This window comes from Empidonax traillii, unplaced genomic scaffold (genome assembly GCF_003031625.1).
Source record: "Empidonax traillii isolate 1590-97213 ecotype Southwest subspecies unplaced genomic scaffold, ASM303162v1 scaffold94:size1391941, whole genome shotgun sequence".
Lineage (NCBI taxonomy): Eukaryota > Metazoa > Chordata > Aves > Passeriformes > Tyrannidae > Empidonax > Empidonax traillii.
Window position 1 is genome coordinate 366502 of NW_020955287.1, and position 72089 is coordinate 438590.

Sequence of the window (72089 nt, forward strand, 5' to 3'; positions counted from 1 at the left end):
CAAGGATAATTAGCCAGCTCCGTTTTCATTTTGCTCTGTGGGCTTGGGGCTTCAGCGAGCGTTTTGCTCAGCACAGTAGTGCATGTGTAGACATGACCTTGCAGTGGCTATGTGAAGGACTGCGTTTTAGAGTGGAGAGGTTCCAGGCTCCTCTTCTTGTATCAAATCCATTTGTGCTGTCCTAACTCAACTGTAGATATCAAAAATCCAGAGAACAATGTTATTAGCAAACTGCAAGTCATCCTCTCAGTGGCACCTGGGGCACTGTCAGGGGTGCAGGGAGGGCTGGGGAGCCACGAGCCGACAGCACAGCTGAGAAGGTTACCCGAACAGGCCATTGTGAGGAGACCGCTCTGAGAACAGGGACCAAGGCCAGGCACAGTCCAGTGACTGCCAGCCTGTCCATGGGGATGAAGTCAGACCCAGGTCAAGCTGGACAGTCAGTCTGTGTTTCAGGGTCCAGATCAGTGAGGTCCATGGCTTGGTGCAGGGGCGATATGATAGAAGGTGCTCACCCCTGGGGTAGCTCAGGCAGAGACTGGGGGCCATGTCCTGGGCTGAGACAGGTCTGAGGGGAGGTGTAATGAGGGAAGGCTGCCAGTGAGGCTGGACAGGGCCAGCAGGGCCAATCCTGCCCTCATTGCCCTGACAGGAATTACCCATAGGGATGTGTCCTTCCACCAACAGACAACTGGGCTCTGATGAGACTTGCTGAAGAGTGATTTAATTGCTGTGGGGTTCAGGGGACACAGAGCTGGGAAAGGGAGACAGAAATGGGAAAGGGGCATGTTAGGGATTGTTGGAGCCAGGTGGGGGGCTCAGGCAGACCCTGAGTACCCCCAGAGGCCTGACAAGCTTATGCGTGGGGGTCAAAAGGGAGATTCTCAGATGGCACCTGAAGAGTCCCACAGTCCCCATCTAAGGGCTTTAGGTAGGGGACAGTGCTGTCGGAGGGTGCGCTCATTTTGGCTGGGTAGAGTTAATTTTCTTCCCAGTGGTTAGTATGGAGCTGTGTTTTGGATCTGTGCTGAACACAGTGTTGATAATATAGAGATGCTTTTGTTATTGCCGAGCAGGGCTTACACAGAGCCAAGGCCTTTTCTCCTTCTTGTACTGCCACTATGGTGAGGAGATTGGGGTTGCATGGGAGGTTGAGAGGAGACACAGCTGGCAGAGGTGACTAAAACTGACCAAAGGGATATTCCACACCATATATCTTCCCAAGTTACAATTGCCTTCCCAAGTAACTGTTATGAGTGATGGGGCCCCACTCTCCCGGAGATGGCTGAACACCTGCTTGCCCCTGGGAAGCAGCGAATTAATTCCTTGGGGTTTTTTCCTTGAATATGTGGCTTTTGCATTCCCTATTAAACTGTCTTTACCTCAAACCATGAGTTTTCTGGCTTTTACTCTTCCGATTCTCTCCCCCATCCTGCTGGTGGGGGAGTGAGCAATTGTCTGGTGGTGCTTCGTGTCTGGCTGGGGTTAAATCACAGTGGAGGGTCAGAGCCCAGAGCCAGTCCAGGTTTGTAGAGCAAGGTCTTGTGTGGCCATGGGCCTAGCTCTGCAGGGCTGGCTTAGGGCATGAGACAGCCTGAGATACCTGGCAGGCAGGATGCCACAGAGGCCAGCAGCTCCCAGGGACCAGGAACTGCCAGGGAACCCCCATGGGGACAGCAGGGCAGAGGACTCCCAGCTATGCTCATCCCACCTCCTTTCATGAGTGGGGGTGACAGGGGGCAGTGGGGTAGCCCCAGCCCCAAGCACTGGGCACTTCCCTGGGGATAAGGGTGGATATGGGTGGAGGCCAGGAGGGGAACCATGGTCAGACATGGCCCAGGGTGTGTCCAGCCAGGCTGGAGTGTTGGCCCATGGCCAGACACATCCACAGCTATAGCACAGCTGGAATCAGGAACACCTGTGTGGTGAGTTGACTTTGGCTGGATGCCAGGTACCCACACAGCTGCTCTATCACTTCCCAGCTGGACAGGGGAGACAGTAAGGTGGAAAACAACTCATGGGTACGGATAAGGGAGTTTATTGAAGCAGAAGCCGAGTGAAAGCTTGCGCGCACAAAAGCAAAGCGAAAGATAGCAGGATTTATTCTCTACTTCCCACGGGTAGCAATGGTCAGCCACTCCCAAGCAGCAGGGCTTCAGCGCACATGATGGTTCCTCAGCAGGCAGCCACTGGAGACAATGAATGCCCACCATCCTGCTCCTTGCCTCAGCTTTTATATCTGAGCTGACATCATATGGCCTGGAACATCCCTTTGGTCAGTTTGGGTCAGCTGGCCTACTTGGGTCCCCTCCCAGGACCTTGTCCTCGACTGAGGAAGGAATGTTACAGTGCTGATGCTGTGCCTGCCCTGCTCAGAAGCAGCCAAAACACCGGTGTGTTATCAACTCCCTTCAACCTACCAGAGCAAAGCACAGCACTGTGAGGGCTACTGTGGGGAAATGAACTCCAGCTCAGCCAGACCCAATACTACCTGCTATGCAACCCTGGCAGAAACTAAGGCCTGCGGACAGAGGGAGTGAGCCCTGTGTGAGACTGGTCATGGCGAGGTCTGTCAGTGCGCTCAGTGCCCTGCCTGTCCTAAGGAGGAATTTGTCTGGTACATAGCTATTTTAAAAGGTTGAAACCTGTTCTTTTCCCCAAGGAAACTCATTGCTAGTATTAATACTTAAGTCAGGGCCATCAGCCATAATTAAGTACATTATGCATGAAATATTTTTAATGAGTCCAAAGACCAGAACCAACTCCCGGATATATTGTAAGTAGTGAGATGTCAATAGACAGGCTGGTCTATTAGAATTAGAACCTTTTAGAACACCAGTGTCCAGCCTAGAGTAAACTGGTTTTTATTTTCATCCATCCTTTTTCTGAGTATTGACACCAAATCTACAGAGCCAAACAATGTGAATTAACAAACTCTTGGTTCTCTGCAGCAATTGGAAACAGTGATGACATTAGCATAATTTCTTTGCTGCCAGTTTCTCATGCCAAGCCCTGCTATCAACATATTTAATTGTACTTCTTGCTCTCAGCTGTTGTCTACCAGCAGACAGGATACCTAATTTGCAGAGGGGGGTGTTTTATAATGAACATCTATTAGGATGGGTTTTAATTACCCATTAGTATAGCCTTGCTTTACAAATTAAAGGTTGGTCCTGAATACTGGCTTTGCTTGATGATTTGTATAACCTTTCTCTTCTTTTCACCATAACATCTAAGACCGCATAAGCATTTAATGTATTTATGTACAGAATTCCCCCATGAATAAGGGGAATACAATTATCTGTACTAGAAACATGGGAAATTAATATGAGGCCTTAACTGACTGAACAGCTTAGCCAAGTTCCAGACAGGAAATCTCTAGCACAGCTAGAAATTGAATCCTGACTCTCATCCAACTGTATCTCCTCTATGAGTTCATCTCTCATCTGGCTGGAGTAGACTCCAGGAGGAATGATTTCCTAACAGCACAATCATTGCTATATTCACTTCAGCTGTCTCAAAATGGGAATAGCTGCTCATTCACCAAGGCAAGCACATCCCAAAGCTGTGCAGTCCTGAGCATGCTGAATCCCATCCCCAGAGTACCCCAAGTTCCTGCCTGTGGACACAGTTAGATGACCAAAAGGGTGAGTTGGCTCCTAAAGGAGCCTAAATGTTAAAAAGATTTTGAGACAATCTGTGAGGCAATTATCTGGCAGAGCTGCCAGATCACTTTGTGTGAGCATTACATAATCGTTTCACTACAAATTCAGCGTGCCTTTGTGCACATTAAACCCATGTCCTTGGCCTGGAATGGAACAGCCATTTTGACTCGGTATTTTCACTTCACTTTCACTTACGCGATTCAACATCCAGTTAAAGGGCAGTAATTTCCAAACTCACTCCAGGAGGACTATGCCTTTTGGTACACATATTGATTTTTTTTTCAGTGTACCTCACTTCGTTGTATCAGGTGTAGTGCTCTTAACATTACAAGTATAAGCTGATTTTTAATATTGCCAACATCCCTGAAGTTCACTTCAACCAAATTCTTATGTGATCTGTCATTTAAATGGAGTAATTAAAACAATTTGCATCTATAGAGACACACACAGGAGGGACACTGTACAAATGTTTTTATATGAGTTGCCAGCAGCTCTTGGAATATGTTAATTTGGGAGATTTCAGGTCTCAACTTTTCATTTTTTCCCTTACACTGCCACAACTGAATGATATTTACACAGCTTCTACAAGCCAAGGCCTTGAGTTATCTCCAAACTGACAGCTGCAGCTGGGAAGCGTGAATGAAAACTTGTCTGTGCTGCTGATGGCCAAAAAGTCTCAGAGTAATGCTCTTCAAAATGCAGCAGCAATGAGAAAATCTTTCTCTCTCCACCCTTCAAGCCAGTCTGATTAGTTTCTTCAGTTATCATGCCTGTGAATTCTGAGCATAAGCTTGCATGCACTGCTGTAATATTCTTTTGTTTCATGTCATGATGTGAGGCTGACCAAAGGGCTTTGGATGTCTTGGTGTGGGACTATCATCCCTAGTAAGAACATATCTGAGTAACCGAAAGGCTTGTAAACAGTTCAGTTATACAAAAAAAAAAAATGCAGTAGTGAATTATTATGGTGATTGCTCTTTGTTTTCTTAAATAATATGTTGCTACATGGTGGTCACAGCATAAGGGTCACAGCACAAATTTGTGTTGCTACTCCACAAGCCCAGCTTTCTGTGGTCTACCAAGGGAAGGCAGAAGTGTGGGTTAGACTTCCAGCAGGTGAAAGTGAACCGTTTGTGGTTTTGAAAAAGGGACTTGAAACCTGGGCTGCATTCCAAATTCAGGCACTTCACAGACACCAGTCACTAGGGTGGCAAACTCACCAAGTCAGGCTCGTTAACAGACTATTGATTTTGATGGCTGATCAGGCAGATGTTTGTCTCAAAATTCAGAAACCATTCTTTCTTTTCTGACCCTTCATCTGCCATAATCAGATAAGTAATATTCTTTGTGGTATCGCAGTAAGCCACTTTTGCAATATATCAAAATATGTCAGAAATAATATGGGTAAAGAAAGTTTCTCTAAGGAAGTAGAAAGTAGAAGTTGGTATTTGACCAAAGGGGTAAGAAATTTAATTGCTATCTCCAAGTTACTGAATTGCCTTTGGAAAGTGGAGAAATGATACAAAGATGCATCTGGAGGAGGAATTAGAGAAGACAGGAATCTCTTCAAGTCCCAATGGTGGGGCAGAATGAGTGTAGCAGTCAACAGCAAATGCCAAAGATTCAGAAATACTAGATATGCAGAGCTGGTAAGGAACTGACTTCTAATCCCACCTGTAGAGCTCTAAGTCATCAGCAGGGGAGTGTGAGAAACTGTGAGCTTCTGGGATAGCTTATTCATCAGGAAATAAGTACAAGAACAACCCTTTCTCTCAGTAGGCCTACGGGTCCCTTTCACAGCTTCCCAAAATGATCTAGCAATGTCCCATGTTTTGTCTAAAACACTGTTCTGAATAGGGTCTGCAGTCATACTAGTCATCTTTGCAGCAGTGCTTTGAATATTTTTTTTTTTTATAAAAGCTCATAGAAGTCTATGAATTTTAAAATGCATTTTCACTTTTATTCACATTAAACTGTGCTGTATGAAGTCTGCTTTTTACGTCTTTCTCATCTTTTGAGCACCGTAAACCTTCTTGGTCTTCAAGGTACAAGTTTCGCTTCAACAACTGCTATCGGTAGCAAATTGTGCTGACAAAAGAAAACAGTGAAGTTCTAGCTAATTCTTATACTAAAAAGTAATAGCTCTTCCAGAGAGATATATATTGATCTGTTAAGGTATGCTATGTATGTCCATACACCTAACTCCTCTTTAATTTATGAAAGGAAATAAATGATTCCCATTCTGAATTCTTCTCTTGGCTACGTATTCCTGTCCTGGAGAAGATCACTGAGACTGCTAATTCCCACTAGTCACGCCTGAGGCCAGCATTTTATTTCACATCCTCTCTGGCTACAACTGCTAAAATGTCCTGCAGATTCCACCTTATCTGCAGTGTTACATAAAGTGGTTTCCAGCAAAAGGAACTTAACTTGCTAAGTGTAGGCAGAACTGTTAACTTAATTTGCAACTTAAACTGGATTTTTTTGTACTTTAGAAGACTGTAAAAACACTTTAGAGCCTTTAGCTTACAAAAGTATGCACATGGTAAGAAGCGACTGACAATCTACAGCTGGAATATATCATTAATGTAGATGACACCTGGACTAGCTGAAGGTGACTTCATAAGACTAGTAGAGCTGAGATGGAATTTATTAGGAGGAGCACGTGCCATAACTGAGTGAATGTAATTAAAGTACACTGATTATCAAATTTTTAGAATTATCTGAAACTGTACACTTTTCCAATATTTACAAATTTACTACCTTTAAAATTTAATCAAAAAATTACTATGCATTTCTCCATGTGTTCAAATATGTATTGAATATGCTGTGTCTGAATTATAACCATAGATCTATTCACATTTCTGAAGAGGAATTTTATAAGAACTGAAGTTAAAGCAAAACTTGCAAGGGTAAGGAGAGATAAAAGCTGAACTCTGCTAAGATTAAATTAATAAAGTCTATTCCTACAAATACTACGACCTCTAGCTTTTACTGCTCCAGGCTGCAAACTTAGTCCACATCTTTGTGGGATCTGGTTTTAAATGATGACAGATAGCTGATTACTAATGCTATCTGGTAACTTCTGTTTAACTAGAACTCTATTTGATTTATATCAAATTAATCATTCATGTAGGGTTGAGGAATAAAAAATATTGCTGCTACAGAGATGTTATGCAGAGACTGCATTTCAGGCAAGGTTCCATTAAGATCTTTTGTCCTCCTGATGGTTCATCTCTAAAGACCATGGGAAGTTTGTTTTTTCTTGATAGATCTTACCCTCCAAGACCCTTTGCTTTTCAACTCTTTTTTACTACTAAACATAAACAAACACAGCAAAATTAAATATGCATCATCCCTTCCAGAATTTTTTTAAAAACAGCTTTATTAAACATATACTCTTTACAACATATTTAAAAAACTCTCCAACCCTGAAGAAATCCTCTTTTATATCAAGCACATAAGCAAGTGCTCATAGTAACTGAATGGTAATGGAAGTGGCCACTGATAACTGAAACGTGGAAAACTAGCTCACTAACAACTTAGGGCTGGGTTAATGTCTGCACAGTACATCAGGCAGAATCATCTGTTCTGTACAACTACAGGTTAGTACTGAAGGCAGTTCTGGCCTCCTAGTATCTATTTCTTTTTAATAATAAAGTAGATATCTTTTGAAGTACATAAAAGCCCCATCACTTTAGAAAAACTAAGTAGCTTAGGTACATTTCCACATAAATATTTAATGCTGGTTTATAGCATTAAACAGCCATTTCCAATTTAATAGGTGGATGAGGATTATAATCTTCAATCTGAAAGTCTTCTGCCTTAAAGTCACTGATGTCTTCAACCTTACGAAGAATTCTGAGTTTGGGGAAAGGTCTTGGCTCCCTCTGAAGCTGAAATAAAAGCAAGCTTACTGTATAAAGCTTAATACTTGAAAGGAAAGATTTTGTGTTCTCAATGTCAATTCAGATTATACTATATAGACTTTCCCTCCCCACCAAGAAGACTTATACTAAGAAAAAAAGAAGGGAAGAAAATTTTAATATTGTTAGGTGGAATCTACTTTAGTATTTTCATAGGGACAGTAGCATAATTTTCTAGTGAATTCCCTGATCATCCAAGTGCACTGCAAGCACTTCCAGCTGGCAAAGCAATTCTGGTGGCTACAGATTATATTCCTTCCAGAGGAAACTAAATTGGAAACTCTGACCCAGATGTGCATCAAATGTGCTGCAGTTTCTCACAGGACCATTTGGGTCCAAACCAATAACTAGTTCTCTGAATTGTTTTGAACCATACAAATAGTGAGGACAGTCAATCCTAATTAAGTCAAATCAAATCGAATTCTGATTTTTTCCTACTGCAACAAATTACTTACTGAAGAAAACATAGACTTTTTCAGCCAAATAGTAATATTAATCAACTCTGTGAATTGGTAAGTTATCCTTTTCTGCTGTACTACAAAGACATTTTATTTTGTGTTTACCTGGATTAGGCAGAAAGATTTTCTAAGGTTTTGACATGATGAAGCCAAAAGTAGGAGTAGATTCTGGATCTCCACCTTGGTTCTAAAGTAGTACACTAATGTACATTTCAGTCATGTTTGTATTGTATTTTTGTTTGCAACCTGAGTTGAATACTACATTTATTAGGATATTACAATTATGAGGGTAGAAATTAGAAGAAAGGCCACACAAGTTAATATTTGCAAAGGGATATTTATAATACCAAGATAATTCTGCATTGTACAAGCATTGTGGAAGATGAAACAATACAAAAATACAGAGTAAGTACTTACTTGAACTTTAAGAGGTTCCACATGATTCAGATATATGTGAGCATCTCCTAAAGTGTGTATGAACTCTCCAGGCTGAAAAGAATGAAGAATACATGCGGGTTTCAAACAGTCAGGTTTCAAGAAAGCAAAACATTACAATGCTTACAGTATTGATCCCTAGCACCTTACATCTAGAGTGGAATTGCAGCTTTTGTACTGGATTGTATTGCCAAGACATCCTTGAAAACTTTGAAGGACAGTAGCTTCCCTGACTACTGCATAATTAATGAAAAACGTAATGAAATTTCCACTAGCTTACCAAAAAATTTACCTTTGAAATCCTGCTAGGATACCTGCTTTGGTATTGAATGGAACACTACTGATCTGCTCACCAAGACGGAAACAGACATGACAGCAACATCCAGCTTTTACACTTTACTTCTAATAAGTATGACTTGCCAAAGCTGGTTTCAGAGCAGCTGCCTTAGCCTCTACTAAACATTGTACTTTGCAGCATCAGAGGTGTCAGTCACAGTCTAAACCCCAAAGCACTTATCAAGCATCCAGATGTGTTTGAAAGTTCTGTGATTTCACAGCCCCTGAGCAATCTAAGTCACGTAAGTTTTACAAGCTATTTTACTGCCCTCTGACCAGTGTAGATAAGCCCCTGGATATATTACACTGACAACCACCAAAACTGTGAGACAAAATGGCTGAGAGACAACAGCTGCCTTGTGGACTTTACCTTGGACTAACATGGACTAGTACCTTGGACTAATTCCTTTGTTTGCAATTGCTGTGAAGACTGATTCTTCCCTATTTCCTTATTTTAAATTCCCCTCCATGTTGCTGGCCACAGGAGGATCAAGCACAAATGGCCTTACTAGTATAATTTTTACATGCCCTAAAGAAAAGGAGTTTTCCTACGTACAAGATTGTTGAGCATTTTTAATTTCTCTGTCAAAATATATCTCTGAAGTCAGGGCAGGAGCTATTTGAGCACACACTACTACTCTACATAATCACCTACAGTAGGAAATCAAAGAAATGCCTAGCTGAAATTATAGCTGGATGTTAGGTGGGCAGAATACCCAAATCAAAACCCTGACAGCAACAGAGAAAGCTCAGGGGAGACCTCATCACATTCTACAAGTCCCTGAAAGGAGGTTGTAGCCAGGTGGGGGTTGGTCTCTTCTCCCAGGAAGTTATCAGTAAGAAAAGAGGGCATGGTCTTAAGCTCTGCCAGGGAAGGTTTAGGTTGGATATTAGGAAATTTTTTACAGAGAAGGTAATCAGGCATTGGAATGGGCTGCCCAGGGAAGTGGTGGATTATCGCGGGTTTCAGGGGTCCTGCGACAAGACCCAGTGACACATTTTGTATGGGAGATGAGTCATGCAGAAGATGACCCACAAAATGGCCGTTTATTAAAACAAGAAGACAGCTTTTATACAGGGGAATACAGAAGGTTCAGGAATAGAGGTAGGACCCCGGCTAGGAACATCAAATCCTGAGAGCTACTGATATGGGAGCTTGGAGGGATAGGCTATAGGAATATGTCAGGTCACTCAGGGGGAAGGGAGAGCTAGGGGAATAATGGAAGGATTGTTCTGGGTGCACGGACAGGGGAAACTGCAAGGCTGTGGCCTTGTAGCTGGTTCCCAGGCAGTTCTGCACAGCTGAAACTGCTAGAAGTCTTCTAGAGAGATCTCTTCCTCTAAGCCTTCCTTCCAGTTTTTCTGCATCTCTCTCCACTCTCTGTAGGCCTCTTCTGGTCCACCCCTGACAGTGGATTCTCCATCCCTGGAGGTTTTTAAGATGAGACTGGATGTGGTACTGAGTGCCATAGTCTAGTGACTGTGGTGGTAGTGGATCAAGGGTTGGACTTGATGATCTCAGAGGTCCTTTCCAACCTGGCTGATTCTGTGATTCTAAGCTACTGTTTGCTTCCAGTAAACATATCCTACAACATTTAACCACCTGTATGTTACTATCCCATAAGGACAAGTGGTCTGTTCAGATTTCTAAGAAGCAGACTACTGAACAGGCTAGTTTTGACATGGTCATGAGCTGAAGGATCTTCTGTCTGTTTAACCTTAATTTAAGAATTCTTACATTTCTGATCCTAACTGCCCGTACAAACCAGAGGCAATTCACATCAAATTCACAGGGCCCTTTTAGAGACATATTTCAGCAATATTTCCAACAGTATTTTCATTCCAGTTTTTCTTGGACATGACATGAAGAGTCCTGTCTTTTAGTCCTTCATTTCTCAGACAAGATTAAGTAAAATGATTAAATAACCTACCTTTAGCCCTGTGACATGGGCAATCATGTATGTGAGCAGTGAGTAGCTGGCAATATTGAAAGGCACTCCTAGTCCCATATCTCCAGACCTCTGATAGAGTTGGCAAGACAATTCACCATTTAGAACATAGAACTGGCAAAGGGCGTGGCACGGAGGCAAAGCCATCTGAGAAATATCTAGGAATTGCAGTACAGAAAAAAAAACAGTAGCAGCATGTTATGAATGTAGAAGATGGAAAACCTAAACAAGCATGTAATGGGATACAGTAGGGAGCGAACAGCATTGTCATTCTGTTGCTTGTTTCTCTTGTTTATAAGCACCTGCTGCCCAAGCAGTTAAGGCCGGGTCACGACAAGCTGTCTCCTGGACTGCATGACCAGAAAGTCACAAACTGATATCCCACATAACAGATTTATGCCATAATGCTGCGCTGCAGATTACTGCTACTCACCTCGGTGGGACAGCTGATTTCCCTAAAGGAAGACAAGAGTAAAACCAAGCATGTTCCCTAAAGCAACTTTCAACTGCTTCATCTTACTCCCTTCCCATTGAAATGTGACTTTGCTGCTTGTTGAGATACAAAACTAATGATCAATTAAAAAAAAAAAATCAGAAAACAAATCTTTTTAGTGTTTATTTACAATTAAAAAGTGCAAATAGCACAATTGCAGGTTGGCAGGAAAAACTTTAACCAGGTTATCTTCTGATATCTGAGAATGCTTAACCTTAAAAATAACAGTAACAGCATGTGGCAGACCCTTTCACACATCAGTGGATTTTTTGGAGCACAGATCCACCACTGGTGAAGTTAAACATTCTCTTGCACCAGCTCTTGTTTAGAAGTAGCCCTACAGAATGAATTGATATCTAAACAACCTATGTTCAATGATTACAACACAAATAAAATTTTTGTTCTCTAGTTTTAAGGATTTTGTAAAGTTTACTTAAACTGTAAAATAAAACTTTGAAGAAATGGTCCAATATTTTTGAGGTCTGAGCACGAGACTTAAGTAGAAAGAGAACCAAACTTATAACGCCTGGTCATTTTTACTGCATTTCTGATAGTTTTATAAAGAATAAGGACACCAAATGGAGCTGACTGTGGAGAGAAGAACAGAACATAATTTAGCATACAGCAAGATAATGTACAACTGCATTCACTTAAGCTCTGCTTTTCAATACCTTTTGGATTCCAAGCACACATAATGATTCTTCTGTCATCTGGATTGGTTTTGATTGTTTCAATCACTTTTTGCAACTGATCAACTCCTTGGTTGGAATAATCTGGAGAAAGATACCAAATAAGATCTAAACCAAACAGATTCGAGTCATGATATTTTTTTAACACAGCCCACATCCCACTGAAAAGTAATACTGAAATGACAACCTCTGAAAATTCTATTGCAACTTTGAAAGTGATATTAATTAGTTGGCACACTCTAAGTATAGGCTATTCTTGGTGTTTCTTAGGGTGCTTTTAAGCTTGTGAAATTTTCATGATGGCATTTTGACATGTCCCCCCATCTCTTCTGTGTGCTTTGACTACCTTTAGCAATTGCTGAAATAGGACTATTCTTATTTAGAACACTTTTTCCATTCTTAACAACTTGACATTCTTTAAGATCAACTAAGAAGTCTGCATAATCACTAAATCCCAAGAAACAAAAGTTGCAATACAAAAAAATAGTTGACTAAAGAATGTTATTTCCCTCATGACAACTTGTTACCTCATTAGGAAAAGAGCTGTTCTGGAATGGACAAGATATTACCACCCTGTCATTCACAGTATTTAAACTAAATAGTTTATTGCACTTCTGGATTCAAATGTTTTTCTAGATGTTAAACTTGCATGTTACAGTGCTCCTTATTAAAAAAAAAAAATTCAATTATGCCCAGACCAGCACTGAGGGATAGCAGCACTCTTTACAGGCTCAAAAGTACAAAGTTCTTGACAGATAAATAAACACACCCATCTAGCTCTCATAAGGTCATGTAGGAAAACTAAATTTCCATAGCACTTAAAGTGAGGAGGGAACTTTAATCATGTATAGCACAGGATAATACATTTCACCCAATGATACTTGAAGGCTGAATTTTAGGCTCAATTCCAGTTATATAAGAAATTTACTGAAATTAACTGACCATCAGAATGGATTTCAGAATAAAAGTCATTAGTTGTTAATCAGTGTTCTGACTCATGCCAATGAATCAGCATGACTGGTAACTACTTTCTTCTGATAACTTATTGCAGCAACACCAAATTAGGCTACAGGGAGACCTAGGCTGGCAAGCAAAGTAGTAATACACGATCCCCATCAGGGCCATTCACTTAAGAGTTGGACTTGATAATCCTTGTGGGTCCCTTCCAACTCAGAATATTCTGTGGTCATTCTGTAACACAATTAGCAGCTCAGGAAATCCTTCTGCCAGCAATACTGTGCCAGAAGCCTTGTCAAATTGTTATGTTAGTTCCTGAAGCTAATTACCTATCCATTAGTAATGCAACTTAAGAAAATCTATTAGTAATGAAACCCATGGGAATTTATCTTATTCATTTTTTCCACCCAATGTTTTGCCTCAGACCTTCTAAGTTAAGGAGCTCTGAACCTTTCCACTAAGTTTTCAGATGTGCCAGTTCACATTTTGCACCATTTGTGTTAGCATAAAACTAGTAGTCAACATGCCAATACCAAGTCTGTAACTAATGCGAGCTTCATTTTGACGTTGTATTGACAAAAAACCCCACCAAGATAACTAACCATGTTGTTAATCCGAGTTCAAAATTACACCAGATATGGGCAGTCCTCAGAATTTTTTCTACATCTTCCCCTTCACTGACTTAGAAAAGAGCCAGCAACACACTTCAGAGTAAGTTTAATGAACCAGTTCAACAGAAAGTAATACCAACAGGTACTGCATCATATCATAACTTGTTGCAGAACAGAAAAAATCTCTCTCTTCCCATCTCCAGTGAATGTAGTGCACTGCCAGTTCTTTCCAGTACAACAGTATCACGGAAATTGGACCCTGCATTGGTATACGGAGATGGTAGCCTATGTTTCACAGCTATCAAATGGAGCTAGCTTGGGTTTCTGGACTGCAAGAACCACACATCCTTCCAGCTATCAGTGACCATATCTGCTCTAGATAAAAGAATAACAGTGTATGCCTTATGATCCATCAGTTCTACAAATGTCAAACTACAATATACAAAGCTACATATTTCAGGATAATTAGAATGAGTAAGAAAAAAAAAAGTTGAATTAACTCTCTGAAACACTATTTATCAGTTCACAGTTGGTCCCTTAACAAAACTCAAGGGTTTTGAAAATGATGTATCACAATTGTCTCACTAAGCAATCAAGACTGTATCTGCACGTAATTACCTGTGTGCATATCTTTGTATTCTGCTCCAAAGTGCCTCCACTGGAAACCATACACTGGTCCCAAATCCCCCTCCTCTCTGGTGCTGAAACCCTGCTTATCCAGGAACTCACGTGACCCATTAGCATCCCAAATCTTCACACCTTTTGCAGAGAGCTCTTTGGCATTTGTAGAACCCTACAAAACACAGACAGTAAGAATTCTCCCTCCTAATTCCAACACTGAGGGCATTATCTGAAACAGCTGCTTTAAGCTTTTCTAGTCTACAGCATTTCTCCACTTACAAAGGATGAACAGTCTAATTAACGTACTGGATGAGGTTCTTGCACATGGACAGAATAAAGATTGAGAGCAACATACTGGGATGAAGTTTGAGGAATAACCATGCTGCTGTTGTTTAACACAGGAATCTCCTAACTTTGGGAATGCACAAACAGTACAGCCTCAAGGTCAACTGCGGTATGCTATTTCATAAGCACATTTGCAGAGAACAAGATGTTACTTTACAGATGGGTGAAGACAGACTAACAAAAAATGCACGGCCTAGGCACTGCCTTTGCCAAGCCACCTATAATGAGCTTAAGGTATTAAAAATCCTTTTGTTAAAACGACAAAAATGTGAAAATGACCCAGAGAAACGTCGCTGAATCCTGAAACATGTCCAAATCAGCACACTCAAAATTCAGCACAGAAATTATGCTGTTTTGGGGAGTGTCTAGTCTTTTGCATTTGAAAAAAAAAAACAACAACAAAGCTTTTAAAAAACGAATATTTCAGGCCTGCTACGTAGCAAATGGTTAGGAAGACTTTCCCATACCTGCACAATAAATAAAGGAACACTTACATTTTAATGTATTATCTATAGCTGAATTTTATGATTCTACCTACAGCTATTAGCTCTATTAGATGTCATTTTTTTGCTGCTGAAATGCGTAGTGTTTACATCAATCTCACTTCACCCATGGTTCTGCACTGCTTCTTTCTGTTCAAATCAGTAAAAGCTACTGCAATATTAAAAAGCAGATCACTAAATTGCCTACTATCTATTTCATATTATTTTTTATTCAAACACTAAGAAAAGATACTGTATTAAGTTTTATAACTGTGGAGTATAGTCAAATCAGCAAAAGCCCTCACTATTTCAGACTATATCCCTTAAAAAGAAATAAAAGGAAAACTCTTCTGAGTGCACTGTTAGCAAGTCTGCACTAAAAGACAGAATGTATCGAAAATAATGGCCTTCCATGTGTCCTTAAAATATTAGGTGGTTGCACTTCTCTCAGGAACAGAAGCACCTGCAGCTACCCCAAATCCCTTAACCCACTCCACACTAGTTCGTTCCATTTATCCCACTCTCAGGCACAGCACACACAGAGACATCCAAACACCGAACCTTGATGAACCACAGCAGCTCCTCCAGCACTCCCTTCCAGAATACCCTCTTCGTTGTTAGCAGCGGAAACTCATCTGGAAAAGAGTTTTTTAGAGCGTCAGAGGAGACCGACCATTCGCGGAGGGTGAACTGACTTAGGCTTTTCTCAAGGCCACCCTATGACATTCAGAGGTTTGGATACGCAGCGAGGAGCTGGGAGAGGATGTGTAACCCTCGTACTCCGTTCTCTCGGCGGGCGGGAGGGGGGTCAGCCCCGGGGTACAAGATGGCGTGTGACACCTTCCAACACCCATCCCGGCGGGCAGGGAGAAGGGACAGGGAGCAGGGGCACGGGGAGCAGGGGACGGAGAGCAGAGGTGAGGGGCAGGAGGCCGGGGACAGGGAGCAAAAGGCAGGGGCAGGAGACCGGGGACAGGGAGCAAAGGGCAGGGGCAGGAGACCGGGGACAGGGAGCAAAGGGCAGGGGCAGGAGACCGGGGACAGGGAGCAAAGGGCAGGGAGCCGTGGCAGGGGCCGCGGGAGCCGGCGGTGCCCACCTCTCAGGCTGTACCGCGCCTGCATGCCGAAGACGGAGAGGGTGCCGGTGCCGGTGCGATCCTGCCGCCGGTGGCCGTGCTGCAGGATGTGCCGTACCTGCTGCAGGTACTGCGGCTCGCCGAGCCCCGGGCCGGCGGTGGGGGCGCTCATCAGATCCCCCTCTGCGGGCATGTCGGGCGAGAGGCTCCCTGCGGGACGGGCTGGGCTCCGGCTGCACGGCGGTCCTGATCCTGCTCCCGCCCGCCTCTGCTGCTGCCGCTGCTCCGAGCCCGCCAAAACCCAGCTTTCCCGCCTAGCGGCTCCGAGGGGCGGAGCGGCCCCGCTGCATCCTGCTCCCTCTTTTCTCTTTCTCCGTCCCTCCCCGCGCCCGGCGTTCCTCAGCGCCGCAGCCCCCAGGGGCGCGGGCTCTGTTCCCCCGAAGGAGGAGCTGTCCCAAGCACCTGGCCAGGGTCGGTGCTCCAAACTATACCAACTTGCTTAGATTGGACATTAGGTAGAATTTCTTCTCAGAACGCGCGAGGAGATACCAGAATGGGCTGCCCAGGGAGGTGGTGCAGCAAGGGAACACTGGACGTGGCACTTAGTGCCATGGTCTAGTTGACTTGGTGATGTTTGGTCGTGGGTCCCCCCAGCTGGGATATCCTGAACCACCAAAGCCCTGGGTACAACCTGATGCCACCCTCCCATGTCGTTGGTTTGGTGCCCCTGCAGTGCCATGTCCCAGGGACAGCTCTTCTTCCACCTTGCAGCAGCGTTACCTTGACCTGAGCTTCTAAAGGACATTGAGAGTCCACGGAGCGAGTGCAGATAAGGGCAATGAAGCTGGTGAAAGGTCTCAAGCACAAGTCCTACAGGGAGTGGCTGAGAGAGCCAGTGTTATTTAGCCTGGAGGAGGCTCAGAAGTGACCTTATCACTCTACAACTCCCTGAAAGGAGTTGTGTCAAGGTGGGGGTCGGCCTCTTCTCCCAGGCAACTAAGGCAAGAGAGCATAGTTTTAAACTGTGCCATGGGAGGTTAGGTTGGACATCAGGAAGAATTTCTTCACAGAAAGGTGATTAGACTTCAAAAAGGACTTCCCAGAGAGATGGTGGTCATCATCTCTGGAGGTATTTAAGGAAAGACTGTACCTGGCCATGGTCTACTTGACATGATGATGTTTGGTCATGGGTTGGACTTGATGATCTCAAAGGTCTTTTCCCACCTCACTGATTCTGTGATTCTTTGAAACCAAGACCCTTTCATGTCATACCTTGTTATCAGCTTTCTGCTAGTATTGACACACTTGCTTTCTTACTGAAGGTAGTACTCAGCACTCACTTTTACTGAGTCTCATCTTGCTGATCTCAGCTTCTCCCGCATCAGTGTCACTTTGCATCTATTTTGCATCATTTTGCACAGTCATTTTTGTGTTTGATTGCAACTGTTCCCAATGTCATATCCTCTGAAAATTTTCTAGGTATAATCTCTGCTAGTCAAAACAAACTGGCTCTTCTCTGAATTTATCTCTTAGAAGTCAAGCATTTTGTAAGAGTCAATTATGTCTCAGATAAAGCCCAGCTTTCTGACAACTGGTGCGATTACAAGAGTTATGACTGCTAATATCTCACAATTAGGAGACTGTAATACAGGTATATAAGATGGAAGTTAGGGAGAACAGAGAACTGGGGATCAGAAAATGCTACTTTTCCTTGCAGCAGGCAGAAAATCATCTTTCCCACCATTTAAAACATTTAAATGGCCTTTTTCTTGTATAAATTTGTATGCTTACTTATATGTATAGAAGTAAAGGAAAACAAAGTATAACTAGAGTGTGGATTTTTTTTATATTCATATCTAATGTACATGGTTTTATACATTTTTAAATTAATATGACTTATTTAACAGGGATACAGTTGAAAATGGTGCATATATCTGTGTGCAAAAAATGCATAGAAATTTTGGGCACAGCAAATTAAACAAAATCGCCTAGAGCTCTGCTTCTAGCTGAGCGATATATCAGTCCTTAACCTTTGTTATAATTTACAAATACCACTAAAAGCTAGTATGTATAATTTTGCAAAAAACAAACTTCTTTACTAATAAAGGCTGTTAGCTAATTAAAATATAAACTCCAGAGGCAAACTACAAATAAGAAATGCCAAAGGCAGAAAACTTACTCAGTACTGCATATTCAGAAAAGTCATTTAATGTACACAATAAACATCAAAAGCAACTGAAAGAAGAAATGGAACATTTTAATCACAAAATAATATGCTACATTAATACAGAAATCTGGTTGATTCAGACTTAGCCAAATGTGCAACATCTGTAGGGACCAATCTTGAGAATGCTTAAGAATGTGCTTGAATTTAAGAATGCTAATAGAAATTAGTTGTGTGCTTACAGCTGATTATTTTCTTGAATATTTGCATAACCACAGCCATAGCTCATTATCAAAGATTACCTAATTTACAATATAAATAACATTTTATTTAAATAAATTAATATTAAAATGGATTTTTTCTACAGTCTTTGGTTGCTAGCTCATATGTCACAGTGTTTACTAAGCAAAATTTTATTTATATGCAACTATTTTAACCATAGTAATTTAACAACTAGCTGTATGTTGAGCACAGGGGTATTTCAACCATAGTGATCAAGGAAGAAAGATTTCACACATCTTCTTTCCTAGGAGGAAAAAAAAAAAATTATACATTTGGGTTTTGGACTGAGAAAAATATGTTAGAAAAATTAGTATATGTGGAATGTATCACTGTCCTACTATAGAAACATAAATGACATAAAAACCAAAGAGAAATGGATTTTTTCCTCTTTTTCCATTCTCATAGATCTTTCCATTTTCTTGTAGACTTTTAACTCTTTTTTTATCATCACATCTTCATGTACCCTAAATCCTGTGCAAACCGAACGTAAAACGGTAGTGTGATTTGGAAATCAATGCCACTTACTTTTCTCAAGTGTGAAATGGCTACACAAGATATGTTGCACAGAAAAATCAGACTAAGATTCAGGCTAAAAATCATAATCAGACTAAGGAAATAATTATTCTTATTATTAGGTGTTGAATATTAGTACTCCGTGATCTGAGAGTGTATATTGTCAATAAGTACATACCAGTTACAGGGAATTTTGAAGAAAGTTTGCATAGAAATTGTTTGAACATTTTATTTTATGTGTTTATAAGTATTAAAAGTGGTTGTATTTTAAACATAATATATACATAATTTCACCAATATTTACCTAAGCAACGTTCATGGTGAGGCTTATTATATTATGCCTAAATTTTGCAGCCCACCTCAGGCTATCTGGTAGGAAGGATTTCTTTCATCTGTTTAGAAACTGTATGTCTAACCTCAAAAGAATAACCTTAGTTGATACAAAATACAGACATTTTCTTCATTTACTTTTTCAATGTTGAATGCTTTTTGCATGCTTCCTCGGACTTCTCTGTGTTTCAGGTCATGCTTCAGTTGCGGAGTTGAGGATAGCAGACACCCAATGACCTAAAAAGCAGCTATGTCCAAATCTAGTCCTTCTCAGAGGACTGAATGTGGTGATTTGCCTGAAGATCTCATGCATCTTGCGGCTCTATCCCCTGGTAAAGCCACTTGTAAGAGTTGGAGGCCACTAAAGCTGTGCATCCCAGGGCCCCCCGGAAAGAAAGACCTAGGGATGGGTGGCTCACAAGCCCCATAGCAGCGTGATGCCACCTAAACCCACCCTGTCTTTCCTGGAGATTCCCTGTCGGGTTAGAGAATATGAAGCATTTTTTAAGCCCTGCCTGCCTGCTGGGTTCTTCCTTCCTCATCTGGAAATCCCTTAAATGTGGAGGGAGGCTTCTTGTGTGCCCTTCCTACAAAAATGGTTAGAAGCCCCTGAGAAGGATCTTTCTGTGCATATTCCTGCAAGTTGAACTGCAAATTCTGTTTACACAGTCAGTCTAAGGTGAGTGCTGCTAATGGAGAAATGTTATGATAAGACAGCTCTTTAAAGTCCTGGTGGTGATTCTCACTTTGCAGTCCTTTATCACGAAAAATAATACAAGCACGCTCTTAAACACCACTGAAAGCAAAAACCATGGTGAATAGTGGTAATTCCAGTTCATTCATGATGAATAAACACAAAGACATGTTTTTCGATGCCAAGACAGTGGACTGTGGTTGTGAGGCAATTCTTTTCTAAAAGAATATTTATCGTCACGTTATCTCATCCCAGATGTTACTTAAAGATGGAGGATTTCACAGTTAAATAAGTCATATCATTTAATATCATCATGTCTGTGTTTGCAGGCTAGAACATTGAGTGTCTTTTTGTGTTTTCCATAACGCTTGTGTTTGTCCCAATCAATATGTCTTTCTGAGGAGGCAGTCTTTATACCACGACGGAATTCTGTTCCAAGTAAAGTTTATTGCAATGTAAACATCTGTTAGGAAGAATTGTGTTTTCTAGGAAAGGAGAAAGAATGAACTTACCACTTAAAAATTCTGCTTATACAGTTGCAGTGCTTTCCCAGCTACGTATTCAATGAATTCAGCACTCTGTGGGTCTAAATTGGGAGGAACTTTAATGGTGAAAGTAGGAGAAGTCAGAATATTCACGTCTACCACAGTTTCATTTTTACTGGAGGGATCCCCAGGTACCACCTAGAAGAGATCAGTGCTTTAGACACTACAAACTACTGAGAACTTTCAGTTTTGTTTATACCTACTGTGCCCACTGTCTTTAATAAGGGAAAATTAAATAGAAGAATAATTTAGACCTCTCTACTTTCTTTAAGTTGTTTTCTTCTGAAAAGACAGTGGGTGTCTGAATTAGTGCCAAAGCTGATTGTAGGTGGTGGAAAGAGCTGACATGGCAATGCAAGACCATATTGAAGAACTTCATGTTAATATTTATACGATGAACTCCATCTATAAAGAACTTCTGTTCTCTTAATGAGAACTTGTAAGTTGTCCCACTAATTTCAGTACAACTTTTGTGTGGTTGAAGTTATTTATTCATTTGTGTTTTTCTAAACCAGAATTAGCTCTGTAGCCTAATTTTCCTAGATCAGACAGCTCAGACTGAGTTGTGAAAGTGCGCCTGTCCCCTTGTACCTATTTTGTGCTTTATTTTTTGTGGTTTGCACCATCATTTTGCATAGTTTTTGCAGTAATACTAGTACACTGTATTTCTGCATAGGAAAGGAGAATTTATCCCTTGCCCAGGAAAATGGATTGAATTTACCTTGGATGTATTCTGGTGTGTGAGATACAATTAATCATGATGTATTTATCAGAATATCGACAAATGCTGCCTAATATATGCAGCTTCTGCTGCAAGAATCTGTCTAACATTTGCCTTCTTTGAACTTTGGAGTTTATAGATACAAACATAGACAGATAGCTAAATATTCATTGACCCAATAAAGATGTGTTACTGACAGGTATAGTGCAATTTATCTGTGAAGGTAATCTGAGGCCAGTCAAAGCTACTAGTGTCAATTTACTCTTATCAGACAGTGATTCGAGTTAGCCTATCAGCCATGCATCTGGCTGAAAGGATTTAGAAGAAAATAGTTTCTAACCTCAGGAGTTTCAGCTCATCAAAGGATTATCAAGCATACACGAATTCAAGATGAATAGGAATGTTGTATTGTACAACCAGACATTACACACGTACTAACATCCAAAACCCCCAAGAACGTAAAAGTACGAGCAAAGTGCAGGTTAAAGGCAGCAATAATTCCCTTCAGAAGACAACCCTTACCTTATCTATATTGAAAATGCTTTCTGGTCCGATGGTCATATTGGATAACTCAGACACCCACCCAAATCTTTCTTTCATTTTGGTCAACAAGTAGGAAGTGTCTTCTGTGTGATGCCGAACCACTTGGAGAATCTGCTCATACTGCTCCCCTGAGAGATTAACCAGCTTAAAGGCTTCATCAAACTTTATGTGCAGCTCAGGAACGTTTGGGCAATCTGTTAGAAAATACAGTATTATGTCTTGTACTTTGCCTCTTCTATCTGAAGTAATGAAAGCTAAAAATGTCTAGCAAGGGGGCATGGTTTGGATTGGTCTTTAAATAATGCTGAAAAAAAGAGAATAATTCTTGCTTACCTCTTTTGGTACATTTAGTTTAGGCTCACATTTGCTAAAAGGATTTATTATCCCATTTATTATATTACAATTACTTACCAAGTAGTTTAAAGTTTATATTGTATTTCATGGCAATAGATTTTCTTTTATGCTAAATTAGATTTGGTAGATTTTGCATACAGCAATGTCATAATCTCCTTATACTTTATGGGTTTTTTTTAATTGCTCTTATTCCATTATCAATCTATCCCAGGTATATAAACTGCAAGGCAGGGATTAGGGGAGCAAAGTTCCTCCCACTGGAAGAGAAGATCAGTTTTGAGACCACATGAGGAACCTGAATATACGTTTGTAAGTCTGTGGGACTTGAGTCCTGGGGGAATTGGCTGATGTAGTAGCCAAACCACTCTCCATGATATTTGAGAAGTCGTGACAGACAGCTGAGTCCTTGGTGACTGGCAAAAGGGAAATATTGCACTATTTTTAAAAAGGGTATTAAGGAGTACCCTGGGGACTGCCACCCTGCCAGCCTTACCTCTGTGCCTGGGAAGATCTCCTAGAAGCTATGCTAAGGCACGTGGAGGACAGGGAGGTGATTTGGGACAGCCAGCAGGACTTCACCAAGTGCAAGTCCTACATGACCAACTTTGTGGCCTCCTATGATAGAGTGACTACATCAGTGGACAAGGAAAGGGTTAGAGATGTCATTTATCTGGGCTTCTGTAAAGCCTTTTACATGGTCCCCCACAGTATTCTTCTCCCTAAATTGGAGGCAGATGTATTTGATGGGTGGACTGTTTGCTGGATAAAGAATTGTCTGGTTGGTCAGATCCAGAGGGGAGGGGCCAACGGCACACAACGGTCCAGACAAAGATCAGTGACAAGTGATGTCCCCTGGGGGTCCATGTTGGGACCACTATTGTTTAGTCTCTTCATAAATGACATGGACAGTGGGATCAAGCGCACCCTCAGCAAGTTTACAGACGAAACCAAGCTGAGTGGTGCTGTTGACACATCTGAAGGATGGGATGCCATCCCAAGGGACCTGGAGGAGCTGGAGAAGTGGGCCCATGGGAACCTTATAAGGCTCACCAAGACCAAGTGCAAGGTGCTGCAACTGGGTTGATGCAACTCCTGGTATCCACGCAGACTGGGGGATGAGGGGATTGAGAGCAGCCCTGCCAAGAAGGACTTGGGTGTGCTGGTGGATGGAGAGGCTGGACATGAGCCAGCTTCTTCCCAGAAATGTGTTCTTCTTCCCAGAAACCCAACTGTATCCTGGGCTGCATCAAAAGAATCGTAGTCAGTAGATCAAGTGAGGTGATTTTGCCCCTCTACTCCACTCTCATGAGACCCCTGGAGTACTGTGTGCAGGTCTGAAGTCCTCAGCACAGAAAGATATGGACCTGTTGGAGCGAGTCCAGAGGAGGGACAAGATCAGGGGGCTGGAGCACCTCTCTTAGGAGGAGAGACTGAGAGACTTGGGGTTATTCAGCTTGGAGAAGAGAGGACTCTTGGGAGACTTACTATGGCCTTTGGAGAAAATCTGTGGCCTTCAGTAACTGAAGGGGACAGACTTCTTATCAGGGCCTGAGGACAAGGGGTAATGACTTCAAACTGAAAGAAAGTGTATTTAGACTAGATGTAAGGAAGACATTTTGTACAATGAGGGTGGTAAAACATGGAAACAAGTTGCCTAGAGAGGTGATAGATGTCCCATCCCTGGAAACGTTCAAGGTCACGTTGGATGGGGCTCTGAGTAACCTGGTCTAGACGAGTGTATTCCTGCTCATTGCAGGGGGCTCAGATTAGCTGACCTGTAAAGGTCCCTACCCAACCAAGCTATTCTATGATTTTATGACACAGATTATTACAAGAAAGCCTGTAATGTATGTTAGTATTCCTGTTGAATGTTAAGACCTAATATTTATCTAACAATAGCTAGATATTAGTATGAGACTAGTATAATTTTCAGTGAATTCAGAACTGAAGATTCCTGTTTTTTCTTTACTAGAATACGGACTTTAAACAAGAACATTTTATTTAACCTATACAAAAATTACTCTGGAGAAATTCAATTTGTTTTCTGTACAATAGTATTGTCAAGGGGCACCTTCAGCCTGATAATACAGTAATCACAAACTGGTATCTGTAATACACAGGTGTAGATAAAAAAAAGTGGTCTGATATTCTTTTTAAAATGTATCATTGTATCATTAATATTTGCCACACTGGAGATATTCTGAAGACATTTGAATTTAAGCATATCCTCTGGCATTTAAGACCCAAATAATTCTGGAAATACAGATGTGTTATGTTGCAGTGGGAATTCTAGATGATTCAGGCTGAATTTTTTTCAGGTGCCCATGAAGGGTACATGTCAGAACTCTGCCATCTCCTTACATACTGACATGAAACCCCCTTTTTGTCAGCCCTGTTTGCTGACATCATTCAACAAATAATAATTGCAGGCTCTTCAGCACTTGCTTTCCTTGTAAGGAGCTGAGTGTCACCTGATCTTACACCTGGTTGTCAGCAGGAGAAGCAAGTGTCAGGAGTTTGAGCTTCTCCTTGCTTTTTGCTCAGCATTGCTGCACCCAGGCAAAATCGACTGCTGCCTGACATCTTGTTTCTTTGCAGGATGGTCAGGACTATCAAAATATATCAGTATTTTGCTATAGACTGTGGAACTTCTCTCTGGACCACCAGCGGTATGTTAACAACTGAGTTATAGTGACACTCTGTGGAGACAGTGGGGAAAGCTAATTGAAATCATCTGGAATGAGGAATGGTGATTGTACCCGTAGTTACAGTAAAAACGCAGTGACTGAATATTAATTCCAAAAATATGAAGACAGCGCAGTAGAAAATGACAACTTGAAAATCTACAAACCAGTAATCAATGCATTACAGAAAAAAAACAAACAAAAACACAAACAACCCCCCACAAAACAAACAAAAACCCAAAAAACAACAAACAAACAAAAAACCCCCAAGAAAAATAGCTATTTACCATGCAAAAGATTATCTTGACATTTCTGGCATCTCTCATGAAACTGTGGGCATCCAGAGGAGTTCTCCCATAGCTCCCTGCACTGAGGTCTCTGGTGCCCTGGCGCGATTTTTGAGAACATCCCACTTTTGCCAGGTTCTGGAATGAAGTCATAGTATTTTTAGACTGGCATTAAACTTAGAGTCTTGATAAATACACATTCATTACCTAATCTGAGTTCTTTCAAGGAATTCATGCCACCATAGTATATTCCCTTATAAAGACATCGTAGTGTATTCCCCACTAATAACCAAAAATTGCTAATATTATTACACATTATTTGTTTCTACAACATCTGAGTTCTGGTAAGATCTTTTTGACCCTTAGAAGTCAAGATGTTTCATATTCACATACAGCTAGATGAGAGCACAGTACCAAAACTTATTTCTGAGCTAACATGGCTCCTGATACAGAAAAAAAATTAAAAACTCTATTGAAGAATTACTTAACTTTATATTTCCCGATGATCATATAACAGTTATGTCACCTGCCACTCAGGATTATGGCATGTGCTCACTGTGATCTCCTTTTAGACAGGCACCAGCATGTGTTTAAATGATGCTTGCTTTACTTTTTGCATTAGTAAAATATGAAACTTATTTGTATTCCTAAAGTTGGCTATGTTTCTTTCCTTTCATTGAGAGTTATCACCAGTGGTATGCCCAGAATTTTCTGGTCACTGAAAAATCTGATGGCTGCTCCTTATTTGACTGGTATTTGATTGGCACATTACATTGCTGCAGTAGACTGGAACTTACAGCTGTCAAGCTGAACTTAACATCATTTGTAAAGGGCAGGGATATGTCTTGACATCGCACAGTATTGCTCTAATTTTTTAGAATTGGTGACCTGTCAATAAGAGATGATACAAATCATATCCTGGCAAATGCTGAGATTAAATCTGTCAGTCAGCCTTATGAAAACCTGCATCTGTTCTGAATGCCAGGACTCCTGAGGAATTCCTGCATATGGTGTGAGAATTGCCATGAAAATCAGGCTATGTAGGATCCAAAGTCTCCCTGCAACATTTCTCTGAGATTTCTAGGTGACTTGTATCTGTTCATTTAACTGATAAAACTTGTCCTTGCCCCATGTCTCTTTAACCAAGAAAACCTCCAGAGCTTCCTTACAGTATCTCACCCTAACATAATGGAAACTCAGTCATTAACCGTAGTTTAGCAGTCCCGAGGGGTTTGATGTCATTGACAGTGCAGTTGGTTTTCATTTTCTAACACTTGCCTTTGGTTTGGTCTGGCAAATCTCTTCTATAATCTCTGTATTCATCAAATACGTCGGTAATCACCTCACTGACACCTTCAAACACGGTCCTACTGAAATCAAAAACTATCTGTAAAAAGCCAGGCATAGCCCAGCCTTTCTGTGAGCCATCATTTCTGGTGGTGTCCTCAGGTAAAGCTGGCAGGCTGGGGGGCTCACTCAAGTCCAGATCAGACATGAAATATGTCTGAAAAGATTGGTCAAATTCTTTTTGCATGTGCTTGAAAAAAATGAAACTTCTGTCAAATATTGAGCCCACATCTGATAATAGTTGGCTAAATAAATCTTCCATTTTTACTAGCTGGATATCTTCTTTCTCAGACTTTTCATTAAACTGGATGTCTTTTCCTTGATCCTCATGAAAACTGAAAATGAGTGGAGGTATTTTCCTCAAAAAATCTTCAACCTGTGTATAAGAAGGAGACAGATCAGCTGCGCGACAAGTTATCAGTTTGTCATCTCGCGGGCTCTAATTTTTCTTTTTCAAATGCCCATAGAAACAATGCCCTCTTAATAACTGCAAACACAGCACATTCTCTGAAGACCCTAAAGAGGGGAAATACATTCAATCTAAATCACTAGCATTAATTTTACTCCAAATCAGATCTGGAGTAAAAAGGTTACCAGTTGCCCTTTAATCTGTGGAGGCTTTAAGTATCGGCATCTGGATTTCTTCCAACAAACAATTTGGACTTTATCTTGGAAAGATGTGAGATGCATTTCTGTGTACTTATGTGCAGTGTAGGGAACAGAAGGTGATTGTTCTTGCTGTGATTTGTAAAAAGCCTGCCCACTCTCACCAGTGGGCAAGTCCTCACGTCTTTCTGCAAACTGAAACCCAGCAAAATCAAGAAAGCAGTGGCTCTCAGTCCATGGTTTGATGATGGAAGAGTCCGAGTGTCAACTCTGCTGCACAGGGTTCCCAGTTCCTCAGCCACTGGTTCCCTGATCTTGTTCTTTAAGGCACTACTTTTACCTGAGCCAATGGAGTATTTTTTGAGCCACATTCCATGGCATTAGGAAACAGATAAGCTTCGAGAAGCACCCTGCTAAACACATACACATACTTATAGTCAGATATTCACATAGATATAGACAGATATACATATACACTAAAAAAAAATAGAAATCAGATCATCAGCTCAATCTGATCGCTAGTGCAGCTCAGAGGGAAGGCAAACTGTGAAACAGCACTGCAGGAACAGCCTAAGCCACTGTTGTCCCCTCTGTCTGTGTGTCCTCACCCACAGCTATCCTCTTTGTCCTCTTTTTGTTTTAATTATTTAGGTCACATCACATTTCTTACTTTCAATGCTTCAAAGAAGGCATGTAGCTCACTGAGGAAGTTACCAAGAGGGTCAAAGACAGTAGCAGAGCAGTATATAACTTTTACTGCAATAATTTCAGCACCCACGGCCTCTTGAAAAGTCCAAGAGATGCATCTGAGCTATCCATGAGTGGTATCTAAAAAGCTAAAAGTATCACCAATAGTCTTAAATTTAATATCTCCCACGTTTTAACCTGAATTAGTTTAAGAATATACACAAATGTTAAACACTTTTGCTCCAAAGCTTGTCTGAAACACACTATCTGTTTAATGTTTATGTTATTGTATTTTTCAGCACATGAAGTGTGAAAGCTTGGTAATCTGGCTAACATTTCAGTAGCAGTAATTGCATTATTGTTTGTTAAGCTACATTTAAAGCGTATTCCCAAACAAAAAACAATTTAAAAAAAAAAAAAGTGATTACAATTTTGTTAAATCTTGTTGTAATAATAATTCACCAGCCAGGAAAGCATATTTTCTTTCTGGTAGAAGTAGGGGAATATCCTTTTCTGACAGGTTCCTTTATTAAAAAAACAGTTAAGCATTTTAAAGCTTTTTTGTTACTTCAAGAGTTGATTTAAAACAACTATAGGAAAGAATGATGTTGTGTTAAGTGGTTGATTTTTTTTTCCCAATGGAATTTTGCTAACTATATCTACACTTTTAACTTTGACAATTTTCAAATGGACCATAAAGAATCTATGTGGTAGTTTTCACAAACAGTTATTGACTATCCTAATGCAAGTCCTACTGTGAGAGAAAACATTGGAATGAGTCAGTTGGACTAATAATGGTTGGAGGGGAATCTCACCAGAATGCAACTGAACTCGTTTTGGCTCAAGGCCCAATGAATGTAATAACATGTAAACTTCACATTTCCATACCCTCCAAATCAAATTAATTTTAGTAACCTGATATAACTACAGGTCTAGGTATTGAGAAAATAAGATGTTCTGTATCTAAAACTCTTAGGTGAATTCATAAGTATTCTCTGAATACAAAGTTTCTTCCTACCTTTCTTTTAAAGGTTGACACACCATGCTTGCAAGTTGTGTAATATCTCATGCAGGTACTTTCTAAACAAGATTCACATTCATCCCATAAATTTTTCAAGGATACTTGACATTGTCTTTCTTCTTCTTCCAATCTTGCCTTAACTTCATCCATAAGTCGCAAGGCTTGCTAAGTAAGAAAAAGATTCAGTTGAGGGCAGTTTTCAGATTAGTGTTCTAAGTACTCATCCCAGTGTTGATCACTCATTTTGACTATTTTGGGGTTCTTTTTTTAGCTAATCCTTAACCGTTAGGTTAGGTTGTCTTCTCAGCTGCAGTCACTTATGGAGGGAACTGAAAATTGAAAACCTTTTTCTTATAGGATTTTTCTGATGTTGTTCTCTCAGGGGGCACAGCCTACAGAAACAAATAGATCTCTACAGTCTACCAGGATCTTTAACGTCATGAAAAAAGTCACTCTTCTTTCTGTGTAAGAAGAATTCAACCTCCCACATGGTCGTGTGCTCAACTTGTATCATTTTTTTCATGTCACATGAACAGGATTCATCTGTTCCACTAATAGTGCTTTTCTCTGTTCTTTAAGGGATTGATATTCCATGAGGCTAGGTCCTTGCCATACATAAAGTCTTTCTCTAATGCAGAAATATATGAAAGTATAGCAATTCTGCTATTTGGGAGTATACTAATCAAAAGACTGTAACGAGGGATTTTCTTCCTGCTCTTGTGTGAGGCACTCCTTCCATACTGAAGGGAAACGATGCATTTTAGAATGCTGCTTCTATTTACTGGATCATTCTCCATCAGGTGGAGAACAAAGCTGAGCAGATCAGAAACAGCATTTTTGGAACAGACTTGGCAATGGAAAGACAGAAAAGTTCTTCCTATTGAAGTAGATTGCACATCCCTAATTTCTCTCTACAGTTGCAACATATTTTAATAGTTTAGGTTTCCAAACAATGTTCCCAGTTGTTCTTAAGTATGACAGAAACCTTTTAATTGGTCGGGCTTATTCATTTTGGCTGCATTTCAGTAAGGAGGAGGCTCATAGAAAAGATAACTTCTGTCAGGATGTGCTTGATGGAGAGAGCAACTCCGGTTTTCGTAATCTAGGTTTAGTTATTTTTTGATCTTTCTAATACATTTATGCAGTGTTTTATGAACTCTCGATGTAAGCTCTGTGTAAATGAAGTCATCAAGTAAGAGCTAACAAGAATGTTGATTGTGAGAGTGCAGTGGTGTTCCTAAAGATGCTAAAAAGCTGTCGGGTACTTTTTGTCTTGCTAATACAAGTAGTTTAAACTAACTATCAGGTGCTGGGCAAGAGAAGGAATTTTCCTTCAACTTCATTGAAACCAAAAGCTAGGATTTTTGTAATTTTTTTTAGTATACAGTAATCTCTGTTTATTCAAATCATCTGAGCACGTGGCTCTGAGCCTAGGCATTGCACTATGACATTGAAAATTTTCCTGATTCACTGTACTTTCTCTAGAGCACATTATCATTTGTGGCTTTGATTTTTTCCTCAAGGTTTGAAGTTTGACGAGTAAGCTGGGAAACATCTTGTGGCCTCAGGGGTTCAGAGACAGGAAGGACAGAGCTGCTGGACCTTCCACACAAAACACTGTCACACAGTTGCCTGCAGTTGCCTTGGTGTCAATTCAGTGAAGTGGTGGATTTTTAGAAATGAACAGTAAGTGCGATTTTCTTCTGATAGTGAGACAAAGGGGCAGATTTTCTATCAATCTTGTGGTCACATAGAAGATGTATGCTGCTTGATGTGTACATACAGTGTGATTGACATTCTCTCCAGAAAAGGGGAGAGAACAAGGGATCCCATCTGTATTACTTATTGGCCTGAGCACAATGGCATGCTGTACTACTTGCAGGAGGAAGGCTAAATCCTTGTACAACCTGCATCATCTTTGATTAAAAATAGATGTAAGCTAACAAAAACACAAACAAAAAAAAGGCCCAGATGGACTTATGTTACCTGTTTTTCTTCACTGCTCTTCTTCAAGGTTTTCATCAGATCTATGTGCTTATCTTCATTTTTTTCCATCATAATTTTCATCTGCTTAATACCAATCAAAGCTTTCTTTACCTCTTCATCTACATACTTCTCTCCAACTTCAGATAGTTCTAAAAAAATCCAAATTATACAGTGACTTAATCAGATTTTAACACTATTGCAAATTGTCATGCACTGTTGATGAAAGGGAATGAAACAGCTCTATGTTTCCCTACAGTGGCAGAGCTAAATCTTGAGATGGTGAATGCTGAGTAACACTGAGACAAGACATTTCCATCAGATAAGAATATGGCCCAGAGCCTTTGAAAGGATCAGCTGTATGTAACTCAAGCTGTATATTTGACTGTCCCACTGCTGATTACTGAATCCCAGAACAGTAAAAGAGGTTGCTCAGGACTTCATCCTGAGGTTTGGATATCTCCAAGGATTACCCATCAGTTTTCTGATGACATAATCTATATATTTATCTTTGATCTGATATAGCCTATGACAGCTTCCCTTTACATCTTGAAAATGTAGATTACAGGTGTCTTCTAGACTGTTTTCTAGACTTCCTGTGAAGTAATGATCAGTTTTGGTGAAAGCCAGGGCTGGCCCATGTATTGCACCTTCAAGCTCTGCATGATTGCCTCTCTATATTTGTTCCCTTTGTGGAAATACCCTGAATATCACTGGAGCTATACAACACAAGTAAAAAACCCATCACCCCCAGCCTGCCAAAAGCCTAACTTTCTGTTTGTTTGTTAAAGAAACATGACTAATATAGGCTGAAACAAATAAATATTTAATGGCTGATCCTCTTGGGATTTCTATCCACAAAATAAAGCCATGCTTACAGATGTGCATATGCAGAATAACTGCTATTTTCTAAATTAAGTAATTTTATTAAAATTATTTGTAAAAGCCACCTTTCAGCAAAGTATATAATTGTAAACATTTTCAAAGATTATTTAAATAAAGAAAATAATTCAAAATCGGTTACATTTTGAATTTATATTCTAATGATCTATGAGGGATCAAGTAACCTCTTAAAATCCTGTAAACACCTTAGGGTTTTTTGTTGTTGGTTTTTGGTTGTTGGTTTGTTTTTTTTTTTTTTCTGTAAGGAGCTGCTTATCTGTTAATCCCTTTACATTCTCATCCTTGTTCTTATCTCCCCATTGTGTGCGGGTGGGTGCACGCAGTCAGCTCTGTTATGGTCTCTAAGCTCCACACATGAAAGTGGAACCTCTTGATGCCAGTGAGTGTGGAAGTCAAAATGCACTAGCCAGCTGGGGACCTGGGCCCAGGGCCCTCTAGCACACCCCAGAAAGAAAAGCATACGTACGCTTCAGGTTTTCCCGGAGACTCATTTCCTCCTGCTTTGTTGGTGCACAGTGATGACCATTCAGCCATAGCACATATATTATAAATATCCAAGAGGACTTCATTTTCTTTCTGTTAAAGAAGCAGGTGAGTGCAGTTAAATGTAAATATTGTCATGATGTTCAAATACCTATGTGCAGCGTTCGCTAAGTGTTATACAAGTTCCCATTATTTCTGTCTTTAATTATGGTTTCTAAGATTTATAGCATGTATCTAAATGCTGCTCTTACTGAAAACACACAAGTAAGAAGCTTGACCTCATTTGTAATTATCTGTTTAGATTAATTAGATGAATTCCCCTGCGTTTGCACAGTGGCTAACAGAATCAGGACGTGTATATATAAAACCAAAAGCTAATGCAGCTCAGTCTGTCCCTTTTCTACCTTGTGAAAAGCATTAGTTACTGATCTCACACTATGTCCTTAGTTTATATCATAAATGCATCCATGCTAAATAGTATTGTCCATTTTAAAAAGGGAAATTTCTGGAATGTTATTTCCTTCCCTGTGTCCAAACATGCGATTCCTTTCATTGTGCTTCAAAACAACACTTAATATCTGAGATGTAATAATAGATGTGCCAAGAAATTGGCAATTAGATCAGTTTTGTAAACAAACAGATCAGCAGTTGAAACAAATTCCAACAAAATAAGGAAAATAAATGCTTTTTGCTTTATTTCCCTCCTAAAAGCAGAGGAGAAAGGTTTATTTTTCAGAAACCATACAACTGCACTTTATAGTTCTCATCTGATTAAATGAACACAGTATTTAAGTGCCTTCTTGTTAGCCAATATAGCCTTACTGAAGAGGCAGTTATCAGCCTCAAGTGCATATGTAAATTAAAAACCTACATTTGTTTATAGACTGGATTTATTTCTATAGTTACTTGCATATTGTACCTTTACATTTATAGCAAAAGACCAATTAACTTTGCAAAGAAATACAAAGCCCCATTACCAAAGAAAAGTAAAAAACCCGGTATATTTACCATTAATACTGAAATGCCTCTTCTGCAAAATTGCTCCCTGTGTCAGGAAGGGGTTGGGCTGTGCTCTGATCTAATTCCTGGGAGTGTCAGGGATTTTGCCATGTTCTGCTTATCTGATGAGAGGTACTTAATCCTATTAACGGGACGTTTTGTCATTAGGCTGGAGGATTTTGCATGTATGGGACTTCATGCTCATCTCTGTGGGCAAAACCACCAGGGGGAGTATTGGGCAAAATTGCCTAATTTAATGTAATTTGGAACTGCTATTTTTCTGTAGTCAATAGCCTTTGTCTTATTAGCTCTTCCATCATCTTACATTTTACCTTAGGAGACACCTGCAGCTTATGATATTAGTGAAATTGATACCATTATTTTGGTTAAAAATAGCTTCCTACGTTTAATCTCTTCCGCATAGTTTTAGTTTGCTATAAAAACCGCTGAATTATATAAGAGCCTTCTTTGTATATCTTCTGAAGGTACAGGAGTTGGAAAAAAATCATGAATCCACGTGCAGGCTGGCATAATATGAGTAGATTCTGAAATGAGATAAGAAATTTTTGGCATTTTGTACATCATTATACTTAACAATGTTTTGGGGGTTTGACCTGTTAATGTTATTTTCTTCAGTTATTCCATGTCTGCAAAATATATCTGAGGTCTGTACAGAATACATCTGACCTGTACAAAGTTTTGTATACTTTGAAATGAGATATTTAAATACTAGTAGATTCTTGATATAAAATATGGACAAATATTGTTAGCAAGTCATATCTCACATTGCGATATTCATCAGTATTACTCCCTTGTAGTCAAAGAGGAGATGGGGAAAGTGGATGTCTGTAACAGCAGTTTGAAAGCATCCCATTCCTTTTTATTTACCTCATAATCCATGAAAGGCAATTGATGATTAGTGGTTAAGATCAAGCACAATTAATGCTGCTTAGACAAGTGACTTGGGGGGGTTATTTTTAAACACGCTATCAGGAAGAGTGAGGAACCTGTTAGCTCTAATGGGAACGGCAAATTCTTGATTTGCATTAAAATTTAAGATAGCTCCATTCTTATTTTCTGAAAATGATGAGTGGAAGGAAACATCTGTTTTGTTGTAATCTATATGAATTGTTGTCTCATTGAAATGCTGCTTACTGCTTGACCAAGCCTCATCACTACCCAAAGCCTTTTAAGTTCTATTTTATGGAAATACCATGCAGGCACCCTTGCAGACTTTACAGTCTCCTGGCCAGACTGTTAAGCATTGCTGGGTCTTGGGCTGAAGTGGAAGGGGCAGTCTCTCTCTCTCTGGACCTCATGGTTGGCTCAGGGGAGAGTGAAAACAGAAAACACGTTTGCACAAAGGAAGACCATCTATTACAGACACTTGTGAAATGTGTGTTATTAGCCTACGTGGGTAATGAATCCTTAAAAAGATTTTAATCTTTTACTGCAAGGGTTTGTCCACTCATTTTTGACATTTATCTTTGCTACTATTAATTTAGTAGCAAAAGTTACCACTGGACTTTCTGAACCTGACCCTATATAGAGAAATCTTTACTCAATCCAGAGCAAAAAGGGCAGTTTCAACACATCACCCATAGTGCACAGGAATCTGTGAGAAAGCAGGTGACTTCAACTCTGGAGGGAGAGAGAGCAGCACTCCTGCCCCAGCACGGGAAAGGCTGGAGGATGCCTCTGGCACAGATCCCACTGCTTATTTTCAGAGTTGTCCACCTTCTCAAGGCTCTGTTCAAGCACACACATGCACCTTGCAAAGCCAGTCCTTAAGCTAATGCTGAGGCATGGAGTCGTGGTGTGTGTTGGGCTCCTTTTCTCAATTCAGTTGATTTCAAACATTGCAAAGTATGTTGCATTGTTGTAGATGTTACTCCTCACACTTACTATAACCATTATGTAACCACATTAAAATAGGCATTACTGTATACATCTATTTCTTTTTCCAAAACCACAAAATACCAGTCTTTTGCTCTCACATTTACTTGATATATATCTAATGACTGAAAAAGGAGTTCAAAGGAACCTGAGGACAAAACTGATAGAGCCAGTATGTCTGTTAAAGTTAATCTTGAGCTTAACTTAACCTTTGATGTGCACTTAAGAGACAAACACTCTGTTCCTGAAGGACAGTTGTTAGTTGTGCTTATTCTGAAAGTCTTCTCCTCTCTCATTTCCATTTTGAATTTAATTAAACAAAAGTCTTCATGTTTCATATCAAATATCCACTCTCTTTTTCTTTTAACATTCCAAATCTGATTTGGAATGACCTATTATGGAGATCTCCACTTTACATCTCAGCTTCCATGTTCAACAGTTTCCTCCTAATATTTTAATTTCCTCTGAATTTGAGTGCTTCAATCAGCTGTAGTATGCTGTGTCATGACATTGTGCTGACATGTTCAATTTTTCACAGTCTAATACAAGCAGATGATTCAGTGCCCACTGATGCTGTTGAAATTAATAAGGTAGTCTTCTAATATTGAGTCATGCTGGAGACAATCTGAAGAAGTTCTTGTGAGCAAATTATAGTAAGTGTCTTATTTCCCACCCCAACTGTTATTTCACTTCGATTGTATTTTAATTGAAATGAATACGTATATATTGAGAAAAAGTAGGGAAATAGCTTGGAAAAACATTTCAGTTAAAAAAAGCTTTTTGCAAGATACTGTTAAATTGAAAAGTAAATAACTGTAACAAGATATGTAGACATTGAGCTTGAACCTAGCTGAACTTGAGCAATGAGAGTTGTAGCTGCTTTGTGGATTTTCCTTAGGTCCCGTTGGATGACCTCCATGAATGTGTAACATTTTTTCACCATGTACTGTGACTTCTCCCTCTTTGTTGATCCATTCCACCTGGCAGGATTAAGCATCAAGAAATATGTTGAAATGGAATTTCCTGTGTTATACATTGGCTGTAGGATTTTGTTCCTGTTATATATTTACACAATTATTTGCTGTTTGGAAGAGTTGTTCCCTACTATGCTACACATTTCCTACACGTTTCTTTCTGAGCTAGGCCTGTCATGTAATGATCAGGCTGAGAATACCTGTACATATTTATAGATTCTATGAGTCATGTTAAGTGCTATAAATTGACATTAAATCTCTTGATACTTGTATTAAATAGTTCCCAGTTCTACAAAATCATAATTAGCTTTATTTGGAAGTGCAGTATTAGTTCCAGTGCTTTGAATTGAAATTAAATCCTAGTAGGGGTTTATGGTGTAATTACATGGCTAATCTAAAGCATGCACAAAGCTTTGCTAGCACTTAGTACAGGGCTTAAGGCTATAGAATTGAACTTTTGTTTGTAAAGGTTTTTTTATTTTGTTTTGTTTTGTTGTTAATCCTTTCCAGTACTTCAGGAGCCTCTAAGCAGTTTCTACTTTCTCCTGTATTTTAAGCGCAGTCTGCCTTTGAGCTCTGCCTGACTAGATGAAGTTAGAAAACAAGGCTCCCTCCTTAGCCTGGAGGGAGAGATGCTCTCATTTGTGCTGGAAGGCCTCAGATGAAGGAGCTGAGGCTACATTAAATTGAATAGCTACAGTTAGTCTAAGTTACACATCTGGCAAAAATACCAACTCAGGCCCCCAGAGTAGCACAGCTGTGTTAGCATGACAGGATCCCAAGGTTCAAGAGCCCTGAAGCTCAAAGTCAGGCTGACACAATTCCTCTGTCTGGAGGAAGGTCAGATAGTGCCAGGTCAGGACTCTGCACAGACATGAAGCCAGCAGAAGGCAGAAATCAGCTTGTGTAACTTAGAGCATCACACTAAGATTTAATGTGGCTTTAGCTGGAGCTATTAAGCTACAGTTTTTGGAGTCAGCAAGACCATTTTCACAAAGCTTAGCAGGCTTTAAAATGTATGAGACTTTTCTGATTTCCTTTTGCTTGTCTATCCATGGACATTAAGGATGACTATTGGGTGTGGAAAAAAATCTTTCACTGCTGTAATTTTTTTTTCCAAACCCTCCAGGGCTTTGACATGAAGTTCTAAATACCAGTCCCAGCAGTAATGTGACAACTGTTGTTCATAGGGCCATGCAAATTTTTTTTCACACCTTATCCAGAGGCATTGCAGATGGGACCTATTGTGATACTGAACACTATACTGGGGGAAACAAAATTGTAACACAAAGAAATTCAATTAGTTTTAGGGAACAGAGAATGAAAACCTTAGAGTTGTATTAAGGACAATATGAAGCTGAAACCTAAAATTATTATGCAGTTGTCTTCAGAATTTGGGCTTAGGATATCAGCTAACTATTGAACTTGGAGTAGCTCTATTACTGATGTTATGTTATGTTATCAGCAGGAGATATCAAAGTCAATGCAAGGATAACAAAATGAGTAAGGAACAATTTATTATAAAGCTATGAAGCGAACCTGCATGGTACAGTTACACAAACATATTTCAGGAAGCATTTAATATTAGAATGCTGAAGTTTTGGACCAGATGTTTTGCAAGGATTTAGTTTCAAGCTTCCCTAGGAACATTAAAACAAAAAATTTTTATTGCATGCAGACATGTAATATATCAGCTTTCAGCCTGCAACTGAAAGGCACAGGGTTTCTTGTGTGTATTCATCTGGTTTTCTTAAGCATATCTTTGTCATTCAGCTCTGTATCACTTAGTTAAAAGAGTGGCCGATTATTGGAAACAACTCTGGACTTTAATGAAATTGAAATGTCTGAATTATCAGTTTGTGAGGTTCTGAACTACTCTTGAAGATGCTGCTAACTGCTCTAAGCTGCTGTCATAAAAAGGAATTGATAACATTCAGATAGGACCTTTATAATAGTCGATGAAGAAACTGGAAATTGCTTTGTTGGGGAATAATCCTCTCCCTGGTAACTTGACCTCTTGTTTCTGCTGCATTTAAAGTGGATCCTGCTCCAGTGCCTATGGGACAGCAAGCCCAAAGCAGTAGGTCTGAACATAAAGCTTCCTCAAAGTAGCTGATAATCAGACACGCTGTCCCCTTGCTTGTAGTAGCACAGAAGTGGAGAAAGTAAAGCTGGAATGCTGCCTGAAGCTGACTTTTTCTCCATTTCAAATATTAAGGACAGTTTCTAAGAAGACCCATATTGCAATTAGAATTAATGACTTTATGCTTCTTAGAGTTCTTACCTAATTGCCATTGCACATGTTTTTACAGCTGTCCTTTTATGTAACTGGTACCCTGCCCCATGCATCTGCCTCAGTACTCAAAGTTTTTAAAGTACTGTGAAAAAACAACATTAGTTACAGAGATCTGACAAATGGGAGGAGAATAAAAAAGGAAAAACTGAATTCAGAGCAAATGAGAATTAGAAATGAGACAAAAAAGGCAGAAAGGAAAACGAAGGTGAGATAAGAAAGACCATAAAGTACAAAATGTCAGGGGAGACTGACAAGAACAATGTTTCCAACTGGAAATATATTAATCTGAATCTGAATCCGAATCCAAATCCAAATCCAAATCCATATCCATTTCCTCTACCAACAGCTAATTAATTATTGCAAACGAAAATAATGTAGGAAGCCCATGAAGATGCACATATGGCAGAACTGGACAACTATGTAACCCTTGAAACTCTTTCTTTTTCCTCCCGCTCCTTCTGCTCTGGTATGAAGACATTCTGGGAAAGACTGGGGGATTTGCCCACTCTACAAGTTGCTTAATACATTTGCAGGTGCTGTGAAATACGAAGCACTAAAAAAAGAACTGTGGAATTCATCAGTTCAGATCTGAGTGTGCACAGTGAGTGTGTGTGCCTCAGCTAGCAGGTGATTTAGGTTTTCTTGCAGCCGAAGAAGAGCTGCAGACTATGCTGAAATTTAATTGTCCTACTGTAGACCTTGACCTCAGAGTTAGATGAGTGGTACTTTTGAAGACCCTGTTTTTGTCCCCTGACAAGCAAGTGAACACACCAGACTAACCTAAGTGTACTTCTCTAAAGCTGGGACAAATGAACCTCGTAGATGTGATATGCAGTTTTCAACAACACCTGGTTTGTTTGTGGTTGCCACTGGCATCCTGAGCTGCATTAAGAAAAGGAATGGCATCAGGTCAAATGAAGTAAACATTCCTTGTGACTTAGCACTGGTGAAGCCACACCTAGAGTTCTGGGTCCAGTTTTGGACTCCCCAGTAAAAGAGACATGGACATGATGCAGCAAGTCTAGTAAAGGGCTATAAAGATACCTAAGGGACCTGAACAGCTTTTATATGAGGAGAGGTAAAAAGAGATTGGACTCATCAGCCTGGAGGAGAGAAGGCTCTGCAAAATCGTATCAATACACGTGTATATATATATATATATATATATGTATATATATGATGGGAGGGAATGAAGATGAGGGTAGAAGGCTCTTTTTAGTGGTTCCCACTGACAAGAGGCAATGGGCACAAAATACATGAGATTCCATCTGAACACAGGAAAACACTTTGTTACTGCAAGTAGGGTCAGACATTGATTGCCCAGAGAGGCTATGGAGTCTACATATGTGGAACTACGCAAAACCTGGCTGGACATGATCCTGAGAAACCTGCTCTAGCTGACACTCTTTGAGCAGAGGGATTTAACTAGATGATATCAAGAGTTCCCTGACAACAACAACAGTTTTGTGATTTTCATGTTTATTCAGCTTTGAGCACTCCAGTACAAAAAACAAAAAAAAAGTCATAGACCTGTTAGAGCAGATCCAGAGGAGGACCACAAAAATTATTAGAGTAATAGAACTATGAAACATCTTTCCTATGAGGACAGGCTGAGAGAGTTGGATTGATCAGCCTGGAGAAGGCTCTAGGGACATCTTATTGTGGCAGAGAGGTTCGACTAGAGGATCTTGGAAGATCCCTTCCAACCCAAACCATTCTGTGATTCTGTGATTCTGTGATTCTGTGATTCTGTGATTCTGTGATTCTGTGATGTGTATGATACAGACCAAAATGGGATACTTGGGTAGCCTGTTAAATATGGACTTCTGCAACATCTATCACGCACAGAAGTTGGCAGGGTCTGATCACTCGTACTTAAAGCACAACCCATATAGAAATTATTTCAAACTGTAAAAATTCCTGCCTACCATTTTCTAACCCAATCTGCAATCAGCTGAGGTGGCAGCTACCACATATAAATCATCTTTTTTTTGAAAACTTGAATCAAATTGTTAAACTCATGAAAGATGACGGCAAACCCCTACAGAGCACAATTATTTACTTAGGATTAGACTCTTAACACTTCAAAGTCATACTAGCTTTTTACTTAGGCTTTGGGTCAGCTACATAGTAATTAGTGTCCAGCACAGTATCATACATCCTACTTTCTGGGCAGTGGTTTGTAGGGATTCTGATGCATTTTATTTTGTTCCTGCAGACAAACTATGTAAAAAAAAAAAAGCTAGAAGATAGGCTCATTGTGGATATTTAGCACAATGGACAAAAGGCTGTCTCCAGACCAAGAAGTCCATGAAAATTCACCTGCTGAAAGGATAATTGGGGTAGGCTCTTATTTATGAATTTAGATGGGCAGTAATTTTTCTTCGCATAAAAATGCTAAAGTGAGATACTTCATTGTCTTTCAGTAATATGAGGGGGGTTTTTGCTTTGCTTGTCTGACTAAGCAATTGCATCAGAATGTTATTCCAGCAACTGTTGGAGCACTAACCTCTTTGCTCTTAAGGCTGTGGAGCCCTGCCTTTCCTGAGCTGTGGAAAACCAAGCTGGCTCCGATGCAAATCAAGGCTATTGTTTTATTTCTACACGGAGCTTTTTATAAAATTTGAAGATGTAAAAATATTTACCTCATCTCCAACTGGAAATTAGGCAGAAAAACATAATGATTTGTTCATTCAAGTTTAATTTTGTTTAGTCTGTTTAAGAATTGGATCTCTGACGTGTACAATATAGTATGTGCAAATTTTTAATAGAAAATTTAGTAAAAAAAAAGGTTTTATTCTGGAACATTGACAAAACTCTGGAGTACTGGGGTAGTACTGTATGTTAAGGAATAGTCTCACTGTATATTCTGAGCACCTTACAGAAGAGGTTTGGCTCTGCATCTGGTGAACAGACCAGAGATAGAAGCCTTCAGAAAATAATTGGAACCACGAGCTGGGCAGTACTTCACTTCCTAGCTTGGCTGATCTGAAACTCTTTGCATCACTTGCAAAAGGAGCCAGAATTCTTGGTCACGAATTCATTCCTGTAGGACACAGGAATGGCCCAGTGACTAATACTAAAAATTCATAAATAATGCAGGTTCACTCGAAACACCATAAGTGCTAGAAAGCTTTGAAAGGTCCCCGGTACAGACGTAATTAAATTGCAAACATTATTCAAAAGTAATTCGCTATTGATACCAAGAGACAATGCCACATTATGTGTTTCCATACCTGACCTCAGGAAGAAATGAGCTCTCATTTCAGCCTTTTGCCCTTGTGCGTCTAATATTATATCTCATATCCCAGGAGCAGATGGTGGAGAGCCTGTTCCTCTGCCTGGGTCTTACATGTTTAACTGCACACACACATGCATTTATATATTAACAAAGTAGACAACAGGTCAGATTGTTAGCTGATGTAAATAAGCAAAGCTCCCTTGTCTCTGCAGACAGCTCTGATTCATACCAGCTGAAGACCAGCACATTTTCCCTAGGTCTGGATTCAGTAAACCACACACACACAGAGTGCAAAGCAGCCTATTGTTTGAAGGAAACCTTTCTTGTTTAGGGCCCTGCTGAACAAATAAACTAGGCAGCAGAGGGAATTAGCAGGAATGAAGAGCATTAGTTCCTCAGAGAAAATGACATCAAAAAAGCCCTTGGTATCCATCAGTCAGAATTTCTTCTGTGCCGGACAAAAGCTGCAGTGGAAATTGCTGTGTTGTAACCTATGTGATCCCATGCTGAACAATTTACTTGAAGCACTGCGCTTCCAACACATTGTACAGATCAAGTATCATGAGCAAGGAATGAAAGCAAATGAGAAATTAGAAAGAACTTAAATACTATTCAAGCAAATCACTTAACCATGCATTTGACTTTTAACCTGAGAGTAGTCCCATGGAAGTCAATGGGACTACTTACTCACTTAAGTAAATCATGTGATTAAATGGTCCTGTGGATCAGGATTTTAAAAATCTGCATGGCTATTACTTAAAAATGGACACAATACAACAGAGGAAGGGAAAGGGAAAAATCTGTTTTCCATCCTCAGTTTCAAGCGTGCTGACAAAGGCATGATAAGATCTAGCACCAGGAAGTTAGAGTTGGAAAAATCCAGCCTTGAATAAGACATTTCCTCATAGCTGTGAGGAAAATATTGAGAGAGATTATGAGAAGGAGGTGGATTTACCCTCACACAATTCTTAAAACAACATTAAATACATTAAAAGAAAAAGGGGATTGATCCAGATTCTGGGAGTAAACTCAAGGGGTTAAAAAAAAAATAATTAGGCAGTTCCACCAGTTTATTGGAGTATACTGGTCCAGGTCCAACCTCCAGTTTAAAAAATTCCTAAACCACTGATTATGAGACAGATGATTTTATATTGCTCTGCTTCTTGTATTCCTTGTAAGCATCTGCTTCTCTCAGAAGTACTACTGGTCTGGATCTATTTTTGATTTAACCTAGAACAACTATATTTCTTTTTGATATTGTACTATACATGCACACACATCATGAGAGGATGAGGCTGTCAGGTATTTGCAATCTTTTCCGGCTCTAAAGTGTGTCAGCCTGCCTTCTGCTTACCACCTTTGTTCACGGGTTTGATGGGAAACAACATCAATTAAATTTCATGCCACAGTTTGACAATCCTGGGCTTCCTTCAGGATTTGGGAAGGAAGAGGGTGCTATGCTGCACGGTCAGCTGTGATTCAGTGGTTTGCAGTGGAGCTGGAATCATCTGAGAACGTCTCTCCTAAGCAGGTCCCAGCAGCCAGGGCACCACACTGTGAGGAAGGGACCTCCATTTCCCCTTTCCATGTCACGTGCTTTCTAATTCCTAAGGCAAATAAAGAAAAAAGTTATTTCAATCCTGGCATATCTGGATAAAACTTGCATATCCTGTGATTAACTAGAGATTGGACCAGATGATCTCACTCAGTTTATTCTGGCTCCCAACACTGTAAACTCTTGTCCTGGGCTAGGGCCCATTAAAGCCCATCTGAGCCCCTGGAAATATTCATATTGACTTCACTCTGCATGAACAAGACTTCAACTAAATGTGCAGACTCTGATGAGTCAACAGGAGTCCAAAAAGAATGCAGCTCAGCTTGCAGTAAATACATATACCTAAATGACCACCAGCAGAGCTATTCAGAAAGGACTAGTAATAGCATCCTCACAGAAATTAAATGAGTGAATGCTCAATTAGCTATAGATATCAGCAGGAGATATTCTTCTCATCTTTCTCTATGGAAGGTCTGTTGAAGTTAAAAGCATTTAAAAGCATTACTTGTAGAGGAAAAACTTAGGACAGTCTATAGGGCCCTGCAGGCTTCAGCCACTGGAGAAAAGCTGTTTCACCACAGTTTGTCCATTTCCCAAAATGAAACTGAGATCAGCCCACATAATTTACATAAGTATTGGCTGGGTTTTAAATCAAAAAAAGACTCATGCTCGGGCCAGAAGCACAGCTGGTATAACTCTAAGGATCTAGTTCATAGCAGTAATATTTTTCTGCAGTTTTAAGCTGGAGCTCCTGCAAGTTTCAGTATGAAAACTCTTAGCTTTAGACCTAAGACATGTCAGAGTGCTGGTAGCAATTAACTGTGCACTTTCCCCCTAAATACCGCAGTCTAATATGCCTATATCTCTCATAGCAGAGAGGTGATCCCAGTTTAAATGCTGGGCTTCTTGTTAGATACTGAACTGTGATTTTCCTGTTCTTCTTTATGTAGCAATACAGAATCAGTGAGAAATAGATGCATCTTTGCATATAAATGTAAGTCATCATTGTCTTGAGAGTTGCTTATAAGGCAGTTATGTGTCTGCTGCTAAAATAACCCCATTTAATTAATAAGGTATTTAGGAGTGTTAGTTGAGAAATAAGGAATATTTCCCTTTGTACAAGTTGCAATAACACACTTCAACAACTTGGCATTATTATTGTCTTTGTGCATAGTCACAATAAGGAAGATTTTCATATGATAGTTTTGTGTCTTTGCAGTTAGATTTGTCTTCTGCACCTCCCATCTGTGGAATATAAAAGCTCAGGACTTAATGAGGCATAACTTGAGATATAACTTTTTTCTACCTGGCAATTAAAAATTCCCACACAAAAACAGAAATTTTAAAGTATATGAGGATTAGGTTCTGTTTTCTCCAAGTGGGTATGTTAAATGAGGGAGGTAGATGGTTAGCCAGGCATTATAACAAAGACTCTGATTTTCATATTTACTAACCAATTCTCAAATTTGTGAATCTGGGAACAGATTGTCTTTGGCACCATTTATTCTGGCACACCAAAATTCAGACTTTATTTTGATAATTGTGCCTCAAAACCCTGGTTTCTACACTAGCTGAAGGAAAAGGCCAGTTCCTCCCTTGTTCCTAGACTTTTCTGGTTCTCAGCCTACTACCTTGCTTTGGACATCAGCCAGAGCTTGAAGATTATTACAGGCAGTGTGGACAATCCAACTCATACTCCAGCACAAGTCTGACCCCGGAGTTAATAAGTTCCCAGGATTGTCTCCTGCAGCTGCCTGCCCTGGCCCTAGCAGAAGTTGAAGGTGCGTCACTTCATATCTCTTGAAGGTTTGGGGCCCCATGTAGAGCACAAGCGAGAACCCAGGGTGTGGCTCAGCCTCTTGCGCTGGCGAGCAGAGGAGACCACATTTATAAACATCGTGTGTGAGTGAGGGAGCAAGCAGTAGAAAACACAAAACACTAAGTATGTCCATGTGAGCATAAAATGTGGTAACTGTTCAGATAGCAAAACTGGATGTGTTTGAGAGATGTGATTAACCTGGAAAATTTATTTGCGGCCAAGATAATAACCTGTTTTCATAAAACAGGCACTTTTCTCCTCTGCTTGTTTGTGAGTTGTGCTTTGTTTGCATTTGTTTTCAATTATATTATTTTTAATTGTTGCATTTTCCTCAAAACTTATGACTTCGGCATATATGGCTAAAAACCAGTTTCCATCTATGTGAGAGGCATGGACTCAAAACAATTAGAAGTGATTTGTTTGCTTTTCAATAAGAAATTAACTGCCACAGGAAATTATCTTGGCAAAAGTTTAGCTTCCTTTGCTATATGATATATTTTAGAAATGTCTTAGCTTTCTCTGAACTGCAAAAACTATGCCTGTCATTTCACGACGCGCTGGGGAAAAGCAGCTGAATCTCATTTTTAATTGTGGAATGATAGGCACAGTTTCGAGCAATTGGTGGAATGTAAAATATTTCCATTATAATTTCTTGCTTTTCTCCTGATCCTTGCCTCCTTTGTCTCTCCTTTCCACCTCTCTAGTCGATGCAACATTTGGGATGGGAGACCCATTTATTAGGAATGCATATAAAAAGCTTTCCCATGGAGTTTCATAGAAAATAGATATTGATTAGAGGAGAGGGCAAACAGGCTTTTTCAAGAACAGACTTACCAAGGGAAATTGAGCATTTGCTGCAGGAGTGTGGAGAGAAATGCTGGACCATCGCCACAGAGGCTGGCAACTGAGAAGAGAGCAGAACACTGAGGGGTAGTGCAAAGAGGTCAAAGTAACAAAAAATTAGCCTAAATATAATATCCTGGCACTGTTGGGCTGGACTAGCGTCCAAAGGGAGATTTTGGTTTTTGAAGACAGACACAGGACATAGGATTTCAAACACTTCCTGGGCAAGAACTCTGCACTGACAGAGAGATGGATGCATGTCTGTCAGCTCAAATACCATAACCAGAGACACAGGATTAGTCTTGAGCTACTGACTTCCACACGGTGATCCCAGGAGGCTGCAGCACTGACAGTGCCTGTTATAAATCCACTGTGAAGATGCAAGGTACCCAAGAAAGATGTTTAGCACACAGACAAAGAAATGGCAGACCCGACTTCCATATATCTCAATACCACATCCTTCCTGCTTATCTTATTTGCTCAGATGCTGAATTTCCTCTGGAGACAGTTAATTCCAGGGAGGCATCTCAATTATGTAGATCAGCAAATCACAGCTGTTTCTCAAACCAGATGTTAGAAACTGCCTCCAGCAAGCTTCTCCCAGGAGCTGAGTTGCCTGTGGTTGATTGCACAGATATCTCCTCCTCTGCCCTTCTCCCCATACCACCAGACCTGAAAGCTGGTCCCCTGTGCTCCTCAATGCCACCCCACCAGGCTGGTTGTTATTACAAGTCAGGACAGATAAGCATCAGTCTGACAGTTCAGAGCTGTGGCTGAAAGGGAACTGGGTCATTATGGAGTCTTTTCAGATTGATAAGTAATGTTTTCATTGCAGTCAAGGATGCTCAGGCAATATGTAAGTTATCAGAGGTATTTTCCCTTCCAGCCTCTGTGTCCAAGATGTGCTCTGTTTCCACACTGACGTTCCGCACTGATGTGCACCAGCCAGCCATCTGCCCTATCCACCCAACCCTGACATGCCTGCACAACCTACAAAGCCCACACAGCCTGGGGACTGGCACTGAGGATACGTGCATGGTTGCAAGCTAAAACACATATGGTGAAGCATGGAGTGATGGAGCACATCATGATACTCACCACAAAATCTTTCACTAATTGAGTGATGAGACCAAGAGAGATGAAGAACATCTGTAGGAGCTGCACAGGAACTCATCTGCAGTTTTTTAAGAGCCATAGCTCCAGGGGAACTCTGTTCTGCCAGCCACTGTTATGCATTACCAAATGAAAGGGCTCCTGTCCTCTCGTGCCTCAGTAACATTCCTCCATTAAGGGCTTAATTGTCTCCTTAGCTGTCACTGTCTGAGGGAGAAGGATATAGCTGAGAAAGAGTCTTAGGAAAACTGAGAGAAAACAAAGTGTCTGGCCAGTACATTTAATTTAGTAAGTAAAAGGGTGTTGATTTCTTACAGGCCTTGTGAGCATCTGACCTGGACTAACATTTAGAGTTTAGGTTTCTTCAGGATCAATTTAATTTGGTTTACTATACAGAATTGCCACTCATAGCTTCCTGATGGTAATGCAGATCCTTCCATTTTTATGTCTTTAAGACTGAATAATATCCATTCTTTTACCTATAAATGTTTCAAATAATACTTCTTGCTCACTCGCAATCAAGAAATTTGACTCTGGTTTGCCTCTTATTATTAAGTGCATTGGATAGTTTCACTACATCTGAGGAAGAAAACCAGATAGGGGTCACTTATTCCTCAAAGTATACTTTAAAATGTTCATTTGTCACCTCTGAACCATTTATTTCTTTCCACTGCCATTACAGAAAAATAAGGGTTTGTAATTAATAAACATCAGTGAGAAGCTTTCTGTTCTTGTTTAAACAGAGATAAACTTGAAGACCTTGTCAGAAAAAAAGTAGGTTAAGCTTGACTAATCAGATGAACTCATTCTATTAATAGCCGAAGTGGCATCGTTATTCCATTAAGCTTTGTCTGGAATATTGGGGGCAGGTTCATATATCCATAAGTAAGAGATTAATCCACATAAACCCTTCCAAAATGAAAATACAATAATTGCCATTTACTATCTATTTCTTCAGTCTGGGAAGGAGTATTGTGCCTGGCTGAACAAATAAGGACACATGAAATTGTGACTTTTTGAGAAAACTTTGCTGTTTTGTGTTCTGCAAGAGGACAGTTGCTTTGTTACAGCTTGGTTAGGTCTGAAGTGTGAGTGAAGAGTCTGAAGTGATGTTGTCATTCTCATGGAATATGGTCATAACTGTAGTCAGACTATATGCCTTGTTCATCCTATATAAAGTATTTCTCAGACAAATTGTGTCTCAGCTGGGACATTAAATGCAATCTGATGCAACTAAGATAATTGGGAAACAAAGAAGCACTTTTGATTTCTGTCAATCCTATGGCAGAAGGACATAAAACTGAAAGAGAGGTAAAAACATTTTATATTTTCAGATTAAGTAAATGCAAATTTATCAGCCTCATCCAATCTGTGATTGATGGAAGCTCACATTCTGCTATTATTCACCATTTCCTTCAGTCAAAACGTGAGTCACCTAATCCAACAGTGCCTTGATAAAGAAGGTAAGTATACTTAAGGCATCCACTGGCTGCATTTGCATATAATTTTTTTTTGTAATAGATTTCTCTCCAGCTCTAACTGTGCTAAATGTCAATGGCTCAAAGAGGGAGTAAAAGTTTAGATATTTCTATGCATAGTTTCTCTAAGTGATCACTGGTAGTACTGAAGAACCCAGGCACTTATTAATGAAAACTCTTTCCCAGCAGCAGTTTGTCCCTCTGAGATCTCCTAGGAAAATGTATCCATCTAAGTATCTTTAGCACATCAAGCAAAAATGAAATAAAATCCTTACCTAAGGAAAAAGGCCTGAGACTAATATTTAGGCATTGCTTTTAGCCACCAGCCAAGGCAACACACTGCAACTGAAAGCTGCTATCTGTATCCTGCTGGAACCATACAGATAAGCAACTAGGACAAGCCTCCCCAAGGTCCCAAGTATCTGGGGTTTAGGTAAGAGCTGCATAAGCCACCCAGAGTAAAAGGGTATAAGAGAAAACCCTTTATTTTAGCCTGCATACCTCCAAAATATTAATGATATCACTGAAACATTTTGTCATGTTAGAAATGTGGAAGCTTCAAATGGACAAATGATCCCTATGTTCTCAAAAGCTGTCATAGTACTATGGAGCTATAGGGCACTCAGATCTCATTGTTTCAATAAAATCATTTAATAAACTTTGCCACAGTCCTTTGTTGCCATCTCATGGCATTTATGCTTTCCCATCAGTAGTTTAATCATTTATTGCAATGGTTTCTTGCAGGTGTAAATTTCCATGATTTGAGACCTTGATAAGATCAAATCTGCCCCATAATTTACAGGAACATTAGTGACAAGAAAATAGACCACAGTTCCCCATCCACCTGAATGAAATGTTAATGTTAAAAGAGCTGCATAAGAAAGGGCACAATGGATTAATAAGAGTGGTGCTACCACGTAAGTAAGTTGTGGAGGCTCCCTACCTTTCTTACAGGTGATTAGGTTAGCAACAGATTTATTCCATAGAAATCACAGCTAATCTCTGTTCTTGCCACACATGACAAGTATTGTAGTGTCTAAGTCAGGCTTCAGTTCTCAAATATGCAAACAGATACAGGACCTTTCGACACTGAAGAAGTGTACACACTCCCATGTAATTGAGAATGGAACAACTACCAAAGAAATTATAATAAAAGGTCCTGTCCTGTGACATAGAAGCATAAGAAAACAGTTGCTTTAATTCTCAGATTGTGTCCAAAACCCACTTCCAGTTTCCTTTAAGAATGAAAGTGGTGTTAGACATGAAAGATACGTGCCAAATTTTGCTGATAGCTACTGTCTTTATTCACTCCTGCTTTTAATTTTATATGGGGAAGTTCTCTTTCCCTTCCTTTCAGCTAAAGGACGAGCTTCCTTCCTGTTCTAGCTTCAGAGTTAATAGATGAAGTATCTTTTTTTGTGTGTTTGTTTAGAGAAATAAGTATAGAGACATTTTGACAGAGACTTCTTCAACAAAATACTTTTACTTCTGCCCAAAGGCTGTGAGAAACCAACATGCATTGACCTTCTGTAGCAGAAAAGTCTTCACATGTGTAACCTCATCAGAAAGATCCTCTTCTGGCAATCCAGCAAACATTATCTAGGACTGAAATAGTCATATAAAGTGCTGTCTTATCCCTCATGAATCTTGACTTATACCTGTTGTAAGAGCAGGAAGCAGTTTAGGGAATAAAGGTTTGTAATCTACTTGTTTCAACTATGGTCAATATTAAAGAGATGTATAGCAACGGTAGCAACCAAGCAGTCGTATTCACTCTATTATGTGCACTTAAGGTGGTTGCTCTTTGCACAAAAAAGAAAAACAAATCAGTAAACTTTACTTAACTTATGTTTGATTCCAGTTAAATATCATTTGCGAGCCTTGGTGTTTGGACTCACTGCAGAAATACAAAAGAGATTTTTTATGTTGTGGATAAAACAGAAAAATTGAATTTTGTCAACAACTCACAACATTTATCCATATGATGTGAAAAGTCCACTTAAATGTGGACATTTGCCAGAAATACCAAGTCTATATCCTTAGCACATAATTTTTCTGTTTCTTACATTTCAACTTTGTTCTCTAAGGTCTTGCTCTTCCATTTTTTATTCATTGTGTTCCAAGTAGCCAAGAAACTGATGGTAAAATGAAGGAAGTTTATTGCCAGACAGCTCCCATTTTGTGCTTATACAAAACCCATATTTGCATATGAAACCAGAGGCGATTCTGTCAGGAAACCAGTTATGTGGCTGTGTTTGTCACTGCAGATTTTGAAAGATGTCCCCACAAAATCAAAAGTTTCCCTCAGATGTTCTCTATAAATCACCTTGCAGTTTCACTGGCAGGATTACTTATATCAACAGCTGCAGCTAACCTGTCCAATCCAAAGCAAGCTGTGCTGGTCATGTTGGTATGGCAAAGATGGGGCTGCCTATGGGGAGAGACTTCTCTTGAAAATCCTGGGGCTGGGAGAAGTGTTCATGAGATCCCCTACCTTTTGTAGCCCTTATAAAATGCTTTGGGTCAAGGTGGGCAGCATGGAACTGAATAGTGTTGGGCTGCAATAGTGGTATTACCAACTGCTGAGAGACTGTGCTATGCTCCCACCTGTGAAGGAGCAGCCTGTCTTGACAAGGAGTTTCTGCCCAATGCCATTATACAGGCCAGCTCCTCTCGAACTCACCTAGGTCTTTGGGTTTCTTTCATAAAACAATGTTTTGTTTACCGTCCTGCTTCTAAATGCTTTCCCATTGATGATATCACGCTGCAGTGTCAGCATACTGCCAATATGATCACAGTAAGGTAGATGCTTTTTATTCCTTCAAAGTACTTGGTAAATGGTGCATTTTGTTGCGCTTTTTTAACTTTTATTTAATCCTACACAGGCAAAACACCAAGCACAACAAATCTGAGAAAGGACTAGAGGAATTTACCCCACCATCAAGTGCCTATTCAAAGTAAATGTCTTCTCCTATCTGATAATGTAACAAGTACTTAGTGCCATGGTAGCTGTTAATAAGATAGTGTTGGGTCATAGGTTGAACTCGGTGATCTCAGAGGTCTTTCCCAATCTAGTTGATTCTGTGATTCAAGCCTAAATTGGAGAAGAACAGAGACATTCACTGTCTAGTTTCTTCTTAAAGTAACCCGGAGTATTTGCAGAGATGTGGCCTGCTCTGCTTTTCCTGGATTATTTGCTGTAATACAGCAATAACCGCTTAGTACACCCAGCTCATACTTAATTTTAGCTTCTTCCTGGTTAGTCAGGACAGGAAAATTGACATTGCCTAATGTGCCAGAAATAAAGGTATTTCTGCTCATTGTCACATTTTCCATAACTGCAAGTTTAAGACAACTTGCTTCAGTATTTCCTCATCATATTTTCTGAATGTGCTTGCTTTCTGTCTATTTAGATCATGGAGGCAATACATTTTTTTTTTTTCTGAAAGCTTTTGAGCTGCTTTTCCAAAAACTAGGATCTGCTTTTCCATTTTTTTTTTCGGTGTGTCTCTTTAGCTACAGCAACCTTGTAGAGAAGTCTAAGGGACTTAAATGCCTCTGTAACTAGTTGTACAAAAGGGAGCATTTAGAGATTTAAAGTACCTGTTCTCCAGACTCAGGCTTGGATTTCATTATACTGAGCAAAGAACATTATTAGTCCAGTATCTGGGGAATCTTCTGATGGAAATTTCTGTGGAAATCATTTGAAACCACAGAGTTGCACAAAGGTAGCCCTGCTGTAAAAGGGCAAGTGTTTGTAGAGGGGTGGCTTGCCTACTGACAAACAGCCTGTTTTCTTAGGGGAAATAGTCCTCCTGCACTCTAAAGGATCCTTGACAAAAGCAGCTGTGGTAAGTTCAGTCCTTGTAGGGGCTGAGTGGTATTTCCAGCGAGGAAAGCAAAGACAGTCCCACAGACAAGTCTTGGGGGGAAAACTTGGCATGCAGACTACATCCCGTAGGAGCACCTGATCCCAGACACTGGCCTCCCAACGAAACCTGAGATGCTGCTCTTTGGTTTGGTCACAAACTAAGTGGTGTTTTTTCTAGATAACCTTTTTTCTTCTTCTTGCCCCCCCCCCCCCCCAGCCCTTCATGAGAATTTTGTAAGATTTTGCTAGTTCCTTGTTATCCACCAAAAAATCATCAAAATACTTGGTGTCTGTCAGCTTTTTGTTCTGTACAAGCAAGAAAGATTCCTTTGCTGCAGTCCCAAGCAGTCCTTGCAAAAACAGCCACTATGATGTCAAAAGAAACAGTAAATCTCTGGCATAACAAAAGAGAATCAAAGTGACTTACAAAAAAATGTTAAAGTGGTGTTATTTTCCCAACACACACACTCCACGGTATTGTAAAAAATTCCTTAAGCAACAGAAATGGAAAGAGAAACAAAGTTTAACATTTCAGTGTCTTACTCAGCAAAGTTTTCTGAGGAAAACAGATCAGCTGAAACAGTAAGCTTTGTTAGTTTTTCCATATGCTTTATTCAAATAAAGATATATGAGCTACATATGTTCCTGTTTAATTTGAAGATTTTATTCTAAATGCCTTTGATGTACATTAACTTGATATTTTTATTTATTAGTTATTGAAAAGAGTGGCACACAGGGATGATGTTGAATGTCCCGTAAATCAGTGTGGTATTTATTTTGCAGAGATTTAATCAAAAGGTAAGGTTTGTGTAGAGGGAGGAAATATCTTTTATTAGCCTAGCTGCCATAGTTGAAAAAAAAAAAGGACACAAATCTAAAAGCTTTGCCCATTTTTCCAATTAAATCCTTCAGTCTAATAAAAAAATAGTACCCTTAAACCACAGAAGCTACAGCAACACAAGTATGATGATAAAAAAAGATTAATCTTTCGTGCAGACATTGCCACAAACCTCTGTAAACTCATTGTCCTCATCTTCTCCTCTGCCCAGAATATAAAATATGGTTATTGCACTCTCAGCTAATGATTGTTAGAATAGGAGGGACCATACTTTATGCGTTTCATGGGGGAAAAAAGTTTAGGCAGATAAGACTAGCCTGTCTCAGCCCAATGGAGCATACAAGAAGATGGTGTGTGCAGGACAGCTGCAGTGTAACACAGTACATATGACCAGGAGCAAACTCTCCATTTCAAATCTTGAGCGCTCACAACAAAACAAAAATAAAGCCCAGCTCTGTAATCCTTGTTTAATTATTACTCAGGCTCATCAAAAGTTGCAGGATTGAGTTTGAGTGACAAGCTTAGCCTCCTCTTAGGGCAAAGGTTTGAAATTCCTTTACCTAATGAGTAATTGTATCATACCACGCCTGCTGAGCTGCTAATAGCAAATGAGACACATTTTGGGACAGAACTAAGCTAGGAGTCCTTTCTAATTAAGTGTGCCCATCTCTAAGTCTCTAGGTAAATTCCGCAATACTTCTTAGCCCATGTTTGCATACCACACCTTTTTCTTCCTCGCTGTTTTTTCTGCATGCTCTCTCCACTGCTCTGCAGGCAGAAAATTCCATTCAAATTCCTTTTGTGTCTGTTCATTCCATAGATTAAATCAGAGCCCCTTGGTTTATTATTAGGAATTCAATCATCACTGATATTAACATATCCCTGCAGCCTTCCTATTTTGTGTCTTTTGTTTTATGAAGTCAAAAGTCCTGTTTCCTAAATCTTGTTGAACTATGATCTGTGAATTTGTGCGTCATCTGGTTTACCTCCAGTGCTTGAAATACAAAAAATATCATGAAGCCTGCTCGATTCTGCCCTCGAGGTATTGCCACTTGTCTCATACTTCAGCTGAGCAAGGTCAAGCTGAGCCCAGAAGACCTGCAAGGGTTAATATGCTATCTAAGGTCTGGAAGTGTCTCACCACAGATTTGTTCTTCATAGCCTCTATGCCTCTTCGTGAATCATCCCAACTCTTCTTTGTGTCTTCATGAACATGCCATTCTGCTCCATGCCTTCAGTTCCTCTCACATTCCCCATGCTTCCCACCATTACAATATGGATACCCCTCTCCTCTGTGCTTCAGTGCCCCCAAATCTTCTGGGCAGCACAAGCTGTGTCTGGCTGGCATGTGCTGCATGCCAGACCCACCACTTCCAGGCCCACCGAAGGCTGAGCTCTGTCTGCATTCCCTTGAGGAACAGATGCTACTCTGGCTCATGTTTTTCTGTGTGGACAAATGGTTCAATCAAGTGTTTGGGAACTGAGCAGTTTCGAGCCCTGTGCCTTTCCCCTAAATCTGATTGAAATGGGTGAATTGCATTGCAAAGTTCTTGAGAAAAGAAGAGACACAGATTCTTGCACAAACAGGCTGTAGAAGTCACATAGGAATAAGTTTCTTAAGAAATAAGGCTAAAAATCTAGTAGCCTGGGTGGAGAATGACGTCAGGGAAGCTGTATTTGGCTTCCTGATTCTAAGTCTCAGCCTGTGCATTGCCATAAATAATGTTGCTGACAGGCAATTTTAAATTGCACAACAAATGGACCAGGGCAGGGCTACTTGATGGAGCAGAGCAAAACACATACGCTGTTCTTTCCTGCTTTTCTGCTCCTTGCTGCCAGATGCCTCCTTCTCTCCTTTCCCTTACATAACCAAGTGTAAAGAAGAGATCTGCATTAGCAGGCTTCTCCTGTCCTGAAGGGAAAATAAGTCCTGATAGTTATTGTATCCCAAATATAAGTGACTTGAATGAGTGGATCTCAGGCTGCAGTGTTGACACACACCTCCCTTCCCCCATCTAAAGCCAGCTCTGATGCTGGTCTGGGTCTGGTTCTTGTGTGTGGTTTAGTTCTGCTGCACCTAAAACTTCGTGTGCTCCTGAGGGTAGACAATGGCTACCTGTAAATTCTGAAGTAAAGGTAATAAAGTAGTGGAAGCACAAACTAAATAAGTGGGGAAGACTAGAAAGGTAGGGAGTATGGCTGTGAAGCAAAGTTCACAGGGCATGGCCCTTTGCAAAAATTTTAACAGAAACTAGCAGAAATTTTTTTAGGTCTTAGTTATATTCCATCTCCCTGGAACCTCCTTCATGATGTGAACTGAAGCTGTTTTGGCACTGGAATTTTGTCACTCTTCAGATATTCTAATTATCTGCCCTAACAGGAGCCTGGTTTCCTAGTTCACTGTTTCTTTTTCCTCCCTTGAGACTATTCCTGGCATGTGTTTCTACATCATTATGTGAACACTGCGTGCAAAAAATGTCTTTAATGTTTTAGGAAGACCTTACCTAGCTTATCAAGTAAATACAAATGTGTAAATCTGTAAGAAAATCTGCTGTCTTTTTTACTGACACTTTTCCCCTTTAGGATTAGCTTGAAAAGCACCTCGTAACATGTAGGAAAAAATTCTGATTTCCTCTCCCTTTTGTGCTTCCTTACCTGAAACAGCTGCTGTGAAGCATTGCTGGCTGATACTTCATTTATTTCCTTTCCTCCATTTGGAGCCAAGTCCTCACTGATTGTGATTGGTCCAGAAAACCAGAAATATTGAAGAGATCTTGAAGTCAGATTTTAAGTGTCAGGCAAATTTTGAAAAGACCAGGTTAAACTCATTGCAATATTGTAAACAGACTTTTCAAGGACTATTTTTAATTAAGCTGGAAAATAGTGGCAACGCCCAGAATATTGTTGATATTTGGAGCCTCTCAGACTCCTTATTCTGTAGAGAAAATGAAAGAATGGTGGCATGGTTAGATGAGCAGAGGTTCTGAGGGCTTTACAAGGTGGCCACAAAAAAGAGAGGCCAGGGATGGTCTCAAAGAGGCGGCAGGAGGATCAGGGCTGCTGTGGGGAGCAAGGGGATAGCAGAGTGGATGCCCCTGAGCAGCCAGAGGTGGGCAGGGACAGGGGTCTTACTGGGTATCCCAGGGAGGGTTGCCCCTGCCAAAACTGCCAGCATGGAGGCTGTGGCAGAAGCAGCAGTGAGCCCGTGCATCCTGAGCTGTGACCCAGGCAAGGGAGGCACCCAGGTCAAGTCATTTTCCCATGCAGATTCTCTGCCCCAGTAGCTCTACACTTTGCCGCCTGCTGCTTTCTCTGGCCCTGGAGCAGAGCTCTCCACGTCTGCTTTTGCACTCGTTTTGTTGGGTTGCGCTAAACCAAAAACCAGCCCCTCAATGCACACATAAAAGATGTCCAAACACCCATTTTGGAGCTCCCAAGTGGGCTTTGCAGCTTCTCTGCTGTCCCTGCCTTGCTTTAAAAGTATGTGCTGAACTACACTGTGTACACAAAGAGAAACATGCCAGTTTAGTGAAGATAATTAAGATCTTATTGAAAACATACACCATGAAGAATGTGAGCCTAAAAACTGCCTCACTGCACGTAAGCATAGGCTCTACCTTTGGTTTTCAGCTCAGGAATCAGAAAATGACACAGCAAGGATTTATAGGGAATGCTTATTAAGAAACAGCAGTTTCAAAGAAGAATCTGAACTGCAACATGCAAAAATACTAATGGTGTTATGAAGCAGGTTGGAGCTGCAAACAGACTCTCTTGTAGCTGATTCCCTGTCCTGCCCTGCTGAAGAGCTCTGTATGTGTGTACATACATATATGGAAAAAAAAAGGATGGAAAATACTTTGTTCTTAATGAAAAAATGTCCATCTCACTAGCTTTAAAATGGAAAGCTTTTTCCTCACAAAATGGAAACCCTTTAAAATGTAAATATGTGTAAAATAGGCCCCTACAAAAACTTTAAAGAACAAATTAGTTAGTTCTGTGGCATCTCACCAGGCTGTGGAATTTATGAAAACCACATTCTTTGAATTCTAAAACATCTGGCCATCCCGCTGCTCTTTCAAATAATGTTGATTTTGCTGACTAGTCTCTCTGAGAGCCAACACAGTTGTCTAATTGTAAGTAAATAATCTTGGAACAAATCTATGTTTGACATACTGTCATACTAGCATTTACTGTTTTGCGAAAGGGATTTACTTCAAGGATATTGAAAAATTCCATCGGTGTTTAAGGGGAGTAGCAACTGTGACCCTCTATAAATTAAAATGCTTGACCCTGCTATATGATATAGAAGAACCAAAGTATTTCACATGTTCAGATCAGTAATAGGCAGAAAAACCTCCTCCTTCTGAAGGTGCAGTATTATGTTCACACAAACATCCGCAAGGACTATGAAGGTTTACAAGGGGTAGCTCTTTAAAGCTGACACTCTTCAGCTCACGTGCAGCCCCGTAGCTTCTTTGGGAATGTATAATGTTGATTATAAAAGTCTATCCTTGCAGATCATATTGCTAGGAAAGGACATATGGGCCACATTCAGAGCTGCTATTATAGTGCTTAAGAAGGACATCAGTGCCACTGTGATGTCAAAGTTCAAGAGCTTCATCAGTCCTTTGGACCACCTACAACCCGAGGCTGCCAAATCCTGGTATCCTCTATATTTAAGGAAACAAGGAGTAATGAAACCTTGTCTAAAAGCCTGGAGACAACAGCCTGAGTGTGGCCCACCACTGCTCTTCTGAGACCCTTGCAAGGCAGGCTGGGATAATACAGGGACTCAAGCTCCAGTCACCCCACTGATCTTGAATATAATGTAGTGGTAACACCTAAGACAAGTGCCTGTAGAGAAGGGTTTTCTCTGGCAATACAAGCCAGGACCTAGCAACCTGGCACACTAGCAAGCTCTGAAGAGCTCAGGATTTTGGATGAGGACACCACAGTAGCAACATAGGCACAGCAGTCTGCATGGCCCATGGTGCCTGGTATCTCCAAGCCTTCAAACCCCTGAGCCTTGCAGAGAAGCTATGAATAATCAGGACAAGGCAGATGATGTAGAGAATCTGAAGTGCAGGCTCAGCTCCAGGGATTACATATCCACAGGCATATATTGAATATTGTGACCAATAAGGTGAAGGGTGCTGGATAAAATGTCTCTCTCTTACTTTTTGAATCAACATAACAAGCTACTTTGTGTGTTGGGTTTTGTTCCATCATCAGCATGAAGACACAGCTCCATACCTCCCTTTGTGAAATTCTTAAAGGTTGGCATCTATGATGCCATCATTGTAGTCTCCATTTTCATTTGCCTTGGCACTGCTTACCATAGCTGTTGGTTAACATAGCCATGAAAAGAATACAGCCTTTTCTAACACAGCCACTGTTATATCCCAGTCACCATATGACCTGCTTGAAAGGAGGTGCAGAGATCATACAAGTTGCAGTGACTCCAGAGTTACCCCAGCACAATGCTCCATTAAACCAGTGAGCCTTAATCAGGCACAAATCAAATTCTGAGTGTGATGCAAAATTCCCAAAGATGTGTGCTTTGGCTTGTTAGGTGTAGGCTGATGTTTGAGGCTTTTTAAGAAGAATGCTTTCCAGGTTCTCTCTGTCTTAGCCCCATTGCTAAATCCAACATGCCTTGTACCATTAAGCATAAGGAGGCAAAAAGGTGACAGAACTTCACCTCTGACGTCAGACCAAGAAGAATTAAGTTTTCATGGTTTATTTTTACAAGGTGGGATACTTTTTTCTTTTTACTGTGTGTTTACTGTACACGGAGGGGAGAACTTTAGCCTGTGACATATTTTAGTTCTAACCCCTTTAATATTCCCATTATAAAGAAGAGACAAAGCTGGCTTATTGTGAACAATTTTAATAGAAATATTCATAAGAAATAACAAAAATGTTCTGTGACTAATGAAAGCATTTAAATTAGCTATCCAGATGTCTAAAAGGTCCTGCTAATAACCAGTTTGTATTTTTCTGAAAACGCAAACTATTGAAGTACAGTCATTGTGGTGGAGGTGTATGAAGTTTTGTTTAAATTCTTGGCTCCTACAGGGAAAAACTGTCTCTTTGGATTTATGTACATCTGTTTTTATCTGAAATTAAAATCCAAAGAAACCGAGCTGGAACAGTTTTTGGTGTTGATTCAAGTGGTGCATGAAAAATCAGGTCAGTTGTCTCACTGGATCAGTACCAATTTCTCTATTTTCAGTCAAAGAAGTTACGATGCTTGTTATTAAAATATTCTTGAATGGAACTGCATAAAAAAACTCCGTCATGTCAAGCCAGTTCTTCTGGACTTGTGTGCTGCCCATGGAGAGATCACTCATAAATGCAGCTAACAAATTTGCCCTTTGTGACCTCATGCTGTGAAGTTACCTCAATAATTAAAAGAGTTCCTATATCAAATAACAAAGCCCCTTTTTTGACAGTGGAATGTGTAATGTTTGTAGATTTTCCTCTCCAGTAAGCTGTCAACATTTTCAAAGGAAAACAGGAAGACATCCAGTGGGGAGATCACAAGGTAGGGAGTCAGGAGGTCTAGGTTTATTCCTGGCCCTGTCACCATCACACTACATGATGCACAGCTCCTCTCTGCTTCATTTTCATCATCTCCCACCCTACAGCGCTGTTCCTGACGGACTCTGTCTGGGTTGTGCTCTGGGCACTGGGGACCGCTGGAAAAGCACTGGTAGCAGGAGATGTTCACAGCCATCCAGAACTCCTGGACACACCCAGCAGTGTGAATTTTCTGAGAACATGAACAGTCTCTGAAAAAAAAAAAAAACTGTACAATTTTTTGCCTTTCTGAAAAGTTCAGCTGCTTTGCAGGGAATATTAACCACTTTCCCATGAATGCATGTACTAGCCACAAAAGTGCCATTATAATAGTTGTCATTTAATCCAATGTTTGTCTTAAGCAATAAATGTTCAGCAATAATCCAATAATATTTCGATGGGATCCCAAATGGCTTTTTTTTTTTTTTTTTTTTTTTGAGGCTGAATTAACAGTTACGTAATATAAGGAAAGATTTTTTTGCTTTTGCTTCCTAAGACATTTTTTGTTAGGCACAGTGGAAAAAGAACACCATATAACAATTCAAAATGAAGCCATCTGGCTTTGTGTCTGTCTAACAATGTTAAGAAATATCCCACATCTAAAAGAAATATGAAACACTATTTCTGTGGCACGTTCATTTACTTTTCTTCGAAGGAGCATAGGATAGATATACATTTTTAAAATGAAGTGCATATTTCTTAAATTTTTTTTCCCCATGGCATTTCATTGCTTATTTGCCTGTGTTTCAGCTGTCTTGCCTCCACTGTGGTGAACCTTAAAAATCAGAAAAAAGTTCTCAAAACCACAACCTTACTGTGCAGTACCTTGGTGTGAGCTCCTACCTTGCAGCCAGCAGAAGGCAAGTTACCCAGTTGTGACTGCAGGTAAACTACTCCATATGGAGTGAAAATGGAAGGGAATTGCAGTTATCATCAGGTTGCAGCCCTTACTTCAGAGTAACTTATTGGTTTGTCCCATACTCTAATAGGTTTACACTTCTGGCATGTGAGCGCACTGGATGATGCAAGATGAATATGCTCCCATATGAAAAACCTATCTCTGCCTGTTGGCATTTTAATATGGTTTGTGGGAAGAAAAAGAGCAGAAAGGATTTCAAGTTTAAATTCATGCTACTGGGAAAGTCTTACAGTTAGTCTACACCCAGTGTTCCTTAGTGTGTGGTCTCCAAGACATCAGAAGGGAGACTGTGAAACAATTGCGAAAAATAAATCCCAACAAAAAAAACACAGGCGTGCACACACATTCCCACAGATGCAAACAAGCAAGTAGGCAAAATGGGAGAAAATAAAACTAATCAATCTGGTTTTGGAGCCTGGCCTTAGTATTTGACTGTCTTGGCAAAGCGATCCTTGGACCCCTTTTTTCCTCCCCCAGCTCATTAGGTGGTACTTCAGCAAGGAGGACTGATAACACCGACCAATACTTTTAGTGAAGACACAACTTTCATCAATAAATGGATCTTTGTGCTCACATGGTAAAAGGACACAGAACATCAAAATAGACACAGACTTTGTGCAGACTAATGCTTATTTTAATGTTCCTTCCTCTAAAGACATAGGCCAACAGAATGACTCTGGCCCTTCCACCATGAGGAGGTAGGAGAGCTTTGACGAAACAGCTTTGCTTGAAAGTCAAGATGGGCATCTCTGTAGCTGCAAATACAGCTACAGGTTAGGATGGAATTGCATCCCTCTTGGACTTTCCTTCAGGAGTTGGTACCTGTCTGATGTTATACAGTGAACTGCCCCTCACATGAGCACAGAAGAGATAGGCAATGGCCAAGGACTTGTGCTGCTGCAGCTCCCTTCATCCCTTCTCTCCCACCCCTGAAGGAAACTGCAGGGGCCAGGCAGAAGGAAATACAAAAGACCTTCTACAGGGCAACTGTCTTGATCTCTGCACCTCTTCAGGCCAGGATGTACACAGCTGAGTAAGCAAATCTGTAGGATAGTCAAGCTTAAAGTAAATTAAATAAATTAGTTAATTGTTTATATATCAAGCTCATAATTGATATATAGCACCAAAAAATTATCATTTAAGCCACTCAAAGGATGAGAACAGTTTGGCATATACATTAGCAATCGCAATTTGTTGTTCCTGTTTATAAAAAAAAAGAAGTCTAAGGAGTCTGTTGCCTTCAAAGAGTGGACCAGGGGCAGGCACCAGCAGCGATGGATCTCCAGCATATATGAATGGACTCTGTACCAGGGTAAAGTCTCTTGTACTGCGGATCCTGATGTTTGCATGCACTCACACACACGCACATGCTCAGCTAACGCAACTCTGCTGATACTATCAACAACTTTTCTTCTTCTTTTTCATGACCATCTGTGGCTTTGACTCATTTATTCCAAATCTACCCAGCTTACTCTGCCCAGCTATCTAAAATTAAAGATCTTAGCTGGCTTTCCCTTTTTTTTTTTTTCTTTAATGTGGTTCATTATATTCTGTATTCCTTTCTGCTCTTGTGACTGAAAGGAGCTCACGGAGGTGTCCTAAGTCAGGGTAGAAGAGTCCAGAAATGACACTGTATGGTGTCATCTTCATGTAGGCAGATGTGCCCTGAGAGAGCATTGAAATCTTCTGTGTCTCTGCTGAAGACAGAAGTCTTTTCCTTGACTGTGGTGACACAAGTGTTTTCTTTGCCATTAGCTCACCATGTGGGAATCGGCAGCTTAACATGCAAAACAGTGCAGCAAAAGTTTAGAATACACCACAAGGCTTAATGACAAAAATATGTGTAGAACCAAATAAATCAAAATCTTGCATTTGGACTGGTTTTTGTGGGTGGATCTTTTATTTCACTTTAAAGCCTTCATTCCTGCAATATGCTATCTGCTTTGGTTTTAATTCGGTCAGCTTCACACAGTTCTTCACATGCAACGGTCTATAAAAGCCAAAAGCTAAACTAACCATTAGAAAATAGATTTAAGATACTTCTTTACTATATCATTTTTTAAAGTGTGAGATCTTTGCATTTTGACAGAAAGCAACGCCTTTTACTCATTTTAGAGGGCTTAGCACCAGAGGCCTCATCAAATGGGTGTCTCTTAATCACAGAGCCAAGCAGTTAAGCTGAAAGAGATTACTCTTTTTAGCATAAACTCATAAAAATATGTCTTGTTGAGGCCTCCCAATGTGATGTAATACAAAAAATATATATAAACATAGGAATTATTCAGTGAAGTTTTGCAGTCTTGACAAAGTACCCATTTTAAGATGGATCTTTCTCCTGAGAGTGGAAGTTATTCTTAGCATCAGAACAGAGCCACTTTCAAAGTAAAATAAGTGAAAGGGGGGCTGTGTTTATTCACAAGTAATTCAAATTTGTATAGACCTTGCAAAAAGTTGCAAATGAATAAAGTTTGTTGAATTTTGCATCAGCACGTAGAGAACTGCAGTAGAAACATTAGGACAGGTATGAATGGAACAGGAGTGGAAAGGTCAGAGTGGACAACCACCCACAGATGCAGCAGAGGAAGGTATATAAGCACAACATCTGTTGACAGGCCCTGTATTGGCAGGCCTTGAAGAACCCAGCTGTTCTGTGTGCAGCTTCCCAGGACACCCAGACTGGGAGACACAGGGGTTGGCCAGGCTGAGTAACTAATGACTCTCAATTCCTATATGGTATGAAAGGGGGACATACAAACTCAGGTCATTGTCACCAATCTAAGAAGGAACCAAGAAATGGGGGGAGGACTTTACAAGTGGCATCCCTTGTCCTGCCTTCCAGAGTCCCAACCAGATTATCTGGGTACTCATATCTGAATACTTGAATACAGAAGCTTATATACCCCTCCTACTGCTCATCAGCATCAGCCTATGGGCACAACAGTATAGGTGAAATTTATTCCATTTTACAAATAAAGTCACCTTCCCCTCTATAGAGCTTTTCCTTGATCTTTGCTAGATCACTGGTAGTGTTATAACATTATTTCTTACAGATGTACGGGAAATTGTGGCTTTCAAAAAACTTCACGTGTTGTTACGAATCAGTGATCACTCAGCCACCTGTTTGCAATGAGCACAGGCAGGTTCCAGCACAATTTGCCTTTAATAGCATACAGAGAGGCATCCAAACCCATCATATGTTTGTTTAACTGTACTGGATTTGCACAGCTTTCCTTTCTGCCAGTGAAACACACACACACAAAAAAGGTATCCTCTCAGCATGCAGTGAAATCCTGACTCTGCTGAAACCAGTAACAGACATTGATTTTAGAAAGGCCAAGATTTCAATGACAGCTTCTGGTCTTCCAAGATGTTGAATGCGAAAGCTTAAAGCAAAGGATGTCTGTGAACATGCCACCTTACCAGGCTCTTTGGAGCTTGCACCATCAGAAAGAGCAAAAGCAGTAAAATTGCTCTAAAAAGAGCATATTCAGAGAGCAGTTGAAGTTCAAGCAGATATTTAATAGCTTTTAAACAACAAAACAATACCTGCTCCTATAAGAGATGAAAAGTAAATGGCATCTTTCCCATTGATTTTAATGGGAAAAAAACATAAACAGGTTTTAGTAAACTGCTGTCTTTGAACAGCACCTGAAATACTGGCCGACATGTTCATCAAAGTATTTTTCAATGCAATAGTGCCTTTTTAATCAAAAGTTAAACATTTTAAACTATGTTGATACAAATCAACTGCAGTCCCAAAGGCTTTCAGCACAAATGCTGACTATTTCAAGAAAAGAAAATTGAGCATACACTATGAAACTTCATTTTTGCATTCTGAAATTATGTTCCTGTTTGTCTTGTATTAATTTTAAAATAATTTTTATACACTACTGCAGTTAGCAGATGACAACGTAACACAACATAATACAAACTAACATCATAGCTGAAATATTTTATTCCCTTACTGGGTGTTACTATCTTTTAAAATCATTACTGTGCACTGCTTTCTATCACTGAATGAAACTTCTTCCCCTGATCACAGTGTCTCCTGTTTTTTTGCAAAGATCTGGTATGTCACTCCCATCCAAGTATTTCCTGTTTGCATTGGAACTGAACAGTCTGATAAATTGTTTCAACACAACAGAAATGGGGGACAGATACACTGAGAAGGCAAAACACTTTACTGTGTAATAAACAGAAACCAAACTTTATGATTATTTAAAACAATATCATAAAATATAGCACCACTGAAGTAATAAGCTGATTTCAAAGCACTAAAAATGACATAAAGAAATATCAATATAAATGTAAAAACATAAAATATTAAATAGACCAAACACTTAAAAGTCTTAAACACTTCAAACTCCAACCCAAAATTTACAGTTTTCTAAATAGATCATATTTTTAAAAAAACTTTTGCACCATGAAGTGTAGGAAAAATTGATTCAAATGTCACTTATTTTTAATTCAGAATAAAAACAAATTTTCAACAGTGAGATTTCCTGGACACACAAATTCCCTGTTTTGATCAGGACATTAGAAGAAAATTCCTCATTTCAAAAAGCACCACATGTTATAAAACAGCATGAGCCCTAGTGAACATTTAATCAGAACTGTTTAAATTCAGAGCTATATTAATAAACCATGAAGGAATTCAGTCATTGTTCCAATATCAATTCGTATATCATCACCATGCACGGTGTAAGACTATATACAGATTTCTTAATAGGCAAAAATGCTGCCCATCAGCATAATCAGGAAGCACAAGTCAAAGTAAAGCTATGTAATTATATACAAACCATTTCAGTTCACTCCTGCCAAGTAAAACATTAGCAAAAGTATTGTCTGCATGACCAATTAATTCCTGCAGAAGGCTTAGCACATCGGACCATGAACGAGGCTCTTCACCTGCGATCCTCAAGCTCCCCAACCCCACGATGTCTGCACATCTATCCAGGCTTGCATGAGATGAGATCAGACATTGGTTAGTGACAGTTTATAGGACAGCTAAAGACGCTCAGTTACCACAAAACCCATAATTACAGACCGTCAGCAACAACAAGAGGAGAGAGCAGTTCTAAAGTAATTCAGCGGATTTGGGAATGTCAGGGTCTACAACTAAGTGAATACACCTGAATATATAATTTGCAATAGTGTTTTGCATGACCAGCATAAAGTTGCCATAGAAATAGCAACAGGGACTTTAATCTATAATTTAGAATTTATCTCTTTTTTTAAAATAACTTAGGTTAGAAAAGGCCCCTAAGATCATCAAGTCCAACCATTAATCCAGCACTGCCAAGTCCACAACTAAACCATGTCCCCAGGTGGAACATCTACATACCTTTTAAATAACTACAGAGCTGTTGACTCCACCAAGTCTCTGGGTTTAAAACTATACAAAACAATTCAGTGTATAGGGTTCACCTGGACATGTACAGGTTATGAACTTTGAGGTTTCCCATTTATTCTTTGAAGTTTTTAGTTGCAATCTTGTTTTCACAAGGCTCTTCAGATTCAAAGTCCTTTACCTTTTGGTAAGAGCAACTCATTACGAGAACTGCCACCACCCTGAAAAAGGCTTCCAGTGGTATAAAATGCTTCAGCCTATTTGATTAGATGAGCAGATCATATCCCAATGCTGCATGCTTCACATTTTGACCACAGCATATAAAAAAAATCATTTCAAGATGCCCCCATAGCTACGTCAGTGGATGAATTAATCTCCTGCATTATCACCTCCTCCAACGATTGTTTTTCTAGGGCAACTACCAAAATCAGCAAAAAAGATCCAAAGTGCAGAAAAGGGAGGGCTCACAGAAGTAGTCTGTTCCTAACTAGTTGAAAGAAGTTGGATCATGGCCATGCCAAGTAACACAGGACTTTGTAGTGTACCTGCTATCAGTGCAGAGGATTTTCATATTTCATGGATTTAAAGTTGAATTGTGAGTAGAATACATTCTAAGACATAATGAGGGGTTTAGACTACGTATTCCCCAAAATAACGTATGTAAAACTCATGTTTGTGATTTAGCTTAGCTCCAGTAATTCATCACAGGTTCTAGTAGAAGGTGATAAAGATGATGGGAGGGCTGAAGCACCACTCCTGTGAGGACAGGGGCTGTTGTTGTTGTTGAGGTTGTTCAGCCCGCAGAAGAGAAGGCTCCAGGAAGGCCTTTTAGTAGCCTTCCTGTGCCTAAAGGGGGACTACAGGAGAGCTGGAGAGAGATACTTCTTACATGGGCATGCAATGATAGGACAAAGGGAATGGCTTTAAACTGACAGAGGGAAGGTTTAGGTTAGATAATAGAAAAAAAAATTCTTTACTGTGAGGGTGGTGAGGCATTGTAAGAGGTTGCCCGGAGAAGCTGTGGATGTTCCATCCCTGGAAATGTTCAAGGCCAAGTTGAACAACCTGGTCTACTTAAAGGTGTCCCTACCCATGTCAGGGGGTTTGAACAAGATGATCTTTAAGGTTCTGTCCTTTCCACCCAAGTCGTGCTATGATTTTATGATTCTATGTGGAACACTTTCTGAAATTGAAGGCTGCACTTCCATGTCCCTTTTCTTTACTTCAAGGCTGCGAAAAGGTCTGAGGCATCATGAAGGGTTACCAGAAAACACTCTTAATCACAAGGAGCTCATTCCCTGTGGGAGAGGGAAGTGAGAGGTGGCTACAGTTGTGGACAACGCTCTGCTAGCTGACTCTATTTGTTGGCAGCAGCTCAGTCCCTCTTAGGCAAGGTAATGTTTGTTCCTGTAGCCAGCAAATGCAGCCAGTTCTCACACTCATCCCGTGAGGCACCAAGCTGCTGCTGAATCAGGGTTACACACAGACAAATGGGCCCGATGGGAAAGGGCAGGGGAATGGAGACAGCTCACACTCATAAAATGAGAAACTCAGAGTTAGAAGCATTACAAAGACTATAAAAATCATCTGCACTTTGGAAGGTCCTTCTACCAGAAGAGCCTGGGAAGTCCTTTCCCCACAGTAATTCTTCTTCTGTATCATCCAAACCTCAAATTCTTCTCTGGAAATGAGTGTGGATGGGACTATATTTCCCTGTGGTTATTGCCGAATGACTCAAAACTTTTCCCTCCCTTTTCCTGTGAGACCAAGGGGCCACATCAACCACCAGCAAAATTTTGCATTCTGTGTTTTAGTTCTGTGAAAGCAATAGCATCTGGGCCAACAGGGCACAAAAATGGCTTACAAGTTCCAGCTTTCTTTAATTGCAAACACAAACACCATCAATATGTAAAATAAAACACAATAATATAAAGTTAAGCTCTTTGGCTGGGTTGATAGAGGCTTGCAGGGGTGAACAGAAAGTGTACGGCTCCACAGCCAATGTCCTGCCTCTAGTACAACATACATATCGTATTGCCAGACTCCTTTTAGGTCGTGTCTGAAAAGGTCAAGGGAGAGAAAACCACTGTCAGAAGAACCTCGTAGTCGCCAAGCTACATGGAGGTGAGGGAGAAGATGGAGCAGGGCTCTTCACAGTGGTCCAAATTGTGAGGATGAGAGACAACAAGCCTGAGTTGAAACAACAGAGGTTCAGGCAAGACATAAGAAGAAACTTTTTCAGCCCAAGTACATCAAGGCAAGGGCACACTTGCTCAGAGAGGCTGTGCAGTCTCTGTCCTTGGAGGTTTTGAAGAGCAAACAGGCAAAACACTGAGCAACCTGGTCTGGTCTCACAGCTGACCCTACTTGGAACAGCAGGCTGGACCAGAGACCTCCTGAAGTTCCCTCCAACGTAAATGACTCTGTGTTATAATTTTGCTATTGAAGTCGGTTTTGTTCTCTGATACTTCTGCATATATTTGGATATTCTTTTCAGTGCAATTACTTTGACAATGTCTACTTATTAAATAAAAAAATAGAACTTCATTACACAGGCAAGTATCTCAAGAGGGGAAAAAAGAACATTATGAGCAGATCAGCTGCCTGTTACTGATTCTAAAGTGTACTTTCTGAAGTCTAACACAATGCAAAACCAGCAACACTCCTAAATTAAAAAAAAAAAAAAATAGATAGCAACAGAAGAATCAAGCTCTTCCATACATAAACCTATGAACATCCCCCAGGAACAGTGGTCAGGTGGTGCCTCTGGTGCCTTGTTTTGTTTGCCTTCCCCTGGGAAATATCTTTGGCTTTTCTTGCATATGCCACATGGACTGAACATGGTGTCTACTGCCTCTCTGTGCTTCACAGTTCTCCCTGCTCTTGCAGTTCTCCACTGTCCGAGAATCCCCAGAGGACTCCAGATCATAAGGAAAAGTTTGAATAAATGTGTGTGTGTGTATACTTGTTCTACAGTTCATGCTGATTTTGACAGGCTTTGACCAAAAACTGCTCTGTCAACAAGCATACCTGGTCTCCTTTCATGAAGAAAACAGCATCACAAATCACACCATGAAAGATCTGCACTTCAAAGTGTTATTTTATAAATATGTGACAGAATCCTTTCTTCTCCATTCCAACTGCCCCTGCGGTAACAACAGAGCTGGTAAATAATGTGGAGCTTTGCTCTTGGTCTCTGTGCTTTTCCTTCTCTGGGAAGCAGAGACAACGACCTTGCTGTGCTCTGTCAGCTGCAGCAGATGTGTTGTTGCTAGAACACAAGAGAGGTTTTTTCCCAGTCCCAATACTCTGCTGTAGCACCTGCATTGAAACGGGCTAGTAACAGCATTTGCTGAACTTTAAACTGAAATGCTTGGAATATCCTTTACACAAGACTCTGCAAGCCAGCTGTGTGCTGAGCAGAGGTCTTTCAAGTGAGAAGAGGATGTCTATATTCTGCCTAGGGAGGTCTGAGTGGCTAATGCTGAGCCAGAAAGCACCAGCTGAAGGCTGTAAGTCCTTACTCAGTCGGGCTTGCAGGTAATTTTATGTGGATTTTGGACAGCTCTGGATGTATGTATGTGATTTCTCATAAGTGTCTCAAGCACAGAAAACTGACTTTTCTATTGTGGAAATAAGCTTTGTAGAGCTTTTAGAAGACCTGACAGCCTGGAGTAATAGAAGAAAGCTTAAAATCATCTTGTTCCCTAGTGTCCTCTCCACATTTTGTCCTCTCCAAATGCATTTAGGGTTATATCTTCCCTTCACGGGGTTGCATGACAGATGGAAGATTAAAATCACTGGCCACCATGATCATTCTTCCTTCATTCCTCAACTGGTTTTGGCCTTTCCTTAAAGTTATCCAATATTTTCCATTATAAGGACCTTATAGCTCTGCCAAAGTTCAGTTATTCTAGGTCTAATTTCTCCTGCTGGCTGGATGCCTCTGGCTGATTTTGTTTGGACTTCTTTTGATAATTTTTTTGGAAAATTTTCAGTCATTTCCAAGAAAGAACCTAGGGGAAAATGTATACATTGTTGTCTATGTCAATAGCTTGTAGATGTTTTCCTTTAAAAAGTCTCATTTCCCAGGCTTTGCAGCACAATCCTGAAATCTGGTGGGTAAATGATTTTTGTGCCTGGAATAGCCTTTTCTCTTTTCCAGTGAAAGCCTGCACAGTACAGAAGCAAGATGTCAACCACAGATTTGTACAATGACAAAAACTAAGTCTTTTAAGAGTTCTACCTCACTTGTCGTAAAGGTCAGAGAAGAGACAGAGCGAAAAAGAAATACTTATTTTCAAAGCTGGTGGCTTCAGTGCTAAGAGAACAAGACTGACTTTGGCAGGCAGTGCCTGCGTGATGGGAGCTGGTTGGGTTGGGGTGGAGGTAATTTTCTTCACAGTAGCCTGCATGCTGCTGTGCTTTATATTTGTGACCAAAACAGTGCTGATAACACATCAATGTTTTTGCAGTTCCTGAGCAGTGCTTGCACAGCATCAAGGCCTTCTCTGTTTCTAGTTCTTCTACCCCAGTGAGTAGGCTGGGAGTAGGCAAGAGGTTGGGAGGGGACAGCTGACCCAAACTACTCAGAGGTATTCCATCATGCTCATAAACAAAGCGGGGACTTTTTTGTCATAGCTGCTGGGCTAGGCATCATTCTGCTGGTGGGAGGTGATGAGTGGCTGCCTTTGCATCAATTGGGATTTTTTTTCCCCAATCACTTATTAAACTGCCTTCATCTTGACCCACAAGTGTTTCTCACTTTTGCCCTTCCAATTCCCTCCCCCATCTCTGTCTCGGGGAAAGTGAGCATGCAACTGAGCGGGAGCTGAGCTGCCACCAGCTGGCTTCAACCCATCCCAGCAACTCACCAACATCCAGTTCATCCTAGTTTATTGCTATCCATGTTTTTCTCAATAATCCTGATAGGCAACCTACAGTATAATTTGCGGAAGGGCTGAGCACTGCCCCCTGCCATGGAAGTCAGTGAGATCTAGCCTTCAAGTATGTAAAACATAATGCATGACTGTAGCTGGATTGCAGGGTTTCTGCTATCAGCAACACATCTCTTGTCCAGATCTTCCAAATCATCCACAGTGAGATTGCACTCAGAGTATGCCAGGGTCTCTCTTTGCAGAGTCATACACATGGAAAGCAGGGAGAAAAAAGTCAAAGGCAGCATCATGTGTAGCTGAGCCTCATGGAGCTGTCACTAGGACTTTTAGTGAGGTTTGCAAAGTGGAAAGCAGATGATGTCTTCGGGTGTATAACATAAGCATCAACTGTAACACTGGGTATCCAGAGAAATCATAGCACTTCAAGTGTTTCACTTGTGAGGAGAGGATAACTTTTATCTTACTGTGGCAAAGTCCTATAAAATGGAGGTAATAATACTTCTTGTCACTTGCAAAGTTTAATGAACATTTGTGAAACATATGTTACCCTGATGACAAGCATAAAGGAAATCTTCAGAGAAGAGCACGAATGTTGCACTGAATGGGACTTAGAGGAACAATTAACAGAAGACAAAATACTGAATGGTTACCCACTAAATTAGTTCAGTCCCTTCTCTGTACCAAATAAATGGGATTACTGGAGAAAAAATTAATGCACTGTTGTAAACTAACATCTATATTGATACCTTTTATCAGTAGGAATACATGTGTCCAAACATATGCAGGTAAGTTGAGGTCCCATGGGCAATCTTTCTCCTGGCATTTCCTAGCTTGTGAGCACTCAGTTTCACCATCTCAGTTCTTTGACCACAACTGTTTGTGCGTATCTGACAGAATGAAAAAGACATGGGATCTCTCCAAAGCCTTCATTAATATTTTCAGTGAATATCTAATGCCCTGTAATCTACCTGAAAGAAGACAGAAACACTGCAGCAGAAGCAACTGTTGATAATATGGTCTCAGAAGCAATATGAGGAACTATTTATCACTACCTATCTTTTGGTTCATCTGAAGTCATCCTGAAGTCCACTTCCTGTAAAAAGTAAGACCAATGTAATTCCAGTAAATACTACTAAAAATACTTATTAGAGTGGATATCTTTTATTGTCAGTATGACCTAACAAGCAAAACTTCAAAGGTCCAACATTCTCCATAAACATTAATTTA

The 72089-nt window shown here is 40.2% G+C and overlaps 2 protein-coding genes across 2 annotated transcripts; both read right to left on the reverse strand.

Moving 5' to 3' along the window:
- Positions 1-7038: 7038 nt before the first annotated feature.
- Positions 7039-16298, reverse strand: TYMS (thymidylate synthetase). The gene is made up of 7 exons (XM_027881779.1): positions 16065-16298; positions 15529-15602; positions 14138-14312; positions 11934-12035; positions 10752-10927; positions 8467-8538; positions 7039-7561 (listed from the first exon to the last, which is right to left on the reverse strand). The coding sequence occupies exons 1-7, from the start codon at positions 16234-16236 to the stop codon at positions 7424-7426; spliced, it is 909 nt and encodes a 302-aa protein (XP_027737580.1). The 5' UTR covers positions 16237-16298; the 3' UTR covers positions 7039-7423.
- A 2273-nt stretch (positions 16299-18571) lies between these two features.
- CLUL1 (clusterin like 1) lies at positions 18572-33298 on the reverse strand. The gene is made up of 9 exons (XM_027881778.1): positions 33199-33298; positions 32174-32283; positions 30808-30956; positions 28819-28986; positions 26439-26883; positions 25161-25298; positions 21815-22029; positions 20539-20709; positions 18572-18733 (listed from the first exon to the last, which is right to left on the reverse strand). Exons 2-8 carry the CDS (start codon positions 32274-32276, stop codon positions 20542-20544), a joined length of 1386 nt encoding a protein of 461 aa, XP_027737579.1. The 5' UTR covers positions 32277-32283; positions 33199-33298; the 3' UTR covers positions 18572-18733; positions 20539-20541.
- Positions 33299-72089: the final 38791 nt, after the last annotated feature.

Coding starts and splice junctions, on each gene's coding strand:
- CLUL1 (XM_027881778.1), bottom strand. CDS start 32,276: ATGAAGTCCTCTTGGATATTTATAATATATGTGCTATGGCTGAATGGT. Junction 30,957..32,173: donor TCTCCGGGAAAACCTGAAGC/GTACGTATGCTT, acceptor GGATTTTTTTAG/AACTATCTGAAGTTGGAGAG. Junction 28,987..30,807: donor AGAGCAGTGAAGAAAAACAG/GTAACATAAGTC, acceptor TTTCTTACTTAG/CAAGCCTTGCGACTTATGGA.
- TYMS (XM_027881779.1), bottom strand. CDS start 16,236: ATGCCCGCAGAGGGGGATCTGATGAGCGCCCCCACCGCCGGCCCGGGG. Junction 15,603..16,064: donor GGCGCGGTACAGCCTGAGAG/GTGGGCACCGCC, acceptor ACTCTTTTCCAG/ATGAGTTTCCGCTGCTAACA. Junction 8,539..10,751: donor CCCATGTCACAGGGCTAAAG/GTAGGTTATTTA, acceptor CATTCTTTTCAG/CCTGGAGAGTTCATACACAC.